The 72,089-nt window shown below is 38.0% G+C and overlaps 3 protein-coding genes across 12 annotated transcripts in view; 1 reads left to right on the top strand and 2 right to left on the bottom strand.

Annotated features, from left to right (window-relative positions):
* Positions 1 to 14,254: 14,254 nt before the first annotated feature.
* atf7ip2 (activating transcription factor 7 interacting protein 2) lies at positions 14,255 to 33,222 on the top strand. 9 transcript variants are annotated; one of them, XM_079825818.1, is made up of 12 exons: positions 14,255 to 14,416; positions 15,180 to 15,244; positions 26,243 to 26,374; positions 26,525 to 26,611; positions 26,739 to 26,818; positions 29,852 to 29,904; positions 30,001 to 30,059; positions 30,232 to 30,274; positions 30,361 to 30,407; positions 30,503 to 30,566; positions 30,672 to 30,730; positions 30,812 to 33,222. In XM_079825818.1, exons 2-12 carry the CDS (start codon positions 15,182 to 15,184, stop codon positions 31,211 to 31,213), a joined length of 1,089 nt encoding a protein of 362 aa, XP_079681944.1. In that variant the 5' UTR covers positions 14,255 to 14,416; positions 15,180 to 15,181; the 3' UTR covers positions 31,214 to 33,222. The 9 variants fall into 9 exon arrangements, with proteins under 9 accessions (XP_079681944.1, XP_079681943.1, XP_079681942.1 ...); XM_079825817.1 differs by having other exon boundaries at positions 30,001 to 30,071; positions 30,364 to 30,407; XM_079825816.1 differs by having other exon boundaries at positions 30,001 to 30,071.
* Positions 33,093 to 54,632, bottom strand: emp2 (epithelial membrane protein 2). Its single transcript, XM_079825895.1, has 5 exons — positions 54,476 to 54,632; positions 40,591 to 40,699; positions 40,148 to 40,244; positions 39,661 to 39,801; positions 33,093 to 34,529 (listed from the first exon to the last, which is right to left on the bottom strand). The coding sequence occupies exons 2-5, from the start codon at positions 40,666 to 40,668 to the stop codon at positions 34,360 to 34,362; spliced, it is 486 nt and encodes a 161-aa protein (XP_079682021.1). The 5' UTR covers positions 40,669 to 40,699; positions 54,476 to 54,632; the 3' UTR covers positions 33,093 to 34,359.
* Positions 54,633 to 64,662: 10,030 nt separating this feature from the next.
* Positions 64,663 to 72,089, bottom strand: part of LOC307127229 (uncharacterized protein) — a 9,570-nt gene continuing 2,143 nt past the window's right edge. For both annotated transcript variants that reach the window (XM_079818349.1, XM_079818348.1), the window contains 24 exons: positions 72,032 to 72,089; positions 71,781 to 71,894; positions 71,635 to 71,685; positions 71,499 to 71,546; positions 71,268 to 71,357; positions 71,075 to 71,155; positions 70,810 to 70,893; positions 70,641 to 70,724; positions 70,428 to 70,511; positions 70,215 to 70,298; positions 69,620 to 69,703; positions 69,412 to 69,495; positions 69,243 to 69,326; positions 69,030 to 69,113; positions 68,648 to 68,731; positions 68,479 to 68,562; positions 68,266 to 68,349; positions 68,053 to 68,136; positions 67,840 to 67,923; positions 67,637 to 67,720; positions 67,374 to 67,546; positions 67,044 to 67,108; positions 66,717 to 66,817; positions 64,663 to 64,990 (listed from right to left, as the gene is read on the bottom strand). The exon at positions 72,032 to 72,089 is cut by the window's right edge. In XM_079818349.1, the coding sequence (XP_079674475.1) occupies positions 64,878 to 64,990; positions 66,717 to 66,817; positions 67,044 to 67,108; positions 67,374 to 67,546; positions 67,637 to 67,720; positions 67,840 to 67,923; positions 68,053 to 68,136; positions 68,266 to 68,349; positions 68,479 to 68,562; positions 68,648 to 68,731; positions 69,030 to 69,113; positions 69,243 to 69,326; positions 69,412 to 69,495; positions 69,620 to 69,703; positions 70,215 to 70,298; positions 70,428 to 70,511; positions 70,641 to 70,724; positions 70,810 to 70,893; positions 71,075 to 71,155; positions 71,268 to 71,357; positions 71,499 to 71,546; positions 71,635 to 71,685; positions 71,781 to 71,894; positions 72,032 to 72,089 (2,070 nt within the window). In that variant the 3' untranslated portion in view covers positions 64,663 to 64,877. The remainder of the gene's footprint in view (positions 64,991 to 66,716; positions 66,818 to 67,043; positions 67,109 to 67,373; positions 67,547 to 67,636; positions 67,721 to 67,839; positions 67,924 to 68,052; positions 68,137 to 68,265; positions 68,350 to 68,478; positions 68,563 to 68,647; positions 68,732 to 69,029; positions 69,114 to 69,242; positions 69,327 to 69,411; positions 69,496 to 69,619; positions 69,704 to 70,214; positions 70,299 to 70,427; positions 70,512 to 70,640; positions 70,725 to 70,809; positions 70,894 to 71,074; positions 71,156 to 71,267; positions 71,358 to 71,498; positions 71,547 to 71,634; positions 71,686 to 71,780; positions 71,895 to 72,031) is intronic.

The following is a 72,089-nucleotide window of genomic DNA, read 5'->3' as shown; positions in this document are numbered from 1 at the left end:
TTTGGCCCATTCCATTTAACCATCATACTGGCCCTTATTTCCTGGGTATTATATATATATATATATATATATATATACACACACACACACACACACACACACACATACAAAAATCAAGCAATGCTCATGCTCACTGCAGCTCTCGGTTTACCCTGAGGGGTTTGTATTTCAGTTTAATACTATCTGTGGTGCTGGGTATAGAGTAATGCGTGAATGCAGGGAAGCGGTATCATGTCTGTTTGAGAAGTGATACAAAGTGAATGTCCCTGCAATGCAAAACAAAGAAAACGTGAGCAGTTACAGCAAAACTCAGATGAAGCCTGCTTGGAGATATTGCACAAACTTACACATACACAAGCCTCAAAACTCAAAATCAATGGCTTGGCCAAAGAAGTTCCACCTGTACTATTAGCATTAAGTCATGATCCCAGCCTGTTTTTCCATGTCTTGTTAAGACTTGTTATTTCCTGTCTTGGGCAATGTTTTGTAGTTCTTTGTAGTTCTTTGTCCCCGCCTTCGCCATGCTTTCTTCAGCACGTTACACATTATAACAGTACACCCTTCTGTAGTGTGGATCCAACAACACTAATTGTAGTTTCAAAATCATTAAATGGAACTATTATACTTTCCCGCACAGTGGCATAGCAGCATATTCATTTGCTGCACCCCTAAGAGGTTCGGTGTGAAATGTTTTTGCCTATAGGGCCTTATAGGGTGCACCTGGGTCATAATATGTTATATCTCAATCAAAGAGGTGGTAAATTGGGGGTATTTTTCGAGGGAGAAACATTTAATTATGTTTCTGAGCAAGCCTCACACTGTAAAACGTGTGCGTGGTACTGCTCTCACAGAACCCCTGTAGGACAGAGACGTCAACAGTCTGCGAAAACATCTTCAACTGCAGGGTGGCGCTTCTAGGGGGCCGACATGAATTGGGTTCATTACAATACTTTTATGAGCTTGTATGAGTTACACAATTTGTTACGTGGGTGACCAAACTGAGGAGAACAGTTCATGTAGATAACAATCAGGCAGCTAAGTAATTTGATGGGGGAAAAAAGTTTCATTCCTCTAAACTAAGAATGGGTCGCTCTCAGGAGCTCAGTGACTTCAACCGTGGTACTGTGATAGGTTGCCTGTAAAAAACAAAATAGGGGGGATTATGCTGTGGGTTTGTTTTTCAGGGGTTGGAATTGGCCTCTTAGTTCCAATGAAAGGAACTCTTAATGCTTCAGCATACCAAGACATTTTGGACAATGTCATGCATGCTCCCAACTGCAACGGGTGGGCCAACTCCATATTAATCCCTACAGATTAAGAATGGGATGTCATTAAAGTTCATGCAGGCATCCCAAAACTTTTGCCAATATAGTTTATGTATAATTTTAATTAAAAAAAAAAAAATTACTGTGTAGTGTCACATGTAATGACAAGCATTTACGATGCTATCCAGTTAATCCGTTATCTGCCGATTCTGTAATTTCGGTCAAATGCAGGCTATTATGTAAAAAACATACAATACGCTTCAAATGATTACTCGTATATGTAAATATGCACTACATTAATGACAAGGCTTGCTCAAGCTGTTTTGGGGGGGAAACAGTAACACTTTACAATACGTGTACTGTGCACTTATATGCATTAATTCATGCTTAACTAATGAACAGATAATTATGAGTTAATGACTCATGAAGAACTAAACCATCTATTAATGATTACTGCATCAGCAACTAATGAACATACTATATGATAGATATAGATTGAGTAATCATTAAATTGTTATTAGTTAAATGTTTCATATTTTATTAATTCCCTAATAACATTATATTAACTAATAATGTAAATTCATATTAATTACCAAAATGGTCAAAACTATGTACTTCAACTTCCAGTTTTCTGCTTTAATTAATCATTTGCAAAGGTATCATTATGGTATGACCTTACTTGTTGAGGCACATGACTGTTAACTAATTGTGAAGTAATATGTCATTGTGGTTATGGTCATGTGCCTCAACAAGTAAAGTCATAACAAAATGATACCTTTGCAAATCATTAGCTAATGATTAATTAAAGCAGAAAACTGGAAGTTGAAATGCATGGCTTCGGGTCATTGTGGTAATTAACACATTAATTAACATTATTAGTTAATATAATGTTATTAGAGAATTAACACATCATGACACATTTAAATAATAACAATTCATATATTTCTTAATCTTTGAATCATATATAATGTTCATTAGTTGCTGATAATCATTAATAAATGGTTTAGTTCTTCATGAGTCATACATTAACTCATGATTATCTGTGCAGTAGTTAAGCATGAATTAACGCATATTAGTGCACACGTATTGTAAAGTGTTACCGAAAAAACTAATATATCATATGCCTACCTGTCACAGCAGAAGGCTAGTCTCCCTGCCACCATGTGTAAAGTTACTGATTCTCATTATTAATGAGCAAAAAGGAGAATAATGTTGCCTCTGACTGTGAGAATGAATGTGTTAACTTATCACTATGTTTTGAAAAATGAGTTGACTTGGAGCGCTTCAACCTTGAGGGAATGTGTGTGTGTGTGTGTGTGTGCGTGCGTGCGTGCGTGCGTGCGTGTGCGTGTGCGTGTGCGTGTGCGTGTGTGTGTGTGTGTGTGTGTGTGTGTGTGTGTGTTTAAGCCTTTGGAGGAGAAGAAAAGTCCTGTAGTTCAGTAAAGTTGGCAACATATTCACAGATTAAAATTTCAAGGATCAAGAACTCGTGAGCTAAAATATGTTACTGTACAAATAACACTACAAATGTTTTCAATCATAGTTATATAGACAACAAGCTACTACCTAATTTTCCTCAAAACGAGCCTTCCTCCACAATGGACAAAATACATTTATCTCTATGCCCAGGCGGCTGAGAGACAAGTCCGAAGGGACCGTCTGCAAAGTGCAAAACCCGAAAAGTGTTACTACAAAAAGAGTAAATAATTTAACTTTAACACACTGTAGGCCAACCCTTCTGCAGCGTTACTGAACCTCAGGGCAAACTCTCTAATACCTGTCCCCTGCTGTCGGAGAGAGGCCAAAACCTCGAATTTGAGCATACGCTCAAAAAGAGGACAGGTGAGAGTTTGCCCTGAGTTCTTCCTCCGCTGAGTCCTCATGTTGGTGAGATCGTTCTGTCACGTCTCAAGCAAGGAAACTGGTGCGAGGACTCAAGTGCGGATAAATGAATATTTATTTAACAAAATAAAACATAAACACAAAACAAAACCCACAATGGGGCAAAACACAGTTTAACTGGCACTCCAGTTAAGCTTTTATTATTTTACAAGTTGAATATGGAAGGCGGTCTGGTGGAAGGATTTTACTTTATAAAGTTTTAAATATGGAATTTGTTTTACAAAATCCGATCAGGTCGCTTTAGAAGGCCTTTATTAACCTCCCGGAGCTCAGCTGTGTGGAGTATGTTTGGATGGATGCACATTTTTTTGCTTCAAACTCAATGGACCCTGTCACTGCCATTATAAAGCTTGGATGCATCAGGATATTTATGAACTACTCCTTTAAATCTTAGACTGGGAGCTGTGTTTTCACAAGTAGAGATATAAAGTAGACAAGTAGAGATGTAATATTCTCCATGTAATATACTTTCCCACTGTAAAACCTGATAAGTTACGGTAATTCAAACCACTTCACTGCAAAAAAATGCTCTTTTTATTAAGTATTTTTATCTTGTTTCTAGTCTAAATATCTAGAAATTCTTAAATCAAGATGCATTTACTAGATAAGTAAAATTACATAAGATATTTTTTCTTGTTTTCTTGAAAATAAAACCAAAATGAAGTGAGTTTTTGCTTAAAACAAGCAAAAGTATCTGCCAATGGGGTAAGAAAAATAATCTTGTTTCTGATTTGAAATCTTGTTGCTTGTGTCTGTCCCAAACAGAAATAAGATTATTTTTCTTACCCCGCTGGCAGACATTTTTGCTTGTTTTAAGCAAAAACTCCCCCACAAATTTTTTCCCCCACAAAACAAGAAAAAATATCTTATGTAATTTTACTTTGATGGTTTTAAAACCATTAAGTATGAGTAATGTAAACTCATATACATTGGTGTTGTTTTAGTCAATCATTAGAGTAAACTGAACTTAAATATTTTAAGTTTATTTTATTAATTCAGTTTGAATTCAGGTAACAAATCTAACTAAGTCTTTACAACTATAGTTACTTAAATGGTTTTAGGAAAACGATTGTGGCAAATGGTTTAAGTTAATCAAAATCAAAGTAATTAAGTTCCATAAGACCAAGCACAACCTAACATTGGTACAAAATGATGACAGAACAGGAGGGCATCTTAAGTAATTTATTGAAATATAACATTTACTTCACAAAATGTTCAAGCATAAAACAAAATCAGTATGCTGTATAGTCAAAAACAGTCCTGCTGCTGGCCGTCTTGGTGCCCTAAGCGTAATTACATCATGGTGCCCGCAGTGGTGGCGTCCGTGACTTTGTAGAGCTGAGTGTGGCGGCGCTGGTCAAAAATATAAGATTAAAGCAATCTTAGACTTTTTCACCAAATAAAACCCCACAAACATGTTTAAAAAAAATACAATAAATTAACCAAAAAAATTTAAATAACTATGTTGCAACAAAAGAAACTGAGTGGATAATTTTTTATCTTAAAAGGTTCATTTTTCCTCAAGATTCAAAAGCACTGCAGAACTTAGTTAGTGTACTCTAAGTGCATTGCACTGACCGAAGGACTTGGCAGACATCACCACCTCATCTTTAAAGACAATCAAAGCATCCAGTGGGTTTAAAGGTAATGTTCCCTCTTCCTCCTCAACAGCAATAGTGACTGTTGCCTTCTGCACCTGGTCAAGCTCCATTTTTATATGCATTGAAAAAAATATATGTTTAGTTTATGTCACCACATATAAAAATAACCCTTGTCAGGGCAGAATTTTCATAAATTTTCATAAATAAAAATAATGTTGTGAAGGAACGGAGTATTGTTTACTCAATTGGGTGTGTGCTTATGTAAAACCTTGTAGTACTTCAATTTTCACAGCTTGTCTTCCAGAGTTGTTTGTCAGCAAGGTTTAATAAAGGGGAAAAAATTCAGGGGTGTATAAGCTGAATGTTCTAGACCTTGAATTGAATTTGTTCATTTTCATACAATTTAATTTGGCATCAACCTAAAGTTATTTATTACACAGACAAAATAAATGAGGTGCTTAAAGGGATAGTTCACCCCAAAATGATTTTTTTTTCTTTATTTACTCACTATCATGTCATACCAAACAAAAATGGAGATATATTTAATACTCTCATTATTTTGTCCATCCATTGAAAGTCTAGGCAATCAATATTTAGCTTTAAGATGTACATAAAGACACATGAAACAAGATTTGCTTCAGAAGGCCTTTATTGACCCCCTGGAGCCGTGTGGAGCACTTTTGTGATGGATAGATGCACTTTTATGGGCTTCAAATTTTGGCCTGCCATCACTGCCTTGGCTGCCTGGATGGCTTAAGGCTGAGTAAATCATGGGGTAATTTTCCTTTTTGGGTGAACTATACCTTTAAACTTGAGCTGAGGTTGGTTTATTATGCGTCATACAAGCTTTGAGCTTCCATTTGCAATATTTGCTATGCTAAATGTATGTAAATAAAAGCCTAAATTAAAGTACTTTTTGAAACTTGAAAATAAAGACTTTGAATGGATGGACAAAAATTATTTAAGAATTTCAAAAATATATATTTTTTAAATTCTGAAGATTAATAAAATTCATACGCGTTTGGAACAACATGAGGGCAAGTGGACTATCCATTTAAGACAACTTGAATGCTCAACTATCAGTCACTGTACCCACGCCATGCATTTATGCTGATGGCAGCTATAAAGGTTAACATGTTGCTAAATAAATGTAATGTAGTTTAGACATGTGTCATACCTTGTCTTGAAAACAACTGCTGTCTCTTCTTTTCAAATAGTAGACCTGCCAGGATCGTAGTTCAAATGACATAAATGTCATCTTTGTCCTTGAAGACAAAATACAACATTATCAGGGTAATTTAACTCACAATTAAGCAACATTTATGGGCAGTTTATTTTTATGATGCATGACAAGACAACTTTCAGCCACTGCAAACCTAGCATTGGCAATTACCTGACACCTTTATACAAACCCAAGGCAACTTCAGGATAGGTGCCAGTGAAAATAAAACACAAAAGATAATTTTTCTGTTCATAATAGGAAAGTCAACTAACTATAACCAGAACTTTCCAGACTTGACTGGTATTCTTCTGAAGCAGTACAAAATTACTTTGAATGATAGATAGACTGAAATTTTAGTTGTTCGTTCTTCACTCTGCCAATAAAGAAAATGGTGGCACATTACATTAAACATCATTGGTCCTTGGATGTCATGATGCCATTCATGTGGATTATAGTTGAGGTTTGTGTAATTTTTTGTCTGGGCTGTGTATGCATTGATCAACATGTTTAGATTTAAATCACACACAGAGAGACTACACTGCGGCCTGACATTGTGTTGTGGTCAGACTCATCAAAAAACGTCCTGATGCTTGAGCTCACCGTACCATGGGAAGAAAGGATGGAGGAGGCCTGTGAACGGAAAAGAGCAAAGTATAAGGAACTGAAGAGTGACTGCCAAAGGAAAGGTTGGAGAGCCAAGTGTTGGCCTGTGGAGGATGGGTGTCTGGGCTTTGCAGGCCGGTCGCTGTGCAAGGCATACACAGCGCTCGGAATCACAGCAGAGAGACGAAGAAGAGCTATTCACACCACCACAGATGCAGCCGAGAAAGCGTTTATGTAGAAATTTCTGGTCATAATTACATTTGCAAAAATAGCAATTCATCCAAAAATGAAAACTGAAGAACGGCATATGTAAACAACCGTTAATAACGACATATTTAAATAACTGTTCATTTTGCACAATACTAAAGCCCATCGATTTGTTCAATGTTTCTACTTACTCATCTGTTGTTTTCCATGTTGCACCACCCTTCAATGTCTTTGCTTTGAAAATATATAATTTCAAAAGCATGACAACAATTTGTTAGTGTGAGTTTCAAATAAGAAAACGTGAGGAGCAAATAACAGTCTAAAATGTTAACTAACATTAGCAAAACAGCCATCTTAAATGCTCCTTGAGCCACTTTGTTCAGTGGAGATTCAGCTGCTTTAGTAAAATGAATTAGCATCACATGCTAGGTGAAACTGAAGAAGCAGATCATAAATAACGATTAACAATGGCCGTTTCTCAATAGCAAGTACGCAAATCTATGTGTAGCTATATTTTATGCTACAATAAAACGAAATATGTCATAAAACACCACTCTGCCTCTTTTTTTTTTTCCATAAAGAAAAAATCTTAAACATGTTAGGCTACAATAAAACGAAATGTGTCATAAAACAGGAGTCTGGATCTATTTTTCTTTTTTTCTTAAACATAATAGCCACTCAAATATGGTTCAGGCAACGCATACCTTGATTATCTTCAATGCATGTATATTTATAACAAAACGAAATATAAAACACATTCTGTCATCATTTACTCACCCTCAAGATGTTCCAAACCTGTGTACATTTCTTTGTTCTGTTGTACACAAAGAAAGTTATTTGGAAGAATGTTTGTAACTAAGCAGATCTCTGCCCCCATTGATTACCATAGGGGGGGGGGGGCAATATGGTAGTCAATGAAGGACGAGATCTGCTTGCTTACAAAAATAAAATATATTTCAGTGCATTTTCATAACAATAAAATTAAACTTTAAAAAATCAGATTATATTACTTTTCATATTTTTTCAAGCACATTTATTACACTTAATAGAAATAATCTGTAAAATGGATTTTGTCAAAAGAGACCAACCTTAGGAATGTATTCCAAAGCATTCAAGAACAATAATTGTAGTTTGAATAGTACATTTTTATGTCTATGCACAAAAAGGGAGGTGACAGTTAGGCCTACGTGATTTTTAAGGTCAGCACACAACATCATTAAGAATATTAAGCTAAAATTAACTCAGGAAACTACATGAATAGTATTTACGTAACAGTACAGTGTTAATTAACAAGGATTTAAAACACATAACGTTTCATAGGCAACAAAGCAATTAGCAATTTTTTTTCGAGACATAGACATCGCTTACATTTAAGCAAGCTAAACATAAACCTCTCTTCTTAATACCTTGTATAGGTAATTAAGCTTCAGTGTCATCTTCATTGCCACTATAGCTGGAATCAGTTTCAGAGTGATATTTCGCGGGGCTTAGGAACACGTGGTGGTTTTGGATGTGAGAAAGACAAAACATAATGAACCTTTTGGAGTTGGAACGTAGATGACACAGCATTTCTAATCCATTTCATGGTACATGGAAAGAGACACAAGATCAACAAGACCGAACAAACTATACAAATTACCATCACCACATGTTTCACAAGCCAATCCCAACTGAAAGACCATGAATTAGTTTCGAAATCTGTCAGAGTCTTTGCCATTAGGGTCAAATTCTTTATCGCTTCTCTGATGACATGTCCGTCAGCGTCATTCTCTGGAATGTATGTGCATCAGGTTTCTCCCACTATCACACAAACACCGTCTTTTGATGCCGTCAGCTGGTCTAAAACCAAACGATTTTGCAAAGCAATCAGCATCAGTCCTCTCAGTTCTGCATCGCGTTCCATGATTAACTTTGTCGTGTTAATGAAAGAAATAAGATCATACCTGGTAACCTCTACCTCTTGCATTGATGATGCAACACCCATTCCAGGTACAAAAACAGTCAGCAGTTTCTCAGCAATGTTCCAGATGTGATGATTTATTGGCACTTGGTTGTCTTGCGCAATGTTAGGCAGTCCGCTTTTCTTTCTTCCCATTGTTTCACGTGGTTGGTGGCGTATAATAATTGTTCCACAATGCAGTTGAATTAGAGCACAAGTTCCTGTCCAGTTTAAGCCCAGACACATATACAGCATACCCACACAGCCAGTATGAGTTTTGTACTACTCCTGTGCCCTCTTCATCAGGTACATGCACATCTGCACAAGCAGCCTCACATGCAGCACGTGCGGCATGTTTGGTTTTTAAGTAACGGTTAGCTACTGTAGATTGTCTCAGATCCACAGTAACAGATGGCATTGCTTAAGCATCCAAAACTGCGCTGTCGTGTGGCAAGATTACTTTCCTCGTGGATCACGTTGCAGTTACTCTTTGGTATTTTCCCTAAAGGATGAGTTCCTGTAACTCTGCTGTAACATGTAAGATTAGTTGGTAGGCCTATGCCCCGAACTGTTGCTACCCGGCCAAACAGTCTTTTTGTCACTTTCATGTTTTTCCATTCGTCGTCTTGTAAATACCACAGAGTGCAGTTTTCATTTAAAGAAGCTCCTGCCATGGCCACCACAGCCATGAAGGTTGATGTGGTGTGATCTTGGTATGGCCACCAGTCCCCTCCAGTGGTGCTGTGTGGGAACGGTGCACACACGTAACTGTTCTGTGAACCGCATTCCTTTACTGTAACTTTGGTTAGTCTCCACCACATGTTCGTAGCATAAGGATGAGGAGGGTTGGGATGGTCCATCCAGGACTTAGATAAGCTTGCTAAATAATCGTTCGCTGTTTGTCGTACTTGTCTCGGTCGCAAAGTGTGGTTGGCTGACGCAGTACCGTTCATCACAGGATCACTGCCGCCTAAAACAATCAGCAATGACAGAACAATCAGTACGCATGCCGTAGCTCTCAGACCACCGAGTCCAGGATGTCTCATAAGATGCCATTGTCGTCTGTGGTGCTCCATTTTACTCTAGTTGGCATTAAACGATCTGGGATATTCTAGTCCAACCCGTTTCGCTGCGTGTTCAGCTCCCGTACACTGCTGTGCCCGTCTTTCCCACAAGGACATTTATACCTCCCCCCCCAGTCTCGTCACACAAACAAAGAAGGCTATGCATAACAATGGAAAGTTACCAGATGTGAGCCATGCATGTGACCCTTCATATTTACACACGGAAAATAAGTGTACTGAAGAAATTACAGGAATTTACTGGCAGAAAAGTTGTCAATAAAATCCTGTAAAAATGTTGTTAATTGCTGTAAAATTAATTACGGTGTATTACAGCAAAGTAATTTACAGTTAATGATTGTACGTGAAATACAGTGTTGGGGATAGCCGTTTAGGACCCAAGAACAGATGTGAAGAATGAAGACCAAGAGTCAGCATTGCGATTTAATTAAATAACTTTTTTTACTGAAGAATAGTTTTTTTTATTTCCATCCATTTAATTGCATCTGACAAGCTAGATGTCGGTTATAATCTACGTGGAAATGGGAAATAGTTCAGTGCAAATGTAATGTCTTGCAGTTTTCTGAATGGTTGAGACATACGTTACACGTTATTTTATCAAAAATAAAACTAAAGGCATATGCATGAATACCGTGATTCCGTAGCTGATGAAGAACTTTTACTATAAAAACAACTTTCCCCAGTGGACAATTAATACATTATCTATCTATCTATCTATCTATCTATCTATCTATCTATCTATCTATCTATCTATCTATCTATCTATCTATCTATCTATCTATCTATCTATCTATCTATCTATCTTGCATCTATATCTGCTCCGCCAGACGGACACAATGACGAGAATATCAGTTTTGTACATTATTTCGTTCGGTTTACCATATGATTTATGAGGATGAATTGCATAACATGCCAATATTATTGCAGAACATATTTCACTTTTCTTTGTGCAAATATGTGTAAATTTACTTTTCTGTTGTAATTTTCGATTGATTTTGTTTTTTTTACACTGCAGATCGATCAAACGGGTGTTTGTGTAGGCTGTTAATTGTAAGACTTGCTTTGTGAAGTCTTTATGTTATTTATGAGAGGCAGTATTGCCATTTCTTTTACACAACGGTCTACAGTTTCACACACTTTCACGTGCTGACGGTGTCGCCATTTCTCATTTCACCCGTTTTTGTGCGTACGCCTGGGTCAGAGCTTGTGCGAAGGACCGCACATTTTCCCGTCAAGTTTGCTCTGCAGCTCAGTCTGGAAACCTGTACATTAATTTCTACTGCTCCTGTTACACTTTTGCGGGAACCAATCACAGACTGGCTTATCCACCTGGCGCGCTATTGGCGGGTTTAAAATGATGACGGATAGAGAAGCAATGGGTCGTCGCCTGTTGATCACGCCTCTTGTGGTCTGATTGGTTAAGGACTATCCAATTGCGTACAGAGTCATTTGAATTATGCTCGTTTATCACGCCTCTTGTAGTCTGATTGGTTGTAGGACTATCCAATTGCGTACAGATTCATTCGAATTATACTCATTGATCACTCCTCTTGTGCAGAAGAAAATACAGAGCAGACTCCCCAGACCAATGTTCAATCTTAAATTGAGCTTGGTCTGGTGATAGCCAGACAAACGGTTTTCCACACCCAATACTGATCTGTAACACAGAATACTATAGTGCACATACACAGATACACAGCTCCTTCAAGGTTGGAGTTGGTCGAGCTCTAGCTCGGACCAGAAACTTTCCCAAAACATACTGCTCTCTTTGGCCTTAACTGATCTGGGACATTCTAGTCCAGCCCATATCACTACGTGTTCAGCTCCCATACATTGTCCCGTCTCGTCACACAATTAAAGTAGGCAATGGATAGCAATGGAAAGTTACCAAAGGCCTCAGATGTGAGCCATGTGAACCTTCATATTCACACTTAAAAAAAAAAAAAAAAAAAAGGCATTTTCTGACTTGGTAACATTAACTTTCTCTAGAAATGACGGTCAATCAACAGAAATTGTGGCATTTTGGTACCAAGAAAATTAACTTTCACTCCTGTTAAAACTCACTGTAACTCTGATTTTTGGTGTGTTTTAAAAAAAAAAAAATCAAAAAAATGCTATAATCTACATAATGCCACAAATTCTGTTGTTTGAGCTTGTCTTCAGGGATAGTTCACCCAAAAATGGAAATCCTGTACTCACCCTCCTGTTGTTCCAAACCCGTAATAATACTTTTGTAGAAATCTGAGCATTCTGTCCCTCCATTGACCGTCTACATGCATAATTTACCACTTTATTTACAAAATATTAATCTCCCACACGCATTCGCAGAACAACGTCTGCTCTTGCATACATTTTATTTATTTATTTTTTGCGCAAACAAACCACTTCATAAAATTGAGGTTAAACCACTGGAGTCACTTGGATTACTGAGATGAGCACACACAGACACACACACAAACATTCCTTCAAGGTTGAAGCGCTCTGTGATAGTGATAACACTCTCACAGTACTGGCAGTAATTATAAAATACAGTAATTTTATAATAACTTTCATTAACATTAACAAACATTATAAAATGTTTAACAAATCATTAGTTAATATATATTCACATAGCTATAAAAAAAAGAGATTTTCTTGTTAATTTTATGGTTCTTCTTAAAGAGGGTGCTGTGTTTTCGCATGTAGGAGTAATGCTGTCCATCTAAAAACTTTCCCAGGACAAAGTTTGTGAAAAGGTCTGACTCTGTGTTAGTCAGATGAAGTGGATGAAGAAGGAGCACAGACAATGTACGATTTTTGAGTAGTGATTTCTCAAGAGTTTAGTGACACTCAATTGAATAAATAGTGAACTGGACCTTACGATTGGCATAGTCAGACTTGGATCTCTCCTGTAGAATGGGAAGATATAAAAAGGGCAAAAAACGTGTAAGATCAGACCTCTGGGAGACTGCAGGAGGGACAGATTCTATCATAAGCAAGCTGCTGAAAGCTGCTATTATGAATAGAAACACTGAATATTCCTCTGAGATATGGTCCCAGCTTGCCAAAGATTTATTGAATCATGACACACTGAATAACCGCCACTGGATACGGCTTGTCTGGATCAAAAACCGCAAAGGACTGAGAGAAAGAGTGCAACTGGCCGCAGAAGCAGGTGTGGGATGGGAACACCAAAATAAGCCAGAAGAAAGACATCAAGGTAAAATAATGAAATCACAATATTTTTTTATTTATTTTTTTACAGTGGGCTTAGTAGTTATTTATTGAAATATTGTGTTGTATTTGTTTAAGATAACAAAGGGATAGTTCTCCCAAAAATGAAAAAAAGTGGCCCACTTTACCTGCATATATACACACACTGCCATTCAAAACTTTTTGTAACATTTTTTATGTTTTTAGAATAAGCCTCTTCTGCTCACCAAGGCTGCATTTATTTTATTTAAAAAAAAACAGTAATATTGTGAAATATTATTAAAATTTAAAATAACTTTTTTTATTTGAATATATAGTAAAAATTTACTTTATTCTTGTGATCAAAGCTGAATTTTCAGCATCATTACTCCAGTCTTCAGGGTCACATGATCCTTCAAATTATTCTGATATGATGATTTGCTGTTCAAGAAACATTTATGATTATTATCAATGGTGAAAACAGTTGTGTGAAACTATTTTTTTCTTTTTCATGAAAAAACTTTCATGCTGAAAGTTTAGCTTTGATCACAGAAATAAATGACATTTTTAAACATATTCAAATAGAAACAGTTATTTAACATTTTAAGAATATTTCACATTACTGTATTTTTACTTACTTGCTGATTAAAAAGTTTTGAAGGGCAGTGTATAATATATAAATATATTTCCCTACTGGCTAATTTATATTTGTCCGTGATTGTAAAAATGTGTGTATTGTGTTAGTAAATACCTGAACTGTACATTTCTGAAAGCCTGAAAATATATAAAAAAATAGGCCTTCATATATTATAATGCTAAAATAAAGAAAATACTCAGGTTTGGCTATTATACAGTTCATATATAGTGTATCTATTTTCTATGTTTTTCCAGAGTATTTATTGTCTTGTAGGCTATTATTGTCTCGTAGCGTATATTTACCGTCCTGAATTACAGCACGTGTTTTGTGTTGTTCCGTGTTGCACCGTGGTCCTGAAGAAACGCCATCTCGTTCCAATGTAGGCTATACATGTTATTTAGAGGAATGACAAGAATTGACTTGATTACTGCATCAGTGTTAGGCTAATGTATAAACTAATTATAATTTGCATTTAAATTATAATACAAAAACTATCTTACAAATAATTTGTATATTACTTGATTTACAAATAAAATTGCCGTACAATCATCTTTGTAACATTTCTGTAATTCAGCTTGAAATCCTCGGACCGATTCGTTAGACCCATTCCTGGACGAATCGATTCATTGCAAAGATCCGACTCAACAACAAAAAAAACGATTCATTCACAAAGCGTGGCTCACTTACCCACTGCCTTTTGTGGCGGGACTAATATTATTTAAAGAAGCAGGAAATCCAGTACAGGGGTAATACACAATAAGCTGTCTGCTGGCATTCGACAATCTAGGTGGGTTGTTTTTGAAATGGTTATTGTTTTGTACAGAAGACAACGCACGCGGTGTCACAGATAGCATTCGCGGGCTCCGTTTGTAGTTTGTTACGCGCGTTGTATGGCAAGCGCTAGAGTCAGTGGTTTCGAAAACGCGTTATAATATGCCTGTGTGGTCATAGAAAGCTTACTTTTTAGGCCAGCAGATTTAGTAACCCACTTGTATTGCACATAGGTTGGACTTTTCATCGTTTAACGTAACGTTACTCTGAACCAGGATAGTGGAGTACGCCGTAGCGTCCATGTTAGCTGCAGTTGTCAGTGACAACAGTTGCGTCTGGTGCGTTATGGTCGAATGTAGCTTTCGATTCATAGGAAAGGACGTTGTCAATGTTTACCATTCGTGCAGCGTGAAGTGTCGGTAGCGCTTTTAACTAGAGAGCTTGTTGCCATAAAGCACTGCTAATGCACGTCACTTCCGGGTTTCTTGGTTCGTTCAGTGTTGATGTTTATATATAGAAAGCCCTTCATTGATTTTGAAGTTTAACAATCGTAGGATTGTCTTCGACGACCTGCTTTGAGCCAAATGCTTGTATTAGTGAAGATATACAAAGTGGCTACAGTTGAATCTTTGATTAATCTCAAACGAGGTGCAAATGTTTACATTGACGGTGGTATAGTAACTAATGATTAAGTCTATCACTAATTTGTTTGGTTTTCATTATAATATGTAATCTCGGATCACTCGGAATAAAATGAGCTTTACATCTTTACATCTCAGGTATGAAAAGGAACAGGCATGAAGACGAAACATGGCAGAGACCGAACAAGCTCCCTCGGTCCGAGGCAAGTTTGTCATTTACGTTTTTTGGATGTTATTCTTCTACGATAACCGACTTTGATACGTGTTGTTTGAAATGAAAATACTTTTATTATACTTTACACTACAGTAAACTTCTCTTTTAGTTAATGGGCTGTAGTTAATATTGAATTGGCCAGAACTCACATGTTGGTTTATGAATTTGAATAACAGATAATTTGAATAATTTACTCAATTGCCATTCTAAGAAATCCCATACAGTTACACAAAAGTGTTGTATATGTAAAGTGTAACCCATTTATTCTAATTTTCTCCAAAATGAAAATTAGCCCATGATTTACTCAACCTCAAGCCATCCTAGGTGTATATGACGTTGTTCTTTCAGACAAATACAATCTGAGTTATATTAAAAAAATGTCCTGGATAATCCAAGCATTAAAATGCCAGTGAATGGCTGCCCAAAATTTGAAGTGCAATAAAGGCCTTGGAAGAGTGTTTTAATATAACTCAGATTGTATTCGCCTGAAAGAACAATGTCATATACACCTAGGATGGCTTGAGGGTGAGTAAATCATGGGCTAATTTTCATGTTTGGGTGAACAATTCCTTTTAGTTCAGTACTGTCAAAACACAACAGCAATCAAAAAGATTTTAATTTTTATACAGCATCACAAAATGTGCACCCCCCTTTTTCATTAAACTATTAAACATTGACATTTAGTGTAAAGAACATTCTGGGAAATGTCATGTTCTTCCACCATAGATCATAAAGTCAACATGAAATTAAAATTGACAGTGCTTAGTTTTTTTAATGAAATATTGCAGCATTCATCAAAAATGATTTATCCGTGCACATCATTTTTCAGATATATTTCATTATAATTCATGCGCTCACATAATCTTCATCTCTTCTCTGATAATGTGTTTACTGATCTACCTGTCACTCACATGACATCACGGCAATGGCAAACCACAACCATCCAATCAATTCCTGTCCAAAATTTTTTTCTTGTTTGAGAAGCCGTTTCACTCAGCTATACGTCACAATATGTGACTATTGCAACTTCTGCTTCATGCCAGCTTTAAAGCTAATTTATTTTCAGTATGTCAGGTATACAAGGGTGATCAGATCTTTTATCACCCTAAAGAAGTTGACAAACTGTACATTGTTACTTATTACATTTGCAAATAATACTTGAGTATTATTGAATATTATTCTACTATATTTCTTAAAGGATTAGTTCACTTTAAAATGAAAATCACCCCATGATTTACTTACCCTCAAGCCATCTTAGGTGTATATGACATTCTTCTTTCAGACGAACACAATCAGAGTAATATTAATAAAATATCCTAACGCTGCCAAGCTCTGTAATGACACTGACAGGGTCCATTGAGTTTGAAGCTCAAAAAAGTGCATCCGGTATCCAATATGCCGCGCCAGTTACTCTTTTTCTGTGAGTTGAATATGGAAGGCGTTCTATGATGGAGTACGTTTATGATGGATGCATGTATTAGGGTATAACAGTTTATGACCCAAGACCAGTTGTGAAGAATGAGGACCAAGAGTCAGGAGTGCAATTAATTAAAGAGAAATTTACTGAAGAATAGTTTGCAGTTTCATCAGCAGAAGCCAGCTTCAAGTCTCACAAGGATTTAGTACGCGCTCCCTCTCTATCAGCTTTCGTACATACACTTTCTCAACAGTTATACTGTTTTCAAGGTCTAGCTACGTCATTACTGCAAGTTGAATGATTCTGATTGGCTAAGAGAAAATAGACAGTCACGGTAAATTTCCACACATTGGGCCTCATTCATGAAACATGAGCAGAACTAATTTGTGTGTAAATCGTTCGTAAAGTCGCTCTGACGTAAATTTTCGAATTCACGAAAATGTTCGTATTTTCAAAATGTAAGTTGGTACGAAATAAATTTACACCTGCTCCCTACCCCGTGTAAATGGTGTGTAAAACATTTGAACGTTCTTTGTTCTAATTTAGGCAAACTGACGACCTTGCATTTTGATGCACTATGTACCATAATAATATTTCAATAGTTGATTTGCCCCGTCTTTTTTTTTTTTACTGTTCAACGTTGGATAATATGCAGCGTTCGTCACTGTCACTTTTTACCCGGCCGTCCACAGTGGAGGAGGGGCAGGACAAAAGCTACACAGACCAATCATCCCACTTGTACACCGACTGAACAACAATAATGGAGAAGTTAATACTGCTTTTTACTGCGTTTTTTATATTCAGTAATATTCTTCAAAATGAGATACTAGTAACACATTACTGCCATGGATATTCTGTATCATATCCATAGCAATCAAAGTATCTCAGATGGAAAAACGCTACCCTTGCAAAGCGATTTCAAGCGCCAACAGCGGGCCGTTTTCAGAAGAGCATCAGGCATTTTTAGCTGGCTAAAATGCTTTGATGGACACATGATAATTTAATATTTATTGCTAGGCATATGGCAATTAGTCTCTTTAGCATTTATGCTATATACTGGAGCCAAACCTGAGAAAGAAGTCCAGAAGATTCCACAGTGTTCCTGCTAGGGTTGCCACCTTTGGTGTGGCAAAATAAGGGACACCCATTCACGAGATCAAGTATGTGAACTTGCAACAGAACACATTTTATATTATTTGACTTTTGATTATTTTATTTATTTCTAAAGAACTTTTTAGTAGCCTATTTGGTGCAGTTTAAAGGGACCTTTCAGCCCAAAATGAAAATTCTGTCATCATTTACTCGCCCTCATGATGTTCCAGACCTGTATGAGTTTCTTTGTTCTGCTGAACACAAAAGAAGATATTTTGAAGAATATTTGTAACCAGGCTGCTTTGTATGTTGTATATTGTAAGAAATGTATACATGTTTGGAATAACTTGAGGGTGAGAAAATGATGACAGAATTTTCATTTTTGGGTGAACTGTCCCTTTAAGCAGATATTCTGAACCAGTAATCACTTTTTTGAATTTCAAAGATGTAATTTTTTTTAAATTAATTTACTTAAATTATGACTGTATTATCATGTAATTATTTGTCCCATTTTTATCCAAAAAAATGTTTAAATGTCAAACTTTATATGACAGGATTATTGGTTCCCTTACGAGAGTACTCTCGTATTGCGTTTTGCTAAAACGCTATGGGGGAATTCCTTTCCTCGAGATATTGAAGCAAATTTTTATCCAAAAATACCATGTACACGCAGTGCAGCTGCACAACTCTCAGCAGGAAGCAGCTGCGTGCTGATTGGCTGTGCCGCTGCAACTGCAGCAACCTATGGCGAGACTGTGGGGCGGGACGGACCAATCAGGTCCTTCCAAATTCCCGCCACAAGGGGCAACAGAATTTGCATAGCCAAGGGTATATAAGACCCACTCTCGCAAGGTTAGTCAGATTAATTCTTCTTCAGCGACTTGCAATCGTTGAGCTCCGGATCGAAGCCCGCCGTCGACACGCACCCAGCGGAACACGCAGCCTGAGGACGTCGGATTCTCCGCCTTCAGCCTGCCTTCCAGCTGCGCCATCCGGCGTTAAAATATCCTTTATACTATGTATGTGTGTTTATGATGTGTGCGTTGCTGCCAACGCCACTTCTAAGAGCTTCTAGCTCTCCACCTCTCTTCTCTCGTGCCCGCCGCGTGTTTACGCCGCGAACAGAGAACCTTGGTCCTCCGCCGCTTCAAATAAAGCCGAGGACAGACGGAGCGCTCCTCTTCTCTCGTTCCGTCGCGCTAATGCGCCGCGGACAGAGAATGTGACCCCCCCCCCCGCCACTCTATGGCGCCGCGGGCATACGGAGCTCTCCCTTTCTCTCGTTCCGTCGCGCTGAGAAGCGCCGCGGACGGAGAAGGTTTTCCCCGCCGCACTGATGACGCCGCGGGCATACAGAGTTTCACTCCTTCCTCTCTCATCCCCACCGCTCTAAAATGGCCGTGGACAGAGAACATTATATCCCCGCTGCGGACATACAGAGCTCTCCCTTCCTCTCATTCCGTCGCGCTGAAACGCGCCGCGGACCGAGAAGGTTATATCCTCGCTGCGCTGATGACGCCGCAGATATATGGAGCTCTCCACGCGCCTCCCTCTCTCTCCTCCGCCGCTCTAAATGGCCGTGGACAGAGAATGTTATTCCCGCCGTGCTAATGGCTCCGCAGGCATACGGGGCTTTTCACTCGCTTTTTCTCTTACTCCGCCGCCCTGAAATGGCCGCTGACAGAGAATGTGATACTGCCGCCACGCGGATGGAAGATGTGCACTTCTACACACGAGTGAACTCAACATAAGCTCTCCTCACTCTTCCTTCTCTCTCGCCCCGCCGCCCTGATATGCCGCGGGCAGAGAATGCTAGAGGAGAGGCATGCGAATTCAGGCTGCTGGATATACCGAGAACGCGCTTGCGTCACAGCCGTTCTCGCGGCAGCGCGCGCTGCCATGCGCTCTCCGTCTGAGCATAACGATGTCATAAAATGGCTGCCAAGCTTGCGTTTTTTTTCCCTCAAATATCACTTCTCCCAGTTCCCCTATTCAGGCGCTGGAATGGTTCAACACTGTAGGCAATGTGTCCACTACATAGTGTGCACTCCTGCATAAGCACTGTTAATTCAGTGCCACAAATCACTCAATAAACGTGATATTCTCCCAGTTCCCTTAGTTCAGGTGACTGGAGATGTAACATTGCAATAACTAGCCTGTGGCCAAACATGCTCAGTTGCACATTGACGTTGTTATGCGTTTACCTCTGTGAATTCGCTCGCTGGCGTACGCCGCGAGTACTCTAATGTAGTGGCGCCCATTATACAGTGCGCTCCACCACACATTATTTACAATGAATCAGAGCTTTTCTAGTGGCTAGGTAGACCCGCGCCTGCAGAGCACGCGCTATCCATTAGCCCTGCCGCTATCGTGCACGTGGACTAATCCGCAAGAATGCGTCCACTTTACAGTAACACTATCTAAACACAGTGTTACGAGTTCGTCTGTAGGCAGGTGCCAACATCAAAGTTGTACCCCTACACTCAAGCACTTCCCTATGTTCCCCAGCTCCCTGCACTCAGGCGGCTGGAAACATTATTCCTACAATCGACGAGCCCGCAAACAAACGCGCTCGCCTGTACACATGCACCATTTCCCCGGCGACACAAAGCGTTCGCCCCTATTCTGCGTTCTCCGGCCCCCTACATTCAGGCGGCTGGGAACACTATTTCCCTATTTACTATTTATGAGCCCGTGAGCAACGTGCTCTTCTGTACACAAACACAATCCCCTTGGTAAGCGCCACTTCCAAGGCGACCCAATAAGGCGTGCGTCACCATTCAGTGCACGCCGCTTCTCACAGTGCTACTAGCACAATGCATCCGGGCTAACAGGTCCCTGTTATTCAGTGACCCGCCCCACAAATTAATTCAACCCTTGGCTTCGATAACAAGGTTACTCGCTACAGTTCGCTCACAGACCACCGTGCTTTCGCACTGTGGTAGAGACAGCGGTGAGAAGCGACATGAGTCACGTGCTTCGAACCGAAATATCAAACTGTTAAATTAAGGGAGCGGGGGAAACCGTGCACCCCTCACAGCGCGAGTCAGGCTTTTACAGTCGCTACTTCCTTGTGCCAAAAGAAGGGTGGTGGTCTCAGGCCATTCTAGATTTCCGACATCTGAACAAAGCCCTTATGAAGCGCCCGTTCAGAATGTTGAGAATGAAACAAATCCTCGCGCACATCCGCCGGGTGATTGGTTTTCACTGTGGATCTAAAGGATGCCTTTTTCCACATACAAATAGCCCCTCATTACAGGCCATTCTTGAGATTCACCTTCGAGGGGAAAGTTTACCAATACAAGGTGCTACCTTTTTGGTCTATCTCTGACTCCCCGCACGAAGTGCATGGAAGTGGCGCTAACCCCGCTGAGGCTTCGGGGAATGAGAATTCTCAATTATCTCGACGACTGGCTCAGAATAGCTCAGTCAGAGATACAGTTGTTAAACCACAGATCTTGGCTTCTCAACCATTTAGAATGCTTGGGACTCAGAATCAACATGGCAAAGAGTTTATTGTCTCCCACACAGAAAGTTTTGTTTCTGGGAACAGTATTGGACTCACTGCAGATGAGCGTGCGACTGACGTCACAGCGTGCGCTCTCTGTTTAGAACCGAGAGGTTTCCCTCAGGTCCGGTGCACAAATTCCTCTCAAACACTTTCAGAGGATGCTGGGTCTCATGGCCTCGGCGGCGCTAGTTCTCAGACTGGGTCTGTTGCACATGCGCCCCCTACAGCACTGGCTGAATCGCCGCGTTCCAGCTCACGCATGGCTCTCGGGCCGATTGCAAATCAAGGTAGACCACAGCTGTGTGTTGGCTCTGGCTCCTTGGAAAAATCCCGTCTGGTACCAGACGGGCGTGAGTTTGGGCACTGTTACGAAGTGGAAAGTTATCTCGACAGATGCATCCAACTTAGGTTGGGGAGCCCTTCACGAGGGCAGGCCAGTCTCCGGTCTCTGGTCAGACTCGGAGAGGAGCCTTTACATAAACTGTCTAGAGATGAAAGCGGTCACGCTATCGCTAAGAGCTTTCCTTCCGTACATAAAGCACCACCATGCCCTGGTCCGAACGGACAGCAGGTCGGTGGTAGCCTATATAAATCGCCAAGGCGGTCTGAAAATTATCGATCTGCACACAATGGAGTAAGAAGTCCTAATATGGGCAGAGCACAATACGCTGAGAGCGACTCATGTGCCAGGCATTCTGAATTTGGGTCCGGACATGCTGTCCAGGTGCAATTCAGACAATTGGGGCAGTTCTTGGAGAGGCAAAAGTGGATCTTTTCGCCTCACAAGACTATGCTCAATGCCGAATATAATTCTCCAAGCACAAGGATGCGTTGGCCCACGAATGGCCCAACCTTCTTCTTTATGCTTTTTCCCCAATCTCAATGTTACCTCAGGTCATAGAGAGGATTAGGGAGAGCAGATGCGCTGTGCTTTAATAGCCCCGCTTTGGAGAAATCAACCTTGGTTCTCACTACTGAGTCAGATGTCAGATACAGCTCCGTGGCCGATCCCGCTGAGGAGAGACCTCCTCATGCAGGCGGGACGGCAGATCTGGCATCCCCGTCCCGATCGATGGGCGCTTCATGTCTGGCCCATCAGCGGGTACATGAGAACCTCTCTGAAATGTATTGAATACCATTACTGAAGCTAGAGCCCCCGCGACCAGGCGGCTCTATTCAGACAAATGGTCAGTCTTTTCGGACTGGTGTAAAGCGCGAAGTCTGACCCCACATGATTGTGAAGTGTCAGAAGTGCTTACATTTTACAAGAGCTTCTGGACGCGGGTCGTTCCCCCTCCACGCTCAAAATTATGTGGCTGCTATAGCAGCGTATCACATTCAAGTGAACGGACTAACATTGTTCGCTTCCTTAAAGGGGCTAGAAGGCTTCACCCACCTCGCCCCCTCTTCAGTCCCTATATGGGACTTGTCCAGAGTCTTGGATATCATGAAGAGCTCTGCACTTGAGCCTCTGCATTCGGTGAGCTTTAAGCTCCTGTCACTAAAGACCGCTTTTCTGCTGGCGATCGTCATTAAAGCGAGTCGGTGATCTGCACGCGCTCTCTGTGAGCGCCTTCGTGTCTGGAATTGGGCCAAACGACTTCAAGTCGTCCTCAAACCAAGACATGGATATGTACCTAAGTGCTTTCAACTCCGTTCAGAGCACAGGTCATTTCACTCTCAGCACTTTCATCACCGATAGATGAAGAAGATGCTAATTTGCTCTGTCCTGTCAGAGCGCTGAGGATATACATAGAGCGTTCCGCTGCTTAGGCAACTGAACAGCTCTTTGTATGCTTTGGCGGCCGCACCCGAGGGTGCGCGGTTACAAAGCAGACCTTGTCACGATGGATAGTAGATGCTATCTCGCTGGCTTATGAGTCTAAAGATCTCAGCTGCCCTTTAAGCATTAAAGCCCATTCTACTAGAGGCATGGCCTCTTCGTGGGCTTGGTCTACTGGCATTTCTTTAAATGATATCTGTGTGGCGGCAGGCTGGGCCTCCCCGTCCACTTATCAGATTATAATTTAGATGTCCCGGCCTTATAGGCTGGGCTTCTTGCTGTGTACAGTTTTAACCCCTTAAGGCTCGAAAAGTCCGGTCTGGGTTAAGTATTGTATAGGTCACAGCACATTCCTTATACGGCTCGAATTATCTGGCCATTCATTATTCCTGGCCCGACTATGTCCGGTCTATACATTATATTACACGTATATCGTGTTCATTCTCATTAGGGGCTTGACTCAGGTCTGGCTCATTTTGGGACTTCTTGATATCATATTACGGGCCCACCTAGGTTGGCCTGGGTTTGGTGTCGTCGGCTTTAGAGCCGTTAAGCAAGCAAGGTGTTTTGCATTGGTCCCCCATAGCGTTTTAGCAAAACGCAATACGAGAGTACTCTCGTAAGGGAACGTTTCGGTTACTAACGTAACGTCGGTTCCCTAAGATGAGGGAACGAGTATTGCGTTTTGCTTGCCGTGCTTGCTCACTTGCTCAGGAGTCGCTTCAGTCGATTAACCTGACTAACCTTGCGAGAGTGGGTCTTATATACCCTTGGCTATGCAAATTCTGTTGCCCCTTGTGGCGGGAATTTGGAAGGACCTGATTGGTCCGTCCCGCCCCACAGTCTCGCCATAGGTTGCTGCAGTTGCAGCGGCACAGCCAATCAGCACGCAGCTGCTTCCTGCTGAGAGTTGTGCAGCTGCACTGCGTGTACATGGTATTTTTGGATTAAAATTTGCTTCAATATCTCGAGGAAAGGAATTCCCCCATAGCGTTTTAGCAAAACGCAATACTCGTTCCCTCATCTTAGGGAACCGAGGTTACGTTAGTAACTGAAACGTTATGTATGATTATTGCGTAGCTAAATTATAAATTAAAAATTACATTTATTAGGCTATAATCTATTAATTAACCTGTCTAAAAAATTATAATTCTGTCTGCCAAGCTCTGATAATCTATGGAATATTATATTAATATATTATCCATTAAAAAAAACTATAGGCTACCTTTAGAAGCAGGGATGTGTCTGTCACCGCTGTTGCTTTAAGTCAGTCAGTCTGAGCAACTGAAATGCTTCTCACAAAGTGTGCAGTTGGCCTGAGGTTCATCATGAGTTACTGGACAGACCCATTGATACCTTTTTGATATTCAGCCCTATATCTGGAGATCCTCTTGGGTTTAAACGGTGGACGCACGCGACGCGAGCTCGACATGTTTTTTTAAAAAAACGCGCAAGTTTACAGGCACATGGCACAGCGCATGTTCTCGAGACTCCGCCACTATAACAACAAAGCCGCTAAAACGCAATCACGCACACATGAGCTCCTGTACTACTTATTGTAAAATTGATTTGTTTATATTTTCTATCAGTATTCTCCACACTGCAAAATCCTTGTGTGTTTATTGAACTATGTGTGGACCTATGTAAAATACGGAACAAATCGCGTCCCGTATTGGTTTGATACGGAACGCGTCATTTTGCTTGTAAACACGTTACACGGGACGATTCCGTATTTTACGGGACGGGTGGCTTCCTGCACACATCATTTGCAGTTGTAACTCATGGCGGGGATTATGCTAATTATGAATGAGCGTGCACGCGCGTCCTATTTACGAATGTTTGGAATTCATTAATATACACATGTTTAACTCCCAAATCCGTGGTATACGAAGCGTTTGTAAATGTCCATTTTACGCGCAAATTACTCCGAATTTTCTCATATATATTGGGCCAGTGACAAATAAGGTTTTCAACTGATAAAAAATTAAAATAGGTTAAAACTGCACATCAAAGTAGTTATTATCTTTATGGGATGTTTTTTTACTTATTACTAAAATCTAAATTTTAAACAATGTATTTTAAGCAGTCATGTGAAGAATCATGTGACGACTCCAGTCAAAATGTCATACGGGATAACGTTAATGCAAATCAATAATACTTAATGAATATATAAAGTGATGCAGTAAACAAAATGTAGAGCCCAGAAAAAGAAAATTTTCACAATTTTTTTCTCATTATATTGTAATTTCTTTAAACGTGACCCTACTTGTTCAAGTTCTTTACCCACATTTTAACACTGCAATGTGATTTAAAATGCAAAATGTCTGAAAATGTTTTACAGGACTTGGTATCATGTTATTATTGTTTCCTCAACTCCATGAAGTGAAATTATGCATTTCAATGGAAAGCTAAGTTACTGTTACTGCACTCCTCAGTCACTCCTCAGAGACCAAATACAAACTTTATAAAACCTATATGAAGAAACAAACAATCAATGGTTCTATTGATTATGTAATATAACTGGAAAGAATCATTAAAATCATTATAATAATATAGGAGATTAAATATTGATTAAGGCTTTGATTATAAATTTAATTAGGATATATATAGGTATATTAAGGCGGCAGTGGATTTCAGAATCCGCCTCTTTCACCTGGATGCCCTTTTGTGTGCTTCAAACTCAATGGACCATGTCACAGCCAGACCATATAAAGCTTGGATGTGTCAGGATATTTATTAATATAACTCCGATAGTGTTCATCAGAAAGGAAAAAGTCATATACACCTAGAATGTCTTGAGGGTGAGTAAATCATGGGGTAATTTTCATTTTAAAGTGAACTAATCCTTTAAAGGGATAGTTCACCCAAGAATGAAAATTCTGTCATAATTTACTCACTCTCAAGTTGTTCCAAACCTGTATGAGTTTCTTAGTATGTTCTTTGTAAGATATTTTAAAGAATATTGGTAAGCAAACAGTTGACGGTAGCCAATGACCTTCATGGTATTTTCAATGGCTACTGTCAACTGTTTGCTTACCTATATTTTTTCAAATATCTTCTTTTCTTACAGTATTAATTTATATGTTCTTAGTCAGAAATCCATGTATTTTATGTTGCACAAATCTGTTGTACACTTGTCGGAATTGCAAATCATGTCTTCCATTTGTAATCTGTTGATTGATAGGTTGAAAAGATTATTTCAGATAAGGTTGGAACTGCAGTGGAGCAATCCGACTTGAAGATGAAAAATCTGATGGAGAGAATCAGTGAGGTGAATAGTGAACCCCAATATGATGCCAGAATCAAGAAACTGGAAGTAAGTGACAAGTGACCTTCAATAGTTAATTTGCATTTTTGAACAATGTGTCCATATTTAATAATATCTATATTAAAAACCCTGCGGGGCCAGTATGCCATAACCACCATACACATTTTCTGTGTCAAATCAAACCTCTTTTGTTTTAAGGCCCATGTAAAGAAGATAAAACGAAGGGGAGATGCAGTATTTACATATATCAGAAAATTCAGATCCTTAGGCATTTCTCACAGTCAGGTATGAACAAGATTATGAGATGTATTCGGTTTGATTATCATAATTGAAAGAGATTTATGAAGCTGTCTTCTATGGTTGTATTTATGTATAACTCCTCACTGTTGTGTCGTCTTGATCTCTTTAACAGTCTCCCCCTTCTTTAAGTCCTCCACCTTGCCAGCCACAGCGATGCATCTCTCCAGCTGAACCAATAATCAATATGTCCAGGTATTCTGCAGTATTTTAGACATATTACAAACTTCATTAATAATACATAAACGCCACCAATTTAGTTGTTAATGTTGGTGTAGAAACTGTATACATTTATGCTGCAGACTGATGCTTTTTTAATTCTGTTGAGCCTGCTGTTTGAATGACAATCACTGAAATATTCCCTTTACTGTTTAATCAGAAGATATTTTAATAGAATAATCAAAGTGAAATCTTCTCAGTTGTCCCCTGTGGACCTTTTTCTTTTATGCCGGTTGTTTTTAATTCAGTAATGATTCAAGGCTGCAGTCTTGGCACCTTTCCATTTATTTTCTTTCCCTGAAGTGCTTCATGCAGAGTGGCGTTCCTTCACTTTCATGTGTGGCTGTTACAGCCTTATAAACTAGTGTGCTTCATTGGAAAGGCGTTCATTGCCCCTTAATGTTTGTGAACCAAGGCCAAAAAACCAGACATATTCAAACCAATGATTACAGCTATTTGTTATCCTAGCCATCTGCTTAATTGTTGAATTACCACAATCACGATCCACTGTAAGAACTCAAGTGTGATGGACAGAAACGGGAAGTGCTCGGCTCTACTGAGATGTGAAACATTCTTCACACAACACTGCCTTATAGTGATTTAAATATAATGATAATAATAATACTTTTAATAAAAAACTCAAATAAAACCATAGCTCTAAAACCATGAGCATACTACATTGTGTTTGGAAGAACAACTATAAGCAAGGCACTGTGGCTGCTCTTATGGTTTTGAAACGTTGACTACATTTACATGCACCCTCATAATACGATTGTAATGAGATTTAGGCAATATTGAGATTGAAATTTACCTTGTGTAAACATAACACTGATCAAATTGATTAGATTTAAGCTCATAATCGCAGTCACCTAGCCTAGAAATCTAGACGCACCATAGCAGCAGCAAATATAATTTGCAGCCAGGGCGTCTAGTAGGGCTGTACGATTAATCGAAAAATAACCGAAAACGACATTCAGAACCTCTAACCGACGTATTTTTCCCATGTCGGTTATTTCGGTTTTCACGTGACTCCGCCCCGTCAGTCACATCAAGTGCAGTTTGCAGGCACACCGAGAGATGCAGGAGCAGTTATCTATGTTTATAGATGCCCAGAATCACTATAGTAACTGCATGTTTTACACAGTTTATAAAGGTCAGTTAATTGCCGTTCTTCTTATAGCCTACCGCTGACACGCGCACACACACACAACGCACAACGCGCGCACACCCTGAGGCAGACCTCTTTCACCTGCGTCCTCACAAAGGTTGTCATTTGTATGTGGTTTAAGCCCTGCCAGTTTGAACATTAAAGCGAGTTTCGACCATCAGATGTGTATTATGTTGAACTAATGCCTGATATATTGTGACAAACGAACACTCAGACAGTAGCTCGCACATCACGTGAAGATCACGCGAAGATCGCGCGCAGAAATGCAGTGTCAACACTGTCCTGTGACTAAAGTAAAGTCACTCAACCGTTATAGTCATACATTTTAATCCCTTTGAAGTACAAACCAAAGCTTCATAATGAATAGAGACGGTATGAGTAATTCACACACACAATCACTCTCTCATTTAATCATTCAGATAAATGTAATGTAGGTCTACTGTGCTGATGTATCTGTATCTGATGTACAACAAATCTGCCCCATAGACAATAACTGCTGAAAGTGAACCGTTTCCTTCAAGTATTTTAAAATAACAAAGAAATGCAATTTTTCATTAGAAAAAAAAATCCACCTTTAATAGTAGAACATATTTACAGTACAAACCTTATCAGTGAACTTACTCAACCTTATGAGAGCAACAAAAAAAAAGCTAAATAATCGTTCATTAATCGTAATCGAGGTAAAATGTTCAATTAATCGAGGTTTTTATTTTTGGGCAAATCGTTACAGCCCTAGCGTCTAGCAACTCTCCGTTGGCTTGCGAGCTGGAAAAACCAAACTCTAGTCAGGCCAATCACATTGTGTATAGAGTTTGAGAAAAAAACAAAGAACGGCACTGAAGTCATTCTCAAAAAAGGAAGATGTGTTCTGAGTTTTGCCGACCGGATACGGCAATAGTTTAATCTATTAACTAGCTCTGCTTCACCTTCTTCATTGCTCTGGTTGGTTGTAGCGCTATCCTATTGCGTGCAGAGGGAATTTGAAAGACAACCATTTATCCCGCCCCTCGGATTGAGCACTGCCAATGGTGTGTTCCCAGACCCAACATCTTGATGTGGGTCTGGCTTGTCAGGCTAGCAGTAACCATAAATGTAGTAAAACGTGGTGTATGCCAATTTTAATCGCAATAAACATTCCACTCTGACCAAGTACGCATGAGCATTTTTGGGATTCTGAAGATGTTGCGTGCATCAATATAATGCTATATGTTGTCGAAAACATTGATATGAAAAAATGACTGAGACTGGATACCAAAGTAATGTGAAAATAAATCCATGTGTGCTTGGCCAGTAACACACCTACTGTATGTGAGTTCATCATCTGTGCTGTGCATTGGGGTATATGAATAATGACAGTAAAAATGACCACAATTCTTAATAATCAGAATAACGAAAATTTCATGTAAACAAGACTGAAGAGGTTTGCTCGTGTCATGTGCACATGTAAACATAGCCATTGTATGTTTGATTAGTCTGCTAGAGATGCAGCAATATTCCTATTCTGGCAAATATTAATCTGGCAAAAACCAATAGGCCAATATTAAAATGTAATGAAATAAAACCACTAAAAACTAAACAAAAAAAAATGTATTCTATTTTTTATAACATCATAATGTACAGTTACAGTATGAAAATGGATATTATTTTGTGATTTGCTAAATATCACATTTAACATTGATATTAAGTTAGTGTTTTTAAATAATAGTTTTATGTGAAAACAAGGGAAATGGGAATGCACAATTAAATATCCCAAAAAAATTGCAGAAATTATACTTCTCTTTTGAATGTCATGTTGGAGTGCGGAATTCTAATTTCATGCAATATTTCTTTTTTTTTACCAGAAGTTCAGTCAACGGAGGCAGTTTTATTGACAATGCTTCGGTGTCATCAGCAGGTCTTGTTGCTATTCTCCTCATAGTATTCTAGCTTCAACAATGTCAAACGTTTGTAATTCAACACATTAAAATATTTGTTTGTTTCGCACTAATAGTCAATGACTGTGTGATGTCCACATTGAGAAGACCAAAAGAAGGGTTCTGGCAGAGTTTGGTAACTGTTTCTGTCAGTCTTCAATGTCTTATCAATCATTACTTGGCTTTTGTTTATTCTTGTATAAGATTTGTAATATGTCTCATGCGACATGGTCAAACCGTGCTGGAGACAATAGGCAAATTGTTTATATATAACCTCAAATTGGAAAACTGTTCTCTTTTCATTTCAGCGGTCTAAGAAACAGGTTGTTGACCTTACGGAGGAAGACCGAGGTATTTGATCTTGAATTAAACTCAAGTGACGTTCTAAACAATACGCTGTTGTATTGACTGTATGATGTGTTTTTGTTCTGGTTCAGTAGCCAGACTGAATGAAAAGAGCCTGGTTACCCAGCCACCGGATCAGGTACGCCATCATGCTCTCACTCAGGTTCTCTCTCATTCTGCAACATTTTTCAGACTGTTTCATAGTAGTTTTGTTTTCACATTTGTGCCCTGCAGAAATTGGTACCTTCAAAAGCAGAACAATCAAAACCCTTAAGTACGCCACCCATACCCATTAAAGGTATGATGCCATGGAATTTATCATGTTTGTTTTTGTTAGTTTCTTTTTTCTAAATCTAGACATTAACAAGTCTTTTTTTTTTCTGTAATTTTCTTATATGAACAGAAGAAAATCGTAGTGTTATGGAGGATCCCCGTGTCAGTTCCCCAGTACAGTTGGAAAAGGTAAGCAATTATTTTGTATGAGCTACTAAGTTTTTATGTCATAACAGCCATAACAATTCAATTTATACCTTTCTTTAATAGGAGGGCTGGCACTTCAAACTCCATCCTTTTCCGGACACTCCATTCCCCAATGAACTTCCGGTTGTAGCTGCCTCTCATAACTTGCCCCAGAAGCCAGTGGTGAAACTAGCTCGGATTGGAAGTGCACAAGAATTAGGCATCGCGTGGAACGTTGATCGTAAAGATCCCCACGCAGCTGAGATGGATTGCTACTACATTTACGTTTCCCATGAACACAAAAACGGCACTTTTTCTGAATGGAAGTGCCTCGGAGTGATTAAAGCCATGCCTCTTCCTATGGCCTGCAAGGTGTCTGACTGCAAAGGAGATAAACGACTGTGTTTTATCGTTGTTGGGAAGGATATATATGGCCGTTATGGGCCGTACAGTGACATACGTACTGTTGCACCAGGACAAATATGATTTTGGCAGCAGTTCTCTAGTGTGCCGAAACCCTTGTTCATATTTGGATTCAAGGAGGATGAATGTGACTCTTTATGTTGGAATATGGAGTTATTCATTTTTTGTTTTTTAAATTTGAATTTCTCAAAAGATGTTGAGTTCAGTAAAAATAAAGTTAAAGCTGCTGTTTTTCTCCTTTTTTTGTATTTTAGTTGTCGTTTTTCTTTCTCTGACTTGAGAATATGTTTGTTTTTTATGTGTCAGAGATCCCTGAAAGTCCTTCATCTTATATTTGAAAGGCACAACAACAAAAGTATTAAGAAAAAAGCTGTTGTCTTGAATTGTTTTTATTGGTTATAAAGTTACGAAACGATTTCATTTGCCTTTGGCCTTCATAATATGACGTCTTCAGTGGTATGAGTCAACAAAGCAATCACCAGCCGTAATAGACGGGAGTGAAATCTAATTGTTAACGTCTAATGTAAGTTGCAGAAACCCATTTGAGAGACAACATTTGTTTCCTGTAATGACTGCATTTGAGGATTCTACTTCATGCTGCTGTCGAAATGAGCTTCTACTTGAATTCGATGTTCATTGATTCTAGAAATCTCAGAAATATGACTTCTGACTGAGCAGATGTTAAAGTCTTGAATTCAGCTTCATTCTGTTTTCTGCCATGAGAGCCGATGGTTGGTATTTATTAATATCTTGGCACTTATTACTTGACTTCATTATTTTAGAAGGAGTAAGGTTTGAAACTGTGATATTGTCATAAATGTAATTTTCTTAAATTGGTAGCAATAGCTTTGTCTGATTAAAATCAATAGAAGATTTTTTTTTTGCAGATAAAAAAAATCTTTCACACAAACAATAAACAATGTTGCACCAATGACGTAAACTAAGTAGGGGAAAAGGTAAATTAATAACTTAATATTCTGAAAATGGGAAATATTTGAATAGCCTTTTTTTCTGCTGAACGTTCACCTTAAAAGTACTTTTCCACAACAATTTGTATTCTGATGCTATCAGAATTATCATAAATACTGGGTGGGGGTAAACATATTTAGTAAACATATATGTACTAAATATGTTTTTAGTACATAAATGGATCTTGAGAGTGTAAATTGCATTTGCCCCCTATGGAGGCCTCACTGAGCCATCGAATTTCAACAAAAATATCTTAATTTGTGTTCTGAAGATGAACGGAGGTCTTACAGGTGTGGAACGGCATGAGTGTGAGTAATAAATTACATTATTTTCATTTTTGAGTGAACCCTTTAAGCCAGGATTAGGCCTTGGTTCAATTAGGGCATTTAACTAGCTTTGATGAACATCCCTTACAAAAATGAACCATGTGTAGTAACACAAGTAAAAGTGTAGTACCCATGTTTTTTTTTTGGGGGGGGGCCATAACCATGGTTCATTTTCGTAAGGGATGCTAGAAAAACATTACTGGTTTGCATCTTGAGACAAAACAATGGTACTGACATATTTTAAGATCTGTCAGTGCAAGTTGCTTTCAATTAAAACAGCTCAAACATGCATTTTAGTATGGGACTAGGTTTAAGTCTTGTCTGTGAAACTGAAACCTTACCTTAAAGTTTAAACTGGAAAAGCAAATTGAGTAAAAAAATAAATAACTGAAAATGTCACAGAAGTGACATTTGCACCAGACGATGGAGATGAGAATATTTTTTCAGGCACTTCTGTATGTTTTTTTTTTATTATTATATTGTTGTGCATGTTTGTCTTTTAGAGTCAACCCATTTCTTGTATTACATAAAATGTCAGGATTCAGAGTAAAAAGCAATTTTTTTTTCTGAAAATGCTTTATTCTAAATCCTAACATTTTATGTAATAAATGCTTTGACTGTATCCTTTTTTTTTTACATTTGATATTCTCTGACTTTCTCAATGACTGAACTGTCTTAGGTCATATTTGTCACCGTATTTTGAGAATGGCCCAGCAGTGTTTTGGTAGTGATGCTGTACACCGGAACAGAAAGAGAGACTCGAATGTGTTTTAATTTAAAATACATTTATTTGATTAAAAAAAGAACAATATTGAGCCCTTGGTGGGGATCAGTCTCCACAAACAGAGCAGACCTGAACAAGTCAGCAGACATTTAAAAAACAAAGCTGCCATTGTGGTTTCATTCCAATTACAAAAGCCTTCACTAATATTCATTAAAACCTCCCGAAAAGTGAGCATTAAACAAACATTTTCAGGCCTGTTGATATAATACTTCATTTAAACAAAAAATCTTAACAGCAACAATGCAGTTAGTCTTAATAAATACAGCTTAACTTCACTTTCGCCTAAATAATTTTAGCTAATTGCTTTTTATTCCATAGCAGATTCGAGGATGAAAAGATTACATACAAGACGGAAAAACTGAAACCATTGGTGTGCTTCACCAACACCATCATCTTAAGGTTATTTGAATGAATATGACGTATATCCCAAGTGCCCTAATCAAACACAATGCCTATAGAACTACAGATCTGTTTATGTTAATAGTTATTTCAAATTAAATGCTGCAAACAAATAAAAAACATGCAGTATAATTAGTCAACACTAAAAGACTATTTTACAAAAAAAAAAACACTCAAGAACACATCGTGCTACTAATATTGACAATTTGTTCAGCTTCAAGTATGGTAGTGCTCAGCAAACTGGCAGCACAATATTTCAGATTTTGTTGTTTTTAGTTACTTTTTCCCCAAGCACATAAAATGACCGGGAAACATTCCAATAGCATGTTACTTACCACACACGTGGTATATAAGTGTTACATATAAGGCCAATTCACTCCATGTATTGAGCATGAATACATGTCGAGCCCATAGTGGTTCCATGTTATAAATATGTCCTATTATATCTCCCACTCTGTCTTATTTCCACGCCCTATTTTAACTCTCTAAATCACACTTTTTTTTCTTTTACTGGGCAGGTAGAACTAAACTATACACAACAAAATAAAAAAAAATCTATGAATAAAATCTAATTAAGTTTCCAGTATGCAGTGATTAATATTACAAGTTGATCTACTTCATTCTAACTTTGGCAAGTATTTAATCTACATATAAAAACAAGTATCATCACAAATAAAGTCTCTTGGCTAAGGCTGTAGCTGTTGGCAGCTAGTGAGGTGGTCTGTTGCACTTTATTTGCGTTTTCTGAGCACCAGATACATCAAGCCACTCAGAAGTGTCATGGGGAAGGCGACCCAGGCGACGACGAAGGCGTACCCATACTCGCCATTCTTAAAATCATCCCCTTTGAAGCTTAAGTGCTCTGCTGTGTAGATGGACGCAGCGATCATCACACAGAAGGCTGCGGAAGTAAAGAAAAAAAGGCAATTTACAGTTGGTTGGTTGCATTTGAATTGATTGCCGGATCAGCTTCACAGGCTATTACATGGCAGGTAACGTTACAGATTCAACAAACAATACAACAGATACCAACATTGGTCACTCTTTATGGTATGTGTATTTAACTACTATGTACTTACAAAAACAACTGTTAGGTACTTATTGTGTACATATTTTATTGCAAAAAAACTGTGGGATACGGGTAAGGTTAGGCACAGGTTTGGTGGTATGCCCTACAAAGGCAAAAGACCTTAACTCGCTAGAGTGTGGAACTGAGAAAAATTACTGCAAAAAGAGAGAAGTCACACCGAGGCAAATGGCAGTAACTTGCTGTTGCTGTTCACCATTTACAAAATCATTATAGTAACACCAGTATAAAATCTAGTGACCATGGCATTTATTTTTTATGATTTACAATTGCTTTTTTATATGGAGCAGTTTGGTAGCCTAATCATTGGATTGCTGACTAGCTATTTATGCTATAGGCTGCTAGCTAGCTCAATGAAGTAGATTGCGATCTATCTAATTTGTTGGTCTAATGCATCTTTTGGTACATAATTTCTTACCTTGACCTTGATGACTGCGTTTCAAAGCCATCTCAACAATCCTTAAACGCTATTAGTAAAAACAACCTCTCAACTATTTGTTTTACCTACACTTTTATTCAGGTATCGTGTGTCAGAAGTGCTTCAGTGACAGATATAGATTAATATAAACGCTGCAAACTTTAATGGGCAGTAAAACAAAGGCAGAATACCGTAACTCCAGGCTGACACAGTAACTTCTAAACAACGGCTAAACAATTTGAGCGTTCTAAGACATGCAAAGAACAGTAACTGGTGTTACGGTGTTCTGCCTTGGTTTCTCCTGGGCTTTTGGAAGTTACCGTTAAAGGGTTAGTTCACCCAAAAATGAAAATTCTGTCATTAATTACTCACCCTCATGTCGTTGGACACCCGTAAGACCTCCGTTCATATTCGGAACACAAATGAAGATATTTTAGTTGAAAGCTGATGGCTGAGAAAGGCTTCACACAGGCCTCCATTGGCATTCAGTACATTGACACTTCCAAGATCCATGAAAGGCACTTAAAACGTCGTTACAAAGTCTATCTCACCACAGTGGCTCTACAATAATCATACAATGCGACGACAATAGTTTTTGTGCGCAAAAAAAAATCAAAATAACACCTTTATCCAACTTGTTCTCGACTTCCGTGTATGCCTCCACGACGCATGCGCGAGAATATGACGCAGATCCGGCGTTCGGACATATGACCCAGAAGCGATTTGTTTACGAGCAGAGGAAGACGCGCGTGTCTAAGCTGTTGGATTCTACATTGATCGTGCTTTAGGTCTCGGCGTAGTGCTCAAAATGGGGCTTAAGTGTGTATTTCATCGATTCCCGAACACCGGCGCTACGTCATATTCTCGCGCATGCGTCGTGGAGGCGCACACGGAAGACAAGAACAAGTTGGATAAAGGTGTTATTTTGATTATTGTCTAAAAACTATTGTCGTCGCATTGTATGATTATTGTAGAGCCACTGTGGTGAGATAGACTTTGTAACGACGTTTTAAGTGCCTTTCATGGATCTTGGAAGTGTCAATGTACTGAATGCCAATGGAGGCCTGTGTGAAGCCTTTCTCAGCCATCAGCTTTCAACTAAAATATCTTCATTTGTGTTCCGAATATGAACGGAGGTCTTACGGGTGTCCAACGACATGAGGGTGAGTAATTAATGACAGAATTTTCATTTTTGGGTGAACTAACCCTTTAAGATAACACATTATTTTCTCGATAAAACAACGGAATTGACTCAAGATACTTATCCACATGATTAAGGAGGTCTTGAATGTCCCAAAAATATCAATAACTCATTTTCGACCAAAAATGAAGTAACTGCCTTTTTCCTTTGTAGGGCAGTATGGGTAGGTTTAAGGGTAGGGAAAGGTTCAACAGTGTAGTCGTAGATGTAATTACAGAAATTGATTATAGCTGTATTTACATGCAGTAAAATGTAAAAACGTGTATGTGCACAATAACTGCAACACAAATAAAGACATTTTTGATGAAATCCGAGAGCTTTCTTACCATCCATTGACAGTTTACGCAACTGAAGCATTGTAAACACAGTGCAGCGCTTCCGAGTTGTACGTCAGAATGCCGGCTCAGTATTGGCCAGCTCCTGCATCAGCATCACACGTATGCGCCATGGTGTTCATGTGAACAGCGTCAGCCAATACAGAGCCGGCATTCTGATGTAGTACCCGGAAGATGTCATGCCAAGCTCAGACAGTGAGTGTGTACTATGTGAACACCGTAGGAGACTAACACAAGAGAAGAAATTGCTGAGTCGTTATTTTTGTTTGTTTTTTGCGTATTTTTGCCGCTTCATAACATTAAGGGTGAACCACTGGAGTCACATGGACTATTTTAACAATGTCTTTACTACCTTTCTGGGCCTTGAAAGTTTCGGTTGCGTAGCCTGTCAATGGATGGTTTTCATTTTTGGGTGAACTATCCCTTCAATGCCTTTTTTATTTGCATATGCCTTGGGTGGGAATTCTTTAAATGAGGGAAATTGTGATGTGTTTGTTAGTCGAAGAAATTTCAAGACTACAATTGAGGCATTTCAGGGAGTTCAGAAACTTTGCTTACATAATTACATTGATGCATTGCTGCCACATACATATTATTTTTTTCACCCAATTATGTCGTAATAATGAGATATGTCGCTTTAACGACATCTTTTCTCGTTATAACGAGATCTTATGTTGTTAAAACAACATATATTTTCTCCTAATAAGGACATGTGTTGTATAGTGATGTGTACAAAATATGCCTGTATCTACATTAGAGAATTAATTTAGCCCAATGCCTTTGTCACACTTGTTTGAAAAGCAGAAGCAAGCTCAGCGTAAAATAGGCTCATCCGCAGCCTGTATCAGTGGCAGTTCCCATAGCACGAAATTGTTGTAATTTATTGATGTAGCCTTAACAGCTATGGGTAACAGGTGCCATGGATCGCTCACGATTAGCCTCAGTGGCGTAACTTTAACCTAGTAATAACGAATATCATAACTATCTATAGGCCTACTGTAATTAAACAGAAAAATGCTATAGTTTCAGCCTTATGCTGCGGTCACACTGAACGTGAATATCGCGTCTACCGCATCTAGTTGGACGCTTGAACATTTTGAATCCATTCGTGCGTCCACAGCAAATTGAACGAGTGTATAAATCAAGTGTTTGAAGGGAAATAGACGTGCGTTCAAGGCGCTCCAGGAGAAATATGCCATAAAACACCACTCTGCATTACTCAAAGGCCATTCCTGGCGTTCTTGGTTTGCTTCTTATTTATTAAATATACAGGCAATTAGATGAATCCTTGATCAAAATTAAAATACAATTTATAGAAAATCGAAATTCACTTTAAAGAAAGACTTTCTACAAAACAAAACTCAATAAAAATCATGTCTGACCCCACTCCATGTCTCCAGACATATTGTGCGTCTTACTGCTCACTTTCCATAATCAACATATGAAATTTAAAAAAATAATATAATAGGCTAATATTTACACATAGCCAACTATGAAACTAAATAGGCTACGTTTTCTTTAACCCTCTGTCAGACGAATGTGCTGGCGCATTTTTTCCTTTATGAAAAAATTATTTTGTTTATTAAACGCAAAGTTTTTAATTTCAAAAGCATCTCTAAATTCAGTTCATATTTCCAACAAACAAAATTCCAAGCCAAAATAACAAAGTGAAAAAAAAACGTGTAAATTGTTTCAGCTGTCATAAAGGAAAAAATGCGCGGGCGCTTTCGTCGGCATGAGTAAGATACATGGAATGGGGTCAGACATGATTTTTATTGAGTTTTGTTTTGTAGAAAGTCTTTCTTTAAAGTGAATTTCGTTTTCTATAAATTGTATTTTAATTTTGATCAAGGTTTCATCCTATTACCTGTAGCCTATATTTAATAAATAAGAAGCTAATCAAAATCGTCGGGAATGGATTGACGTGCGTAACTGGCCTGTTTCCTCTGCCTTTGAGTAAGGCTGAAACTATAGCGTATTTTTGTTTTTAATACATTTCTTGAATATTTGTCTTAATTACAGTAGGCCTATAGATAGTTATGATATTTGTGGCTGCACCAGAGTCCGTTATTACTAGGTTAAAGTTACGCCACTGAGGATAATCATGAGCAATCCATGGCACCGGTTACCCATGGTTGTTTAGGCTACATCAATAAATTACGACAATTTCGTGCTATGGGCACTGCCACTGATACAGGCTGCGGATGAGCCTATTTTACACTGAGCTTGCTTCTGCTTTTCAAACAAGTATGACAAAGGCATTGGGCTAAATTAATTCTCTAATGTGGATACAGGCATATATTTTACACATCACTATACAACACATGTCCTTATTAGGAGAAAATATCTGTCGTTTTAACGAGAAAAATATGTAGTTTTAACAACATAACATCTTGTTATTACGAGAAAAATGTTTTTACGACATAAGATCTGATTATTACGAGAAAAGATGTTGTTTTAATGACATAAGATCTCGTTATTATGAGAAAATGTGTCATTAAAACGACATAACATCTCGTTATTAAGACATAATTGAGTGAAAAAAAAATTATATGTATGTGGCAGCAATGCGTCACCGTACATAATAACTCCCTTTCGAGTCACTTTGTAATTTTGCAGACCTTTCTCATGCTCAAACAGAAACACTACAAAACCAAGAAAATCGAAAATGTAAAAAGTGGGACCCAAACACTTTATAAAATTCCACTTAGAAAAAAAGACTCAATTATTTTGTACATGCAACTCTATAACAGATTTTTGAAATGCACTTTGGGTCCATTTTACAAAACAAGTCCTTCAAAATTGGGGCAATTTACAGACTAGAATAAAATAATTATTTAGTCACAAAATAAACCACAATACCGATCTTGATTTTGTGTAAGGACCAGCTGACTGTACATTTTCCTTAGTGCATAGACAATAACTGAGAAATCACAAATGTGCTGATAAAGATGATTTACTGTAAAATACATATTGTGGGCATGAGCTCACCAGACAAAAGTTGGATGATGGCCGTAAATACAAATCTTTCCCCCTGCTTTAGACGGAAGAGCTGAAGGATGAAGATAAAGAAACCCACACAGCACAAGATAGTGGCCAGTATCATGCTGGCCTGGACAATCTGAAGATACGCTGATGAAGAGGAAGAGAACACAACACAAGGTTAATTTGTGAAAATGTTGCGCAGAAATGATGGGAGATGATATATATGGTGGAGTCTAAAGTCTCACTGTCAAAAAATACTTCTATTTTGCATTTTCCTGATTGAACACAGTCTCAGTGATATTCAAAACATTTATGTTGCAACTGAACCAAGAGGCAATAAGTGTCTGTCTGAATCTGGCCATGTTTGATCAATAAGCAACTTTGAACAATGCCATTAAAACAAACATTCAAACATTTATACTGCACAACGTTTTGCCCCGTCCAAAATAAATACTGATTATATTTTTTTGATTTTATGATAATCAAGGCCTACCTGCTTCATAGGTTGCACTTTTTGGTATGTCATAACAGTCAGTGGTGTTGCAGTGATACCAGAGATCTAAGTAGGAGTTGTTTGAAACCCACCATACCTAGAAAAGATGGAGAATAGGTTAGTTCTGGTTTTTATATACAGTATATACACACACACAACATACATGCATACATACATGACAAAAATATACAAATTTATATATAAAAAAATTAAGAACTGATGAAGCATAAATACGCTGCAGAAATGTTTGTATTTATTTATTTAAAATAGGAAATATGATTGCTTAGAAAATAAAAGCACACGTCTCCCCAACGGGCAGCACAATTTAAACACCAAAAGTTGAATTCCTAGAGTTTTGCTGGGATTTTTTGCTGAAATCCCTAACACAAACAACGAGCAGTAAGAGCAGTCTAATTAAAAAAGACCAAAGAAAATTAACTTACATTTCTGATGGTTGCTATGAAGAGTAGTATTGCTGAGGTGAAGTGGAATAGGATGATGGCGGCCAAAATAATCAACATGGTTGTTGGTGGAACAGGAAATCAAAAGAATCTAAAAAAAAAAAAAGGAAGACGTGTGAATATTATAAACATCCTGTTGAATGAATACTTGACACTCATGAGAGCAGATACGGAGACCTGGAACTGTAATTTGAGCAATAATAGTGTTAGTCTCTCCTTCTCTAGACTTGGTGGGAAAATCACCATATGCCCATTTGACCAGCCTCTTTTTACTCTGAATTTGACCTTGGAAGTACTTTTACAGAACTATTTGTATTTTAAAAATACCCATTTATAACAGTGAACACCAATGGCAAAAAAAATTAAAAATGAAAGGACTAACATTTTTTTCTATATATTATTAGTTACCTATTTTTGTTTTGCAAACTTGTTAGAACTTGCACTAATGTAGCAGAGTAAATAAATTAATACAATTATAAACATCCAAAACAATAAGGATTCAAACCATTTCATACTATTTAATAAACAGTTTTTAGCATGATTTGAGATTAAAAAGCTATACATCTGTAGTACCATTGTTGTCAGATTTTGTTGAGATTTCAGACCTTCCCTATTCAAGATAGAAGCTTAGTTCAAAAACCTCACATGGGTTTCGCTGAAAATCACAGTCAGCTTCTGCCTACGTCATACACGTGAGCCTCAGAGTCGGCTGCTAATATAGCTTCCCATGATTCACTGCAGTACAGCCACATACAGACAGCCTATACATCTCAGCCTGCACCACAGACGCTTCGAGCCATTTATGAATGGCTTTTTTCACTGGAGGTGAGAAACCTTACTACAGCTGGAAGGGACGGATGACTGAATGATGTAACAGATCATGGCTTGTAGTGTCTGGAAAAGACAATACAAATTCTAGGTCTTTTCTTGTTAATAAAAAGAGCACAGAAGGAGGGAGTGATAGAAATCACTGATTCCTAAAACCAACAGTCGAGTATTAAAGACGATGCTCTCCTCCTTTTCCTATAGCTTACACACCTCCCATTACCAACATCTCAGTCTCATCCACTACCAGCTCATCAAAAACTACTTTTTGAAGTTATTTTTCTCCAGGTATAGGCTACCTATCATAGTGACATGATCATTTAAATCTGACCTGAGGTGGCGCCATTGAGCCAAGATGCAAAAACTCTCTAACATAAACAAGCAATGGATGGATGGATGGATGGATCCTGTTATGACTTTTCCTCTGTAATATTACTTTCTCTATCCATAAACACAAAAGGAGAAATATAGCTGAATGTCAAAGCTGCTCATTATCATATAATAAAAGTAAATGGTGTCCACAAATGTCAAGATTTTCAAGGACAGAGCAACTTAATTTTCGATCTTCAATCTTAAATTTAGATTTATTACATGGCTTCACAAGCACAAATGTCACATACTTTTTTTAAGCTGCTTTTTTCCTCATCCTTTTTGGAGTCTGACAAGTCACAATTAAATTGTACTGTATAGAAAAGAAACCAGACGTTCTGCTAAACTTGAGCAAGATAGAAAGTCATACACAGGTTTGAAACAACATGGCAGAATGTGGGTGAACTGGTATGTGGGACATAGGGTGTGGCATATCAGCAATGCAGAGTTTAGGTGATAAAATGGTTAAAGAATTGAGGCTCAGCTTGAAGAAAACGCAAAGAAACATGCCCAATTACAGCTCACAACCAAGCCATAAGATTCAGCCAACACAGTCATAATAAAAGAGACCTGATTCGGCTAACAGGAAGCCAGTCTCAGTCCATACTCAGAGCACAAGGGAGACACAATGTGGGAGGATACGGGATGATGCTCGTCTAGTACAGGCACATATTCCTCAGAGCATCTCTACAATCACAAGGCAGAAAAATCACTTCTTTTTTAGCTTTCATAATTTCTTGTAAGGTCAGGGAAGGTACTGGGAACCAAATTAAGCGTAGGCAATAATAAAGACAGAGCATGTTGGTCATTTATTCAGAGCCTGTAGTGGAAATCCTCTGGAGACCTTCATCCCCTCAGGCTGTACATTAGCTGTCTGTCTTTGTAGAGTGTAAAGTGGGAGGCTGGTCTCATTAAATCGTAGTGTATCGTGGTCTCGGTCCACACATGGTCTTAATTTTCTCTGCAGCTGCCTTCCTGTGTTGTACTGAGGGGCGTAGAGGCCTGGAAGGGGAGGAGCCAGGGGAGGAGGAACAGGAGATGAAACGCTCAAAACATACTGTTCAAAATATGATTTCAACTAGCAAATGTGTTGAGCAGATGATTCTGAGGCAATAGTGCAAACTGTGTGACTTCTTTAAAGCCATTTTTTTAAGACATTAAAATGAAAATGATCAAGTTAAAGAGACAGCTCATCCCCCCCCCCAAAAAAAAACCGAATAAATAAAATTCCTATTTGAAAACAGAACATATTTGAATCATGCAATTACAATGAATGGGGACGGGATGCAAAAGCAAATATCATAAAATTAGTTAAGATAACGCACAGGGTTATTTTTCTAAATTTTTGTACAATTCATAAGTTATATTATTATTTATTTAGCCTTCTACCATTTTAAATTTAGCAAGAAATAAATGTTCTATATATTTGTATTTTTAACCATGTTTTATAACCAACTGCATATTTCTGTTATGTTTATGTTATGTTATGTTATAGATCGTATTGTGAACAATACATTCATGCATATGTTTTTTTTCTTTTCACAATCAGCGTCTGTGCCACTGTGCCCCACCTCTGCTCCAACCCTGCTCATAATGTTTAATCAAAATGTAATAACCTTCCGGTGAAAATGTCAGACTTCTTTTTGGTGATATATACAGGACTTCTCCAATCATTCACTCAAACTCTGTCCCTGCAAGCTCAAATGTATCTGCCTCAGGCAGGGTTTCCAGGTTTGAGTAACAAAACCAGCCAAATTGCTATTCAAAACAAATATCACGGCCAAAACTAGCCCAATCTGTAGAAATCTAGTCCCGGGGGTGGGGCGGGGGGGTGTTGCTTCAACCCGGGGACTTAAAAAACAACCCGCAGCAACAGTGTAAAAGTAGCCCATTTCTTGGCAACACTGATCTGCCTCCACTTTTGAGAGAAACGCACACATCTCAGCATCCAATTAAAAACGGATGCATAGAAAATGCCCTTTTTTCTTTTCCAATAATCTGCACTTGGATGCACATCACAATATGGAAAAAATATCTGTTGCTATACTTTGGTTTCATCACTACTTTAAAATAAAAATATGCATAATGTAATAATATACAAATATCATTAAACTAAATAACTTAAGGCTATTGCTTTATGTATTTTTCAGCAGACACTGTAGTAATTGGTTGGAATCCCTGCATTTCCAAGAGCTGCTGGGAGGCGCCTGCTAATTTGCTGAAATCTATAATGACACAAATGTGGCATTTAACACACACAGAGAACTAGTGTTTTGTTGTTTATGTCACTTGTAGCTCTCTGAATGGTGGGAAAATTCCTGTAGATGGCTAAGAAGTGAGGAAAACTGAAACCCTTTGACTAGACAGAGGCCCACCACATACATACATGAGGAACATGAGGAAGAACATACTGAAAATTGTATGTTGGCTACACAGAGGGATAATCGTCTGTGCACGGTCCCCTCAGGACATTTAGAAACAAAAGATCTACTGTAGAGGTTCACCGAGGCCAAGGGCAAGAGTAGAATCGGCTGCACAGTTGATTTACTTCAGCTTTCACAGGAACTGTGTACCTGTAATCATCAAAAGCGGCAATACACAACCACACAGGTCTTAAAGAAATACTCAGTGTGATTTATGTTCGGTCGCCAGCATGTTGATAACCAGAAATATTAATGTCTTGTCCCTACTTCTCTTTAAAACTGTTATATATAACTATATATTTCTGTATAAAGTTATTTATATAAAATGTTATATTCCAAAATGCATTGCCATGACAACATAAAGCCTAAAACTTTAAAAGTAATGTAAAAATCGTCATTTAACAGCTTTACAGCTCAAATAATGCACAGGTCTTAACAGAACAATTAATGTAAGTGCTATTATAAAATAAGCTTCACGTTTATGCTTTTAAATCCTTCATATATTATTAGCGTTAACAAAAACTAAATCTAAAACTATTCATTTTTGTTAATTGAAATAACGGTGAAATGTAATGTTATATAAATATGAAGAATAAGAATATCAAACATCTAATATCAAAAGAATTCACGGTAACGATATATCGCGTTATCTATAGAAACCTTGGGGAAAAATAATGTTATCAGTCAAATTCATATTTACTTTGTTTATTATGCGTTTTGCTTTATTTTTTTAGCCAACGAATCACATTGCATAAAACAATTGAGACTCTGGCTCTCTCTGGCTTCTTTGACTGTATTTGAAGCAAACATTCATATGTTTTTATCTGAATGAGCACACTTTTTGACTAAAAGCCTTAAGGGATGTGATGCAAAATATTGTTACACGCTTAATTAACACAATATCAATATTTTGTGTTTTCAATATCATGGTTATTGTTAATAACGGCTTATCGCGACACCCCTAGTTTATGAAGTGAGGCCAGAACTGCAACAACTCTGATAAAGTACAATTTAAACACCTTGTGTGGCTTTTGAGTGTGGGTAACCATTTTAATGAATAAATATGTCAGTTCTCTACATTAGATCAATCAGTCAGACTGAAGTCAAATCACAAATTACAGACATCTGTACCACAGCTGCACAAAACAAAGAGAAAAAAAAGCTTTAGTTCAGCCTCATAATGGAGTCGGGGGGCTGAGGCCCCCGTTAAAGTTTATATAGGCTGAGACATGAAAACCTATGAACGTTTGTCTTGGAAACTAGCCGTGGAGTTTCAGTTTGCTACGATCCTGCGGGATGATAATGACAGCCATACCTCCAGAGCCTCGAGGTTTCCATAGCACTTACAAACCATCATTAGTAAATTAATTGGAGTCAGCACTTTAAAAGGTAGCAGATAAGCCATTTCGACTTATTTCTGTGTGGAGAAATGTCTGCATGTGTGTGTGTGTGTGTGTGTGTGTGTGTGTGTGTGTGTGTGTGTGTGTGTGTGTGTGTGTGTGTGTGTGTGTGTGTGTGTGTGTGTGTGTGTGTGTGTGTGTGTGTGTAAACACTAAGAAGCCCCTGCTCATTTCCCCTAAGCTTGGTGGAAAACGCTGACTTGAGTTTCACTTTAATGTCATTTTTTCATAAAAGCCGCAGTCTCCAGCAAGCTTCCAATTCGGCCACTGCTGAAAACAGAAACTGCAGTCATGGAACAAATGATTGAGATGAGAAGGAAAGCTTCAATGCCACCCAGCAAAGCTTTGTAGACTTAATCCAGGGCATGTAAGTTCCTGTATGACTAGGACTGGGTATCAGCACTGATTAACAGATTTGTTTCAATTTGTTTCTGATTTGATGAAATGTCAACAGACCTGTTTATTATATGAAACATTTTTCAAAATATATTGTCGTTCCACAGAAGAAAGTTATATAGGTTTGAAATGACATGAGGGTGAGTAAACCATCCCTTTAATTTGATTTTGCAGTTCTCATGGGACCACAGAACTTTTTAAGCCAATGACCTGAGCTGTAAATACCATGTGACAAATCACTTCTGAAAGTGATGTGAACGCTGATTGGCTGTTTGAACACAAACCGTGGTGGTCCATTTAAGGAGGCTGATATATATAAATCGATTATTTAAACCAGTGAAAGATTACAGCATTAATCACAGGTAATTACAGGTAATTACACTAATTGCATCATTTAACAATGCGTTATGAATAAAATATGTTTAAAAACAAATACAAATTTTTTTTTTTACATGGTTGTATGATAAATATATAATTTTTTATATTTTTATAAAATTACTTTCAAAATATAGTATGCAGTTGTATTTGAGTTATCCACACTGTAGGCATGGATTAAAACAAATGTTACCTTTATAACTTTGGTAGTTACACATATTTTTGTGGCGATTTAGAGTCTTCTGATGGACTGGCACTGACCGCAAAAACAGTCCCAAAGGCCTTCACTAGTGACTATCCTGAGATGTGACGTCAAAGGCAGCAGTTACCGCACAGACGACCCAACAATTACTCCCGTTTCATTGTGCGTCAGTGTGTCTCCTACAGTATTTAAACAGAAGCAGTGTGAACTCAGAGAAAGGAATTTTCCTCTGTAAAATGACGCAGCCAGACATCCCTAACTCTGCTTATGAAACCCATATTTGAGTGGAATCCAAAGGATTAAGTGTTTTATGAATTATGTCTGGTGCAAATATTGTGCTCATGAAGTCCAGATAATATAACAGTTGCTATATAAATCCAGAAATGACATGCAAATGTGAACTGCAGCACCCAGTTTGACCTAACCCGACCCTAACTACCAGCGTCGAGCAAGAAGGAAAACCTCAAAGTAAACGAGGGATATGAGGGGGAATGTTTTAGTGGGTACATTTGACATGGCCTGCGGTTTCAAATGTCGGCCCAAAGGTAACAAAGCATTCATGGGTTGTTTCACACTCCTGAGACCAACTTGCATTTGGAGATCTGAAAGAATGCAGATAAAAGGGAAGAAAAGCGTGCAATGCATCTGAAACGGACAGAAATGATGACGCATAGAGTTTAGTGTGAAGTCAACCCATGCACGCCTTTCATTTTAGATGTCCTTCACTGCCAGGATAAAAGGAAAGAGGCTAAAAGAACCGTTCTCTGAAACAGTTGTGAAGCTGTGAAGGTTAACAGCCATGGATAGACAACATATTCATCTCTCAGGCAAGTGCTAGGCTTTCTTAAAGCTATAAACAATGATTTAATTAAGATCAATGCACTCTCACAGACTCATTTCCACTGAAGCGCTCATGTTTATCCTATCAGGGAAAGGCGTTTGTTTTAAAGTACAGTTGTAAATTAAACAGCCCCGTTCTTGCTCAATAAAGTTAAAATTAAGCACAAGCTGCTGAAATGTGCCTGCTGGGTCCCATCTAACTTATTTCCTAACAGGCCTCTTGTAACATTCAATGACTACAGTTCACACAAAGACATCAAGATAAGCGTTTTTCACGCATTCTGCCGTAGAGCATATTTGTCAGTGGCATCTAAGATCGGTAATCTGGGGCATGTGTTGCAATTTGCTTCAAGGATCAAGGAAACAACCAGACCTCTGCCACACATCTTTGACTTGTCTGTGCCACTTCAATGGGCACCATACTTCAATGCTACTTCTGATATGAAGGACAAATGGATTTGCAACGGTCACTTTGTCGCATCTTACACAGAGAAATAGTTCACAGAAAAATGAAAATTCTCTCATCGTTTTTTCACCCTCATGTGTTCCAAACATGTATGACTTACTTTCTTCTGTGGAACTACAAGAAGATACTATTAAGAACATTGGGGTCCAAACAACATTGGACCTCATTGACTTTCATTGTATTAACCCCTTAATGAATTTCCTTATGAAATTCCACTATCCAAACTTAAATCACTGTAATTCAAGAATGCTGTACTAAATATTTGTTTATTTTATATGAAATAAATATTTTACAAAAATGTTTTTACCCTAAAATTACTATAAGACCAAAGCCGTATGTCTAACCAAGTTGTGTTCCAAATTTGTAGTTGATATCTCAAAAATTGAAGTTCCAATGAGATTTTGTTTAGGCGCTGTACCAAAAAAAAAAGCCACTGGGTGTCATCCACATTCCATGATTTTTTTCAATGCATTTTCCTGTGACAAATTACAAAATTTCGGTCCAAATATCACTTCCATCACAAAACAGTCACCAAATATGGAACCTTGAGACTCAGACGTTTCCGACGATATGTGTTTTGTCAAGATTAGAAAAGATTTTGATAATAAATATGAAACATGACACCGCCCACTAGGGGAGGAGCCCGTTAGAAGAATTTAGAGTACAGTTTCCATGGTAACGCAATGTCCGATTTCAAAACGGTTTTCACAGGATGATTTTTGAGTCCGTAAGCTTTCGAATGATATCTAATTTATGATAATTAATAAAATATATGATACAGAAAAAGGCAACAAAAAAAAGAGCACCAGGCAGTTAAGGCGTTACTTTTTTTTTTTTTAAATGTCTTGTTCTGCAGAAGAATGAAAGACACACAGGTTTGGAACAATATGAGGGTGAGTAAATTATGACATTTTGGGTGCACTATAAGTTTTTTTTTTAGCAGATTTATTAATTATGAAAATTTCTGATTAAAACACATTTTAAATAAATGTTAATCAATCAAAATCAGAAACATTTGAAGAAGGATCACAATGCATTGGTGAATATTTCCCCCCCACCACTACTAATTAAATAACATAATCCAAAGCCATAATATGTAAATATGTTTTGTTGGTTAACCTAAAATGTCATGCCTCTAAAGTTTTGAGTAGACCAAAATGTAGTATGGGTTCTATCTGTGGTTGTTTATTGGATGGAGGCAGATCTGAATGTGTAAGGAAAAATGATTGGAGATTAATGGAATATGACGACAGAGAGAAGTCTAACGTTTCACTGGAGGATCCAGTTATGACCTCTTGTTTAAAATGTATTAAAAAAAAATTAAGCATATGCATTAACTAATTGTTCACTGGGAAGCATCTAGAAACGTCCATTTCATGCCGACTTTAATGTCTAAATTACCTGTTTTTATTCTGGTTTAAAAATATAATTTAGTATGCATGAATCAAACTCACTACACCAAGCAATTTTTGAGTCAGTTCAGACAGAAATAGCTCCTCAAATTAACAACTGCACCTTACTTATACAGTGTCGCAGGAATTAATTATGCAGCTCTGAACACACGCCAGGAATTACTGACATCTCTGATTATCTTTTCCTCACTGTTCAACCCCTGTAGCAGCACTGGTGCTTGTGAACTAGAATGGGCGCACAAGGCTTATTTTTGGGGAAAACACAAAAGCCAGAATTGCTGCCTTTGGCAGGCTGCCTGAAATGAAGTTAAATGTACAGAACAAACAAAGCTTGGTTTTGGGTATGGTCTATAAAGCATTTTAAGCCCCACCCACAAGTACTTTTGGAAGTACAAAAAAAGGAAAGGAAAAAAGCAAAACAAGCTCCCAGCAAGAATGATGTGCACAGTGTGAACGCTACTTTTACGAAGCCTTAAGGTCTCTATTACACAACCGTAGAGGTTCTCCACAGATATTTCAACACTGTGCCGTTTTGGCACAAGGGAATCCTCATTTTGTAAAAGGAGTGTATTTTGGCAAGGCACATGTGTTCCTGCTGCAGCTGATCTCAGGAGGAGCCTCATTCACACAAGGTAGGGGTCCCGACTCCCAATCGTCCCTTGGCGTGGCCTGCTGGGTTGAAAGCCTGCTCTGGGTGCTGATAGGCTTTCATCTCATTACTGTGGCTCTACCGCAGAGCAATGCTGCTCAGGTGCCGCGGGCCGTGTTTTCACATCGCATTCCACTGATGACACGCCGCCAGCGTGAGTAACGGCTCCCACATGGATCTGTCAAAAGACACGCTGCCGAAACCCAGCGGCTACATCCAGACAACCTCTCTTGCTGAGAATCAGGACGGCAATGATTAATGCATTTACACACTGTCCGGATTCTCAGTAGCTCCTTTGATCTTTCAACAGGGATGAAGAGAGGACTCTAGTTACTCCCAAAGAGCTTCTTGTTGCTTCCAATGCACTTAGCAACAAGTTTTACATTTGAAGTGCTAAAACCACAGACAAGGGAAGAGTTTTGAGGCCAATGCTGAGTAAAATCAGTAATATCAGACCGACTAAGATCAAAAACACTACCGGTCAAAACTTTGGGAGCTGTATTTTTTTATTATTTTTTTAAAGAGGTCTTTTATGCTCAATTCTCCATTCATCGGATCAAAATGTATGCTATATATGTATGCTTTAATTAAATATATATTTTTAAATATTAAAAGCTGAATTTTCAGCATCATTACTCCAGTCTTCAGAGTCACACGATCCTTCAGAAATCATTCTAATATGATGATTTGAAGTTTTACTGTCACTTTTGATCAATTTAATGCATCCTTGCCAAATAAAAGTACTAATTTATCTAGAATTTACACTATTCTTTTCAGTACTTAAATTCACGAAAATTGATTAGACATTAAAAACACGTTGATTTTAGTGTTTCCTTAGATAATAGTAGGCTATTGATTATTGGCACTTACATTAATATTATTGCTTTACTCAGGCAACCCTCCCTTTGATTACCCATATTACTATAATTTGCAGTTTCTGACTGAAAATTAACTGGTAAAACACCACCTTAAAGGGATAGTTCACCCAAAAATGAAGATTCTGTCATCATTTACTCGCCCTCAAGTTGTTCCAAACCTGTATGAGTTTCTTTGTTCTGCTGAACACAAAAGAAGATATTATTAAGCATGTTTGTAACCAAGTAGGGGAAAAAATACTATGGTAGTCAATGGTTGCTCTATCTGCTTTAATAACAAACATTATTCAAAATATCTTCTTTTGTGTTCAGCAGAACAAAGAAACTCATACAGGTTTGGAACAACTTGAGGGCGAGTAAATGATGACAGAATTTTCATTTTTGGATGAACTATCCCTTTAAGGTGGTGTTTTACCAGTTAATTTTCAGTCAGAAACTGCATATTATAGTAATATGGGTAATCAAAGGGAGGGTTGCCTGAGTAAAGCAATAATATTAATGTAAGTGCCAATAATCAATAACCTATAGCCTATGACTATGACCAAAATCCTCCTCTCATCTCTAAATACATGTCTTTAGACCATGTCTATAAAAGAGATACATGTATGTTTCTTTCCCCTCTCTTATATTATATGAAATGGGACATGTTCATTGCTAAACATGGCATTTGTTCTTGTGTTTGTAACTGACCTGTGTCTCTGGTAAGACTGGTATCTCAGGTAAGACCTCCTCGTAGAGTTTTACATATGACTTTAAGCTTTAGAAATGTCACCCTTGTGCACACTTGGCTACCAAAATCCACAGCAGCAACACATGTGCAATTCATTGTCCCAATCCCAAAAACATGCAAACACATTATAACATCCCAGACTCAAAGACTGGTTTTACGATTCACACATTTTCCAAGCCACTTTGTCTGTGACACAACAGTGACCCTGGATTCAACCTATCACTGCAGATGAATGAGTTTCAGTGTTATTCTTTCTGTAATTGGTGAAAACAAATAAAGATTACAAAGCCTCAAGTCAATAGAAACATCTTTAGTGGGCTGCTTCATTTTTTCGCTCTCATTTCACAGCATTATTTTCCAGAGAACTCTCCAATAATCTGATATATCTACCAAATCCTTACAATATAGTTCATGAAAAGATGAAACTATCTGAAATTCTTTGTCATAGTTTTGCTCAAGCAATAATAGAGTTTGGAAATATCTCCCAATACAGTCTCTCTTCAAGTAAAGTTCAGAATCCTGTGGTGTAAGTTTCAATTGAACATGAACTGACTAGGTAAATAAGAGTAGCAGAAATGTTTCAGCTTCATATACCTTAAAAGTCTAATACTTATAATGTTTGTATGTGGACGGTGTACAACACATTTTACATGTGTTATGCATGAGTTTGCAGTCTGTATTGAATGTGATGCATAAAAAAACTGCGTACCACAAAATAATGGCAGAAAGTCTTTTTATGCACCCAAACATAGAAAGACACATTTTTCATGATTCACCAACAAAGGACTCTTATGAGTGAATATTAAACATACAGAGTGACTAATGTACCATGATTCCCAAAAGGAATGACTAATGAGCCGATTCTCTGAAATCAGTTAAAAAGACAAGTTATCCGTTTGAATCATAACTCTGAAACCTTTTCCCATGAACAATTCACAACATAAGCAGAGCAATAATGTCTTTCATAATGCAAGCTAAAATGAAATTATAACTGAAATACACTCAAACGATCAAATCAATCCAATTGTAAACTCATGGAATCCAAATACGAACTGAATAAAAATCAGGAACATATATATGGTTACTCAGTCCAATGGTTTTATTTTGCTTCGCAATAGGCCTGTGGATATCTATATGCTAATATTTAGATGCATGTTTATTCACATGGTGTTCTTAGTCAATTATTGATTCAACCTTAAAGTTTATTTAACTACCGGCATTTCATGCTAAACTCTTTTGCAAATTTGATTAAAAGAAGATACATGATTTTGGGAGGAGAATTCAGTCTCTTACAAACATTGAGGGGTCCACGCCTCCTCCAAATCTACGACTATGGAAACAGAGCTTGGTCACTCTGAGCTTGACGTGACAAAACACACACACACACACACACACACACACACAAAGTGTCCAGAGCTTAAGCTTAGCCAAAGGGAGAGGCATTTCCTGATCCAAACATTGACAGCATGCATTCAATTGAACATCCCATCCGCAAACAAAACCCGCCACCTATTCTCTGGAAAGCCCTGCAAGCAGCACATTTCCGAGAGGCATCAGTTAGATCAATCAGAGACCCAAAACAAAAGAGAAAATAAACTGAGGTTGGAAACAATTTAGTCAATAAGTCACTGGAAAAATCTCTCACTTTTGAAGCATGGAAAATGAATACATGGGGAAAAAAAGACATCACTTTGTCCAAATCATCCAAATACAGTCTCTCAACAGGGGAGTTGGTGCGAAATTGTCACCACAAAAGAGTTGTGGTGTGGGTGATGTATGGATAGGTTAGACTCCCACACAAACTGTGTGTAGAATGATAAATATGTTTCGAATAATAGTGGATATGAGTTTTCATGGTGGCCAGACTATACGTCATACTGTGTTTTAAAGGCTTGTGCATGTATCCTTTCCTAGAGCGGTTTGGCTTTTGATAGGTCGGTTTGAATTATGGCACTCACTGCGGCTGTGTTTGTGTTTTTAATAGCAGAGCAGACGGGCATCCGGAAATCCAGTCCAGTGAAAACGGCTGCACCTCATGAACACGCTTCACACTCCCCACCCCCAAAACAGTCCCACGAGCAACACGCTGGAATGTGCCACTGAGAAAGCACTGCAACTGGCTATCTTGCACAAACTGAACTGAGGGAGATAAACTGCCACACATGCAAAATTAATCAGACATGCAAAACATGTTATAGCACCACCTCAGGAACAACACTCGGTCTTGTAAAGCACAAAACATCACACCCTCTACAACATTTTCATAACATTATATCAGATTTGATCAGACAAATCTCATACTATTTTTCCTCTACAACATATTTGAACTGGAACATGATTGTTTATTGAATATTGACTATATTGACAGATAAAATTATTTCACCAGGGGGCGATATGGGACACAAAGTTGGAGGTTCTTCAACAATTTTAAAATGCACAACCGCCAAACATGAAAACAAATCCTGAACATTTAAATAACCTACTAGATTATTGTTTATTTATTTTTTTATTTTTCTTTCAAAACATTGTTTTTCTTTTCTGATGTAAAAACCAAAGTCAAACTAGATACTCCCACTTGCTTCAAAGTATGATTCAAAAGACTACAAGTAAACAAAACATACCTAAGAATATTAAGTAAAGTGATAAGCATAAGCTGGTGATTCATCAGTGAAGCATCACCACCAACGCCCCTTTTCTCGCAAACTCTCTCTTCTCTCCAGTTTAAAAGGCTATAAACTCTCAAACACTTTAATAAAACCTTTTAGACAGCAATAAATCAACTGTCTACTGGCTCCAGCCAATATTTTCTAGACATCAGAGATGCTGTGATCCTCTCTAAGAGTGTTGTCACTCAGCTAAAAACTCTTTGCATGCAGAAAAAAAGTTACTTGTGATTCACACTCACCGCTGTAGAGAAGCCTAAAGGGTCAAATATTGTATAGCTTGAAAAGTGCAGCCAGATGTGGGGACGAAATGATGCACGCGTGACTGCAGGGTAAACGTAGTAGTAGTGAAATGAGGAAAAAGTGCACGCTCCTCCTCTACAAAATCCTGAACTGCCCAGAACTCTGGTTGGGTGTGGTCTGGAACTCAATACATGCTGTGCTGAGGAAGGGAGAGAGGGGAAGCTTTTCTGGAAGCATTAGGTGTTGACATTATGTACTGAATTCGTTGTGGAATGCTTCCTTTTGAATCCGGACATGGTTTAGACTTCAGAAGTCAACATATCATTTGTCCTAAAACAGCCCGCTCAAAATGTCTCATGCATCTATTTTTCCTCTCATTCTCACGCGCTCTCGACAAAGAGTATGACAGATTTGGTTGGTGGTTTGTGTGTGTCTATATGTGGTTCTCTGTGGTGTTGAAGAAGACCAAGAGTGCAGAGGAAAGTCTTAGCCTGTTCCTGGCGGGAACTGAGAATGAGGCCAGCAGCAGGAAGAGTGGAGCAAGGAGATTTACTCACAAAGGAAACTGTTAAATCCAACAGCTTCGCCCCCAATTTCAGCCACTGAATGCTCAGCTACCTCTCCCTTGTTCTTCTGAGCAGCTGCTTCTGTGGACGTCCAGATGATTATATAAAGTTACAACAATGCATATAGTTAAGAACAGTACATATATTTACAGGAAAGAACCACATGTATGTATATTTGTAGTTCCACTGCGCATATTTATTATGTAACAGGGCTATATTGATATACAGCATTGTTTTATGCCATCTGCAAATATTTGTGTCTTTTCATTTCCTGTGTGCTCCTCCCTTTTACATTACGTCCTAGCATTCTGGCTCCCTGGGTTTCCTGAGTGTGTGTATGAGATGTAAGTTGTGTGTATCGACTGACTCTGATCTAGCCTGGCGTGGCCATACTCAATTCTAGTCAGAATTTGAGTCTGGTACCGCTCCATTGAGCTTTGATTATGGGGCGTGTTTCAACCGAGCCAGGAAAGACCTCAATTGGATAGACCCACAACCAATCAGAGCAACGGAGCGACACGTAACGTTAGTTGTCAAATGTCAACAGAACTCAACTGCACTGTTACCAAGTCCGTGTTTTTCTCCATGTCCGCGGGTTGAAGCGACCCCAATTATGTGATTATATAAACCCAGGAATGCGAATTTTAGCAGGCAACCTTGCCAAAATAACATATTTTGCCAACCAAACGTTTTGAGTAGCAATTGTGCGCGACATTGCAAAAACACTTGGAAACCCTGTCTGCACGCACGCATGATTAAGTAACGTTACAAGAAAAACATGAGTGTAAACGATCTTTGGCAGTAATAAAATAATTTAAGGATACACAGAGTACTTACCAACACGATCATCGTTTCTGAGAGAAATAGTAAAGGTGAATGCATATACGAACAAGTTCTCCGTTTAGGATAAGAGCAAATTCAACCCAAGAGCCTTCGATGACGTGGATGATTACGTTACTGTTGATCATCTGTCCATCATCGTCTAAAGCCCGCCCTGACAATTTCATTGGTCCGAACAGTTTCTGTTCGGGCATAATTCCTCCTCTATGGAGCGAGCCGAGACCGAATTGCCCGAGCAAAACATTTTGTGGGCGGGGCTAAATTCAGCTGGCATCCAGGCTAACTCTGATCCAGACTAAGACTGGACTCTTTGGCGTCATAGTCACATTGGTATTATTTGCAGTCAAAAATGACCGCATTGGAAATTAATGGGAGACAAATATCATCTACTGGAAACGTTTGGTACTGCGCACAAACAAATTCTTACTGAAAGCTCATTTTTTGAGATATGAAATTTTTTATGGCTTTGTTTTGAAGTTTTAGTAAAAAAAAAAAAATAATTCATATACAAATTGAAAATAGTATTTTTGTGCATTTTTCATCACAAGAAATGTGAAATTGTTGAAATTTAAAAGTGTCGCCTTTAAAAAGAGACCAAACTTCAGATTAACGCTCCAATTTATGACAGTTTAAGTTGGACATTTCATTTTCAGGTTCATGCTCAAGAAGTGAATAAATGGATTATAACTACTGCATAAATATCATTTAGCATACCATAAAATCCATTAAAAATACAAAATATTAATTAATTATTAACATTATCTAACTAAAATATAGTACAATTATTTCATTGAAATAATATGACTGACATTTTTGACTGACAAGCAAACAGTACTGGAGGGTAAAAAAAAAAGAAGCTATTTTAGAGACATACAGCTTCTTAACAAAAATGACCAAATATTTTTTTTATGTGATTTTAAACATAGGTAAATATATGAACCACATTTCAAACTATAGTCAATTTTTTTGACAAACTTTGATATTGGCGAAATTGTTGATAAAAAGTTTGATATTCTGTCATCATTTACTCGCCCTCAAGTTGTTCCAAACCTGTATGAGTTTCTTTGTTCTGCTGAACACAAAAGAAGATATTTTGAAGAATGTTTGTAACAAAGCAGATAGAGCAACCATTGACTACCATAGTATTTTTTTCCCTACTATGGTAGTCAATGGTTGCTCTGTCTGCATCATTTTTGGGTGAACTATCCCTTTAACCTATTTAATTAATAGGACAATTAATCACCAGCACTAGTACATTGTAAAACTGTACAGTGATATTCCAAAGAGTTTTCAGAATTTTCGAAATGTAATGTTATGATCAAAAGTAATGAAGAAATATTTAAGATTCTCCACTAATTATAAGTCACAAGGTCAATTAAATAACCAAATATGCGATAATAGCCATTTTAACACTTTCAACATTTTACTTAAAATAGATTCTACTGACGTTAACATCTCACCCCTTGAAATGCCTTTATCATCCATGTCTGTTTCAGAAAATTCCTTGGATGCCTGTACAAAGTACTGTATAGGATTTGTCATGGGAAAACGAATCTTGTCCGTCTCAATCAATGATTGTGCTCATTTACAACTTAAAGCATCAGGCGTGCATTTTTACGCTAACCCTGGAGCCAAAATTATGAAAACTGGAATTGTAACTAACAATGCAAAATTCCATTGTAAAAGGAAGAGTTTCCAAGCATGCAAGCTCTTCAGTCAATGCATTCCTCGTTCGTCGCTCAGCTGTCATATTCTGCCGTGATTACAGAGAGGGACAGACTTTGCTCATGCTATATTTACATCCACTATGGGTTATGAAGAGCCATTGTTCAATTAAAGACAGCAGAAATACAACTAAGAAACTTCTGAAAGCATTGCCAAGAGAAATGAGCCGCTTTTACCCGCCACAGCCCACATTTATGCTGTAAAAAACATACAAACACAAATGGCATGCAGGTGAAAACTGGTTCTTCTCTGCCTGTTGTGCACATTTCAGCTGTTTTTGCTTTTGTTGACACAATCATCCGAGCACAGAGGAATGTAATTCACAAAATTTAAAGCAGTAAAAGGTGTATTTACCATTAGACCTTTAAAAAAGACTGTTAAACTGCAAGATTTTTGAGTAAAAGTTACAGCATGTTAGGACACTGCTAGGCGCCATAACTGTCATAATAAAGAACTTAAATAATAAAATAAAATACTATTGCACTGCGTTAAAGGTGAGGTGTGTAATTTCTGCATTAATAGCATCACCAAATAAAACTACTGTCTACCAGTGGTCTAACAAACAGACAGTCCCACGACAAAATCACACCATTGGTTAAGCCAATGTTGGAATGTTGGGCAGCTCAAACTTTTTGCCGAAATCAACCTATGAATGGTTTATCAAAAAGTTACACCCATCAACGCTATGCTTCGTTTACAATTAAAATGTTTCTGGTTTCGATCAGACATAGCAGGTTTATGTGCTCAGACTTTGTGCTGGATGCCTGGATGCTTCTGGCTCGGTCAGTGCAATGATGTGGAAACTCTGGAGATCCAGACAGCTGTGAAACAGCAGGCCGACTGCCAAATAGCGCAGAATAAGGTGGAGCCAAAAACTGGGGAGGCCCCACCGTGGCCTCTAAACCTTCTGCACTAGTCATTGTGCTTCAGATCTCTGCCTAATGAGAAAGGAAAAAATGGAACGAGTATTGCATTTCATGCATCGGGAATATGGTGCACATGTATGTAGTCTAGGACCGGATCAGAGACTAGTATGTGAATTAATTATTGTATATAGTGTATAGTCTATCATCCTTCCATTGTACTTCCAGGTCAGTTTTCTCCCATGTTATGACTATTGTCAAATATAAGTTTTAATGACTGAATGGAACAACAAACCATCTCCAAGTTAAGGCTGAAATGTATTTCTTTTGAATTGCAAAAACAACTGCTTTCAAACAGGTTCCCTGAACACTCCTCCCCATCTTGCATTGGTCATTTAAAGGTGTCCTGCCACACAAAACCGTTTTTACTAGTAATTTTTTTTATTTGTTGATATGTTAGGTCCATATGCGTTTGTTTCGTAAATGTGAAAATGAACTGCTACCTCCTCTGTCAGCTCTAGCAACTGAAAAGTAATAAGTAGAGAAATCAGGCCATTTACAAGAGCTGGTCGTGGTGTGGCCTGAGCTCATTACTATTCATGAGCTCGCCCAGTTGAGACCACGCCCACAGAATGAATCTAGCTCAGTGACAGTTTTCGTATACAGCAAGGATGGCTGAACGTCATATATGGCAATATACCTGAAGAAGCCATTTCTGCAGCGATTCCAGACAATATAAACAAAGTTCCTCTACTTGTTGCACTGGGTAAAGGATGCTGATAACCAGGCTCTCATTGGCTAGCTGTTAGCCAATCAGAGTCAAGCAGCTTAGCTCGTGGAATATTAATGTCTTCCTGCAGGCACGCTTGAATGGCTTGAAACTAGGCAACCAAGGCATTTTTTCCACAAAAAAATGTTACAGGGTCCATGGTAGAACTTTCATTACACAAAAGTAATGAAATACGTGTGGCAGGGCACCTTTAAGTCAAAGTGAAAGTGGCATGTAAAGGCCAAGTATGATAACCCATACTCAGAGTTTGTCTTCTGTATTTAACCGATCCAAGTTAATGCACACACATTAGGAGTAGTGAACACCCGGAGCAGCCTTGCTCAAGGGAACCTCAGTAATTTCCTGCCAGTAATAAGAGTCGAACCCGCAACCTCCGGGTTACCAGTCTGACTCTCTAACCATTAGGTCGGATAGTTATGCCCCCAGTGTCACACCATTGGTTGAACCTCATTAGGCAGAGATGTTGCTATGTTGGGCTGGTAGGAATGTGCAAACAGAGCAATGCTTTGATAGCGCCACAGTGTGTTCAACTTTTTGGGGAAATCAACCTATAAAATGGCTTAGCAAAAATGTAAGGGTTAATTTTTAAGGGATCATTAACATTTTAAACAGATCTGAATCATATCCATGTGTTCTTATGTCAGTGTTTTCCTCACTGCAAGTGTCAACAAACCATACGGCCTGAATAATCAGGATTCTTGAGGAGCCAGGGTGACAAAGTGCCGAGGAGGAAGGTCAGAAGCTGCAGGCTGTTTTGGGAAGAATGCTGTGGGTGATGACCAGGTCACAGGTGGAGAAGGACAGCAGTAAAACCCTTGGGGGCTGAAGTGGGTTTGACTACACATGTATCTGAACTTTTTAACAGCAACAAGACTGTTTGTTTCCATGATAAAGAGTCTGTTTCTCCTATAGAAATTCATATACTTTTTTAAATACTTTTAATTTTAATTCAGAATAGTATACTCGATAATAAAATGAATATTTACAGTTATTATCGTTTTGAAAGTATCTTAGAGAAAATATATGCATGTTTCCAGTTGTTTTCCAATTTTCTGGCTCAAAAAAGAAATACAAATATTTTTAAAAAGCTGTAAAATGTATAATCTTGAATTAATAATTAATGGAATAGTTATTAATTTAATTAACAATTACTTAATTAATTAAAAAAAATAGCCACATTATAAAAATAAAAATAAAACCTTTTTATATTAATTGCATTAACAGCTAATCTGAATATATGTCCAGAGTCAGTGTAAAACACAACCCAGCAAGCAATAGCTGTCATTTCACCATTTCACCATTTGTCATTTTCATTAACTATAGACCCAATATAGTCCGGCTATGAGTAACCCACATCTAGCCAAAGTAATCTTGAATTTGGTTGCATGTCATTTTTGCCAAAATAACTTGCGAGATGTATGATATTCCATCATGTAAGCAAAGTCAACAGTGATTAAAAGGTGTTTTTTTCTTTGGTTAGACGTCTATTGATTTTCACTGACAGCCCAAATGTTGCCTTGTTTTAGCCTAGACGTCAGTGCTGTGTTTGGACGGCTATTAGGCATCTTTTTCTCTGCTTGCTGGGAACCTATACCCCAAAACTTAAACAATACCATGTTATCTAGGCAGGAAGATCCTTGTGTTTTATGATTCCTGCTGAGAACCTGAGCTGGTCTAAACTCTAAGCTCTGTCCATATACTGCATGGAGACGCCGCCCATTTGCTCGGGGGGAAATGGGGGGAAAAAGCTCTATTGTGTTAGCAGTAAAACCAGTTCTAACACTGCCTCCTTCACTTTTCCAATCCCATCAATAGCTGTGAACAGCACAACATTTATTCTGCAGGACACGTTTTCCATACAATTTGCATTTCATCTTTCGTTCATTTGCTTAAAAACGTGTGACCCACAGGAGAGCATTTGAACAGAGGAGTCAAGAGCTCTCCAGCCTCATGACAGAGGCTCCTCTTTCACACTGAGATAAGCAGAATGAATTGCTTTTACCTGGTCTGATTAAGCTCAAGAGCTCTTGTAGCCCTGCGCAAGTGGAAGGAAATGAAGACAAAAGTGGCCCTACTGATGAATATGAATGAAAGTTTTATAAAAGAGCTCTAATTGTACCCAAGCTTCCGAACAGATTGTAGGCCTTCCTGTCTGTTGTAGGAGCAGTTCTCCTTGTGCCAGCAGCTCAACTGATTATGTGCGCTTCTGGCCTTTGACTTGAGACCACACCTTCTGAATCAACAGACCTCAATAATAATGAGACAATAAACCTACAGTGAATTGGAGTAAACGTGGTTCTATCTTAAATGGACGAACAACTGGGCTGAGGGACATTTATAAGAACAAGCTCCTCAATTCACAAGTTGGAATTTGAAATGAAATGGCCACTATTCACAGGATGAAATGGAATTTCAATTGGAATGACAGGAAGAGGAATTTAATGAACTGCAATGGAAAGAAATGAAACAGTCATACAATAGGGGAATTTCATTAGTCCAACACAACAACAAAATGGGTGAGAACTAGTCTAAATTTGATAATTATGGGAAATTAAGTTCTTCCTCCATATTCCATATGGCACTGACAGTTAATTTATGAGAAATAACTAATGACTATTGCATCCAAATCCAATTACACAAATGTGTTTTCTCCATTGGTTCAAACACCTATGGCTGTGTTTAACTCCACTTTAAGACATACACTCACAAACTTCGCTAAGCACTCGGGGGGGGGGAAACTTGCCATTTTGAAGTGCGTTCAACTTCGTCAAGTGGGGGAAGTTTATTTGGACAGACCCTCGACTCCTCGATATTGACTGAGGGAGCGAGTCTACTCAACATGTGCACTTCAGATCAATAGCCCACAATGCAACATGATAGTGAAGTCATAGCAGGTCACGGTTAATTTACCCCCACCCCACACACTCTAGTGTATGATATTGGTGTTATTTTGACATTTAACCGCATTTAATAATAGTTGTAACTACCTTAGGCAGACTGTTTTTTAACACAGTTGTTTATTGTATTGTTATATTCATTTGTGTATTTTTTAATATTTAATATAAATATAATCTATAAATATATATATAATATTTGTTTATATTTTATACATACATACAGGCATACATACAGAATGGTGCATAAAACAAATTCATAAGGAAAATAATAAATCAGCTCCAGTGATCAAGGGCTTTGTGCATTCCATTTAAACAAATTTGAAGAGTTCTGCAGTAGTGGGCACTCGTGCAATGCAAGCAATGACGTACATCTGAGTAAATGGGAGTGGGAAGTTAGTGAGGGAAGGGCATAAAAAAACTGGACTTATGATGCCTTCGCGTGCTATCAAAATTATTGTAAATACAAGTTTTCTAAAAAAAAATTGGACACGAGTGCAAGACAAATTTTGAATGCGATGATCTCATAACCACGACTTCACAAGTGGGAAGTCGTACATTTCCGATAGCACATGAAGGCATAATTAAACGCAGCCCAGGTTCAACCACTCTTGTTCAGAAACCTTAAGTTACCTTCATAAATTCTAATTCAAATTACATTGATTTAAAATTCCATAATTGAACTAGAATTGAAAAGGTGTTCTCAGTTTGATTCTGAACAACTGCACAAACTTGCCAAGAACCTCTTTGTCACTGAACATCTCTCTGGTTAGAATATTCTAGGGTTGCTACAAGCAAACTTCTAACAACACCTTTAATTAATCCGCAGTCAGCTACCATTGACTCTATAAAGAATGTCTGCCACACTCTTCACATGTGGCAATAAAAATCCATCGATAGATGTCTATGGTTGCGAATGTGATTTGTAAGCTGGGAGTGTGTTTGCACAGCTGTTTGAGGTCATTGCAGGCAATCCTCCTGAGACGAACACCTTCTTCTGCCTTTTTCAGTGTGACTGATGATCTAGTAGCCCAGTATACAACATCCCTGCCAGTCCTGCACTGTTCAAAGAGAGAAATGCGTGTAGCTGGCATTGTAAGGAAATGCATGTCTAGATATTTCCTTTGCTAGGAATTGATTGAATTTATACTGGTCGGAGTGCAACAAAAATAGCAAGCTCTCTTCCTTCCTCGCAACTGTTCAGGGTTGAGTGGTTTTCCTGGAGCAACTGTGTCATAAATGGTGGTTGCAATGTCACAAGGCCATTTGGGCATAGGACTAGCCATACATAGCTGGTTTGACCTCAGACACCTGACCTGTAGGGTTTATTGGGTTAAATTTGGTCTGACCGTACGGTTTATAAATACGAGATGGACTGAAGTGTTAGGGATCACATACACAGCATTCTCCATCCTGACACTGCACCCGATGTTCCCTCTAATTTCTTTTTTCGCTGAGCAAAACTTCTCTATTGGGCGGACATTTTGGTCACCTGAACAAAACGAGTCTTTTCCTGTACAGCGTATGTAAACGCACACAAAAAAAGTGGTTTCATCATGCAGTTAAACTTTTAACTTTAATGTGCAATTTCTATTTTATTTAACCATTGATATAACTTAGTGATATATAACAAATAAAAAGATAAATAAAAAAAACAGTTAATTCAGAAGTCACTAAATTAATCACATTTTACAGTGCTGTTAACTGTAGTCTTCCTTACCAATAAATACTATTAAAATCTCCCCCAGGACAGTTCAATTATTTATAATTAATATCATATCATATCATATCATATCATATAAGATAATATAATATAATATAATATAATATAATATAATATAATATAATATAATATAATATAATATAATATATAATATAATATGAAAATAATTAAGCGGTTACACTAAGATGATTCTTAATGTGTTTTTGTACAGTCATTTATTGGCGACAGGCAGCATTAAACCATCTATATTAAATGTTTGTTTATTGCTTATGAATTTCCAAGATTTTCTATATCAGGGGTTTTCAAACGTTTTAATGGCAAGGATCCCTAAACAATCCCCTTGTGAGATCAATTCTTTATTAGGCTTACACTATAATACGATTATAATAGCCTATAATATAATAAAACTAATGGAAATATTTAAATTGATAGTAGCCTATATTATATCAGTTTAAACCCAGCTAGCAAAAAGTCGTCTATTAGACGTTGAATAGACGTAAACCTTCAACGTCTAAATACGGTCCACTGAAGGTTGAAAATGAAAATTGAAAAGACGTCAAATTTGTCCAACTTTTCAACGTTGAAAACAGGTCGATCTTCAACGTCTAAATACGGTCCACTGAAGGTTGAAAATGAAAATTGAAAAGACGTCAAATTTGTCCAACTTTTCAACGTTGAAAACGGGTCGATCTTTAACGTTCACTAAATGCCATTGTCAATTCTCAAGTCCACATTAACATGCCAAATAATATTTTATATTAACATATGAATGAAACAAAGCTTTAAAGGGTTAGCTTATAATAACTTTATTGAAACAGCACATTTAAATAGTGCAAACAGCAACCATCACATTAGAGTATAGTGCAATACACAGTCAGTCCAGTAACCAACACAGATTTCACATAGTGCAATAAACATAGGTTGGTCCAGTAACCAACACAGTTCACTTTTCAAGAGTCAACAAAACACAACTCTAAGAAAGAAAGTGTACATTAAATGTTCACACTTTGCGACCTCCACCTCCAGCTCTCCCTGGAGCATGTTTAAGTGTCTCAGCCATGGCAGCCCTGATTTCCACTTCTGTGGCTGTTTTACTCCACTTCATTACTGCAGCTGCAAAAGAAAATATATTAGATGGTGCATGAATAAACCACGTCTTACATCATTAAGGCCCCTACTACACATTGTATTTACATTTTATCAATTGCATGGATTTGCATACCTTCCCAAAAGAAATACAATTGGTAAGCTAAATTAGATATATACAGGTGCTTCTCAAATTAGAAATGTCATGAAAAAGTTAATTTCAGGAATTCAACTAAACAGGTGAAACTAATATATTATATAGACTCATTACATGCAAATGAGATATTTCAAGCCTTTGCTATAATTTTGATGATTATTGGCTTACAGCTTATGAAACCCCCAATTTCAAAATCTCAGAAAATTAGATTACATAAAAACTTTAAAAAAAAAAAAAGATTGTAAATACAGAAATGTTAGCCCTCTGAAAAGTATAATCATGCATATGTTCTCAGCAGGGACGATTCCAGGATTTAATAAATGGGGGGACCAAGAGAACTAGTGAGGGGGGGCCCATGGGAAATCAGAAAATTAAACTGGAAATAAATAATTTATGAAGAAAATAGCACGTTTTCAAAAATATTTGAAATGCCCAGTGCCTTAATATAGACACCACACAGTTTTGTTCTAATTCATAAAAATAAAATAAATTCAGTTTAAAAAAAAAAAAAAACAAGTACTGAGTACATATCCATGATTATACTTTTCAGAGAGCCAACATTTCTGGATTTTAAATCCCCTTTTTATCAATTTTGATGTAATATTCAAATTTTCTGAGATTTTGAATTTGTGGGTTTCATAAGCCATAATCAAAATTATAACAAATTGAAAATCTCTCACTTTGCATGTAATGAGTCTATATAATAAATTAGTTTCACCTGTTAAAGGTCTAATATGTAGGAATTTTGTAATAAAATATTCCCAAATCACTAGAACAGTGTTATACATTTCCTGCAGTTGTGTACTTACAATATCCCAAAAGTCCCCAAAGATTTTTAATTTCAGAGAAATTTTTAATTATTGTCCGTCCCGGAAATTTTCACTTGTCGTCTGTCACTGACGTAATATCCGCGTTCTCCCTGGTTTCCGCTGTATGAGCCCTCTGATTGTAATCAAGGCGACAGACGTGTAGTTTGAAATGTCTATCTGCACGCTTGTTGTTTCGTTCAAACATTATGGACCATGGCAAGCAGACTTTAGATAAAAAAAAAGGAGAACTAAAACGTGGATCAACATCAGCGCGGTGTTTGAGATGTCGAGAGCTCTACGTCCGAGACTAACTTCCACTTGACGCTGCTCTTACATGTACTTTATTAGACAGTAAATGTACGTAAAACTAATCACTGTTATATAGTTTACATAACGAAATGTTAGAATAGGATCTGTATGTTATTCTAATGTTGAAATTACTGCTAGTCTCATACAGACAAACTAACACATAGAATAACATTATAACTTACAATACACTAGTTTAGTTTGATCGTGTAACGGTTTGACCAGGTGAAACAGCGCTGCAAGTTTCATTCGTCTAATAAACTGACCTGTGAGTAGTAATTCAACACTTCCGTGTATTTCGGTAGAATTGTCAATATTCCTTTATATTTGCGGGACTCGCGTCGCGTCTTGTAAGAGGTTAGCAACCCCTAGCGGCGAAGAAATTTACATATTGGACCTTTAAGTTGAATTCCTAAAATTAATTGACTTTCCACTATTCTAATTTGAGAAGCACCTGTATAAACATGAAAAATGCAGTTACCTTTTACCACAGAGTAAAGAACGGTATCCTGGAAGGCTTTTTTGTCACTGCGACCCCGCCCCTTCATGTTGAAACCAGCCATTAGGCTGTTGGTGAAAAGCCTGAGAAAACATGCAGAAAATCATATAGTGAGGTCAACATTCTGCAATGCCTACATTCTACAAATATTCCTTTATGCTTGCATTATTCCTAATGAATCATCTCTTTCTGCATTTATGCTTTTCTATGTGCTTATGCTTTTCTACGTGCAAACAGAGCAGGCAAAGAGTAAAAATGTAACTGCATAATTACATTCTATATTCTGAGCATTTGACAGTTGTTTAATACCTGTCCATTATTTTATGGACGCAGTCTTTGTTATTCCTCCCTCCCACCTTTGAGAGCTGGGACACCTGTACATGACACATGAAAAGCCACTCAATACATTATGAATAAACCAATGGTGTTGAAAATATACTGATTGTTGCCAGATTGAGCTTAAATGGGAACTAGTCATGTTGAAGCATCCATACAATAACATCCTATAAAGCTGTGTGCATGTTAACAGATGCTGCCAAAAGCATATTTTTTGCACAATATAGATAATTTAGACTTTTTGGAGACTTGGAGGTCTAGTCTTATTGACACGGTTTAGTCCAATTTCTGTAGAAATCATACCCTTTGTTCCCAGAGGTTGCGTTCCTTGAGACGTGCCTCTTCTTCAGCAAAATCTTCAAAGGTTTCTAGCCTAGCAACATGGACAGCAGAATTCAGCGGCTCATAGTGCCTTCCGACTCTTTTTATCTCATCAAGAAGTTCAACTAGCTTTCCAAGCACTGACTTCTGGTATTCTGTGGAAGAAAATACATTAATTTATTTATTTTTGTTACTTTATGATTATTAAAGAATCATACAATAATAAATATTGACCATGGACGTACTAGCTTGAGACATGGGGAATAAGCCTCTCTCGGACTGTGATGGCATTTGAACTCCACGCTGAGGTGTGCGAGAACGCCTAGATCCTGAAAAAAAGAAAAGTTGAAGCTCATTAAAATTTAAATACAGCTGCTCCTGCAATAATGTCAATAAGTGAGGTAGGAGAGTTGACAACTATGAAGAATGCAACTGATCATGGACTCACTGGATGAGGATGCCGGACCTTTTCTGCTCTCGGACTGTGATGGCTTTCGAACTCCACGCTGAGGTGTGCGAGAACGCCTAGATCCTGAAAAATAAAAAAACAGCATTGAAGCTCATTGAAATTGTTTTTAAAGACAGCTGCTCCTTTAATAATGTCAATAAGTGAGGTAGGAGAATTGACAACTATGAAGAATGAAATTAATCATGGACTCACTGGATGAGGATGACCGACTCTTTCTGCTCTCGGACTGTGATGGCTTTCGAACTCCACGCTGAGGTGTGCGAGAACGCCTAGATCCTGAAAAATAAAAAAACAGCATTGAAGCTCATTGAAATTGTTTTTAAAGACAGCTGCTCCTTTAATGATGTCAATAAGTGAGGTAGGAGAATTGACAACTATGAAGAATGAAATTAATCATGGACTCACTGGATGAGGATGACCGACTCTTTCTGCTCTCGGACTGTGATGGCTTTCGAACTCCACGCTGAGGTGTGCGAGAACGCCTAGATCCTGAAAAATAAAAAAACAGCATTGAAGCTCATTGAAATTGTTTTTAAAGACAGCTGCTCCTTTAATAATGTCAATAAGTGAGGTAGGAGAATTGACAACTATGAAGAATGAAATTAATCATGGACTCACTGGATGAGGATGACTGACTCTTTCTGCTCCCGGACTGTGATGGCTTTCGAACTCCACGCTGAGGTGTGCAAGAACCCATAGATCCTAAAAAAAAAATTATTAAATAAAAAACAGCATTGAAGCTCATTTAAATCGTTTTTAAAGACAGCTATCCTTTTTAAAGACTCACTGGATGAGGATGCCGGACCTTTTCTGCTCTCGGACTGTGATGGCTTTCGAACTCCACGCTGAGGTGTGCGAGAACGCCTAGATCCTGAAAAATAAAAAAACAGCATTGAAGCTCATTGAAATTGTTTTTAAAGACAGCTGCTCCTTTAATAATGTCAATAAGTGAGGTAGGAGAATTGACAACTATGAAGAATGAAATTAATCATGGACTCACTGGATGAGGATGACTGACTCTTTCTGCTCCCGGACTGTGATGGCTTTCGAACTCCACGCTGAGGTGTGCAAGAACCCATAGATCCTAAAAAAAAAATTATTAAATAAAAAACAGCATTGAAGCTCATTTAAATCGTTTTTAAAGACAGCTATCCTTTTTAAAGACTCACTGGATGAGGATGCCGGACCTTTTCTGCTCTCGGACTGTGATGGCTTTCGAACTCCACGCTGAGGTGTGCGAGAACGCCTAGATCCTGAAAAATAAAAAAACAGCATTGAAGCTCATTGAAATTGTTTTTAAAGACAGCTGCTCCTTTAATAATGTCAATAAGTGAGGTAGGAGAATTGACAACTATGAAGAATGAAATTAATCATGGACTCACTGGATGAGGATGACTGACTCTTTCTGCTCCCGGACTGTGATGGCTTTCGAACTCCACGCTGAGGTGTGCAAGAACCCATAGATCCTAAAAAAAAAATTATTAAATAAAAAACAGCATTGAAGCTCATTTAAATCGTTTTTAAAGACAGCTATCCTTTTTAAAGACTCACTGGATGAGGACGCCCGACTTTTTCTGCTCCCGGACTGTGATGGCTTTCGAACGCCACGCTGAGGTGTGCGAGAACGCCTGGATCCTTAACAAAAAAACAAACGAAAAAACAATCAAAAATGAAATCGTTTTTTTGCTCCTGCAATAATGTCAATGAGTGAGGTAGTAGAATTGACAACTATGAAGAATGAAATTAATCATGGACTCACTGGATGAGGATGACCGACTCTTTCTGCTCTCGGACTGTGATGGCTTTCGAACTCCACGCTGAGGTGTGCGAGAACGCCTAGATCCTGAAAAATAAAAAAACAGCATTGAAGCTCATTGAAATTGTTTTTAAAGACAGCTGCTCCTTTAATAATGTCAATAAGTGAGGTAGGAGAATTGACAACTATGAAGAATGAAATTAATCATGGACTCACTGGATGAGGATGACTGACTCTTTCTGCTCCCGGACTGTGATGGCTTTCGAACTCCACGCTGAGGTGTGCAAGAACCCATAGATCCTAAAAAAAAAATTATTAAATAAAAAACAGCATTGAAGCTCATTTAAATCGTTTTTAAAGACAGCTATCCTTTTTAAAGACTCACTGGATGAGGATGCCGGACCTTTTCTGCTCTCGGACTGTGATGGCTTTCGAACTCCACGCTGAGGTGTGCGAGAACGCCTAGATCCTGAAAAATAAAAAAACAGCATTGAAGCTCATTGAAATTGTTTTTAAAGACAGCTGCTCCTTTAATAATGTCAATAAGTGAGGTAGGAGAATTGACAACTATGAAGAATGAAATTAATCATGGACTCACTGGATGAGGATGACCGACTCTTTCTGCTCTCGGACTGTGATGGCTTTCGAACTCCACGCTGAGGTGTGCGAGAACGCCTAGATCCTGAAAAATAAAAAAACAGCATTGAAGCTCATTGAAATTGTTTTTAAAGACAGCTGCTCCTTTAATGATGTCAATAAGTGAGGTAGGAGAATTGACAACTATGAAGAATGAAATTAATCATGGACTCACTGGATGAGGATGACCGACTCTTTCTGCTCTCGGACTGTGATGGCTTTCGAACTCCACGCTGAGGTGTGCGAGAACGCCTAGATCCTGAAAAATAAAAAAACAGCATTGAAGCTCATTGAAATTGTTTTTAAAGACAGCTGCTCCTTTAATAATGTCAATAAGTGAGGTAGGAGAATTGACAACTATGAAGAATGAAATTAATCATGGACTCACTGGATGAGGATGACTGACTCTTTCTGCTCCCGGACTGTGATGGCTTTCGAACTCCACGCTGAGGTGTGCAAGAACCCATAGATCCTAAAAAAAAAATTATTAAATAAAAAACAGCATTGAAGCTCATTTAAATCGTTTTTAAAGACAGCTATCCTTTTTAAAGACTCACTGGATGAGGACGCCCGACTTTTTCTGCTCCCGGACTGTGATGGCTTTCGAACGCCACGCTGAGGTGTGCGAGAACGCCTGGATCCTTAACAAAAAAACAAACGAAAAAACAATCAAAAATGAAATCGTTTTTTTGCTCCTGCAATAATGTCAATGAGTGAGGTAGTAGAATTGACAACTATGAAGAATGAAATTGATCATGGACAAGAAAAAAAAATAATAATAATGTACTAGCCAATTTAAAAAAAAATGTTTTAATGACTTACTGGCTGACTCTGGACTCAATGCTTCTGATGATTCAGACCTTGTGGGTGAACGGTGATGCGTTGGACAAGATAATCCAGAAACTGAAAAAGCCACAGGAATGGTTGAAATACTTTGTTTTGAACACAGACGTAAAAATACTTTATATTCCATTTGCATTGTGAGCAAGTAGAATAAATAAAAACATGAAATTACTGTCTGAAGATGCAGGACTCTCTGGTTGTCTAATGGTGGTGTTAGCCAGTTCTGGGGGTGCAGGTAACTCGAGCAGCATTGCATTTTGTCCTGTGGTTGTTAAAAGAAATTCCAAAACCAGAAGCAGTAAAGCAACTTAAATGACAGAAAAACTCATATTGCCAACCATTCCCTGAAGTTTGATGACTGAATTATACCACTGGACCGGACCAGCCCAGCTATTTTACTCACCCTTATGTGAGAGCTTTGGCGGAGGAACCGGAAGCAACACTGTATCGTCTAGACAAACATGCACAATGAAATTAATCACGGTAAGATAACGATGAATACTATTACAGTTTACTCAAACAACTTTAACTGTACTCACCCTTTTTCTTGTCTGGCAAGGACTCATCCTCCTCAGGAGACATATCTGACCCTGCCAATATTATATTTGTCACTTATGATATGTGATGGTTTACATTGTACGCTCATTGTTTAATGCATGTCCTTAAAAAGGACCAAATAAATTACCTTGAACATAATCCTCAAATTTTCTTTTTTTCTTCATTCTCTTTTGACTGACTGTGTCCTCCTCTTCGGTTTGAGCTGAGGTGTAATTATATTTTTCACACTCCTGTCGGCTTACTAAAAATCAAGAATGAAAACAAACTACTAACGATAGTAATACGTATTTGAGTATTATAGTATTGTAACTAAAAAAATTAAATTTAAATTAAAATAAGCCAGAAATAACATTCAAAATGTTATTTTTTTTCTTTCACCTGATGTCACTTTGACTTTAACAAATTCAAAGCTTAACCAGTCCTCTTGTGGTTGTAA

Source organism: Gobio gobio, assembly GCF_949357685.1.
Source record: "Gobio gobio genome assembly, chromosome: 1".
Taxonomy (NCBI): domain Eukaryota; kingdom Metazoa; phylum Chordata; class Actinopteri; order Cypriniformes; family Gobionidae; genus Gobio; species Gobio gobio.
Note: the sequence above shows the minus strand (reverse complement) of the source record. Positions and strands in the feature narration are given on the sequence as shown.

Bases quoted from the DNA above. Each gene is read 5' to 3' on its own strand.
- atf7ip2 (XM_079825810.1), top strand. From the start codon at position 14,985: ATGCTTGTATTAGTGAAGATATACAAAGTGGCTACAGTTGAATCTTTG. The intron at 15,073-15,179 runs GTATAGTAACTA...TTTACATCTCAG, and splicing joins AAATGTTTACATTGACGGTG to GTATGAAAAGGAACAGGCAT. The intron at 15,245-26,242 runs GCAAGTTTGTCA...GTTGATTGATAG, and splicing joins ACAAGCTCCCTCGGTCCGAG to GTTGAAAAGATTATTTCAGA.
- emp2 (XM_079825895.1), bottom strand. From the start codon at position 40,668: ATGTTGATTATTTTGGCCGCCATCATCCTATTCCACTTCACCTCAGCA. The intron at 39,802-40,147 runs GTAGGCCTTGAT...CCTCTTCATCAG, and splicing joins AAGTGCAACCTATGAAGCAG to CGTATCTTCAGATTGTCCAG. The intron at 34,530-39,660 runs GTGAGCTCATGC...TTACTTCCGCAG, and splicing joins CATCATCCAACTTTTGTCTG to CCTTCTGTGTGATGATCGCT.